Genomic DNA, 72089 nt, shown 5'->3' on the forward strand with positions numbered 1-72089 from the left:
ATACTTATTTTACTGATTAAAATGCAAATCAATGTATAACTTATTTGAAATGCATTATTCTGGATTTCTTGTTGTTATTCTGTCTCTCACTGTTCAAATAAACCTACTATTAAAATTATAGACTGATCATGACTTTGTCAGTGGGCAAACGTACAAAATCAGCAGGGGGTCAAATAATTTTTCATGCACTGTAAACTGTAAAGTCATATCATTAACATATTAGCTTTAGCAGTTAGAAATTTGCGGTGTATAAAACATGATTCCATACAGACTCTTTATATAGGATACAGAAAACTCTGGAAAGACAAGTTTTATAGGTATTCTATATTATCACTTCCTTCTCTCCGTTTGTATGTCTGAAGAAAGTCTCACTGTCTAGTCTTTGTTTAATTAAGTGCTATTTCGCTAATCTCATAACGTGCAGAAAAATGCAAAAAAAAAAAAAAAAACATTGGGTATTCTTAAACTCAGGACAAATAGAATCTATTTAGCAGATTTTTTCACTAGCTTTTATAGATGAGTAAAATATTTTTGAAGTCCTTTTTTTCTCAATTTTCACCATGTTTTATACTTTTTTTAATAGTAAATGATATGATACAATCAAAAGAATGACAGCTAAAGAAAACTTGTGTGGGTTCAGTAAACGGGAAAGAAGAAAATTACAGCTAAACACGAGCACCGCAGAAATAAAATCAACCATTGTCATGAAGGGGTTAAAGACAAACTTGATTTCAAAGCTTTATTTGCAGATAATTCATACAGTTGATCAAAAAAGCTAAAGTTTTAGGCTAGCTCTTGAGACTACTTTAGAAAGACAGCAGCTGATGTTTAAGTTCATCTATACTGGTGAGCTGATATCTTAGACCAATAACTTCATCAATCAGAGGTTCATATCGCACCCTTTGGTTATTGGACTCTGGGAATTCATCTCCTGGCGTCTGATCTCTGTTGTAAAGATCTTAAACTTAGGCATTTTAACTGTAACCTCCGACATGGGTTGTCCATCAGAAGTAGTTGATTTTCCATATTCAATCTCCATGGTTGCAAAGGCCTCTTCATAATCTTCCAGTTTGCTGGTTAGATCCATGTTTTCCTGTTTGCTAATTACCAACAGGTAATTTATTTGTGAGTTCTCTTCAGCCAACAGGTCCGTTACCTTTTCAAAATGAGAGAGCTTAATGTTCAGGTCACTCACCGTCTTTTTCAGCCCACCAGTGACCTCTTCCATTCTAGAAATTGTATCTTTCAGTGTTTGGATGGCGTTCTCTTTCATGGCCATGCTCTCCTCCAGATGGGACAATTTCTCAATTTTTTCCTCCAGGCAATGCTCTGAAATCTTCTTCCCCTCTGTCAAATTGAAAATCACTGCCTGGAGTCTTTTGATCTCTTCTGCCTGAGAGAAGCTGGGCTTCCTGGCTTCCTCTCTGCAATGGTATTCATTGGGTTCACATCTGGAGTTTATTTTATTTTCAAGAGCCAATATAATCTCTTGCGCACGGGACAGTGCACACCTGTGGTCACTGTCCATCTGCAGTAAGGAGGTCTGAATATTTAAAACATACCTCATGATGTCCTCAGAAAAACTGGCATCATGTTCTCTGTCAGGGCAACCTTTAAGTGATTTTGCTAATCCAAACAAGGATTTGATGCAAAGTAAAATTATAATCACAAGGTTTAAAAGAACGCATAGATACAGCAGTCTCATGTCAGACGCTATATCCCACATCTTTGCTCCTGCCTCCTCCTCTGAGTGGTTAAAATAGTGGTTTATCAAGTATGTGTCAGTTGGTCACAGTTGGACACACGCACTGTTTGCGCCAGACTCCTGGCAAATAGGGTGACCACATTTTATTTCTGCCATTCAGGGACACACTACGAAGCGCATGAGATTACACACAGGTTTACTAATTAAACTAGCTATTCTCTTAAAATGTAAATTGTTTGTTAATATGTCCTAGACTATTTATAAAAATAAATAGTATATTTGACAATACTTTGTATTTCTTAAAGCAAGCAATTAATCAGCTGGCAAACAAAATACACCTTGCACCTAATGTTATATGTAGGCTGGCCAGCTATGGATCTCCTACATTTCTGCAGGATGTTCTGATCGCTTAGATGTCTTTTATTATTATTATTATTTATTGTTTTATATAGCACCATCAAATTCCGTAGCGCTGTACAATGGTGTCATGTGGTGAGGCTTCTTCTGTTAAAGACAGTGTTGCCATCTCTCAACCAATACTCTAGCTTTGCACGAAAACCCCAGTGTTGCCCCATCAGTTAATTCATAATGGAGCTACCAGGAAAGTAGATACTTCTAGGAGAAAAACTGTGTATTTAGAGGAAGGGCAGAGATCCATAAAATGCAGTTTCATGGAAGAAACCGAGGCGAGGCATTGAGAAGAATCCAGCAAGTACCTAACTGTACTCAAATAAAATATAATCAAAATGGTGGACCCTATAGTGTTCCTTTTGGGTCCGCTGATATTGTTGCAAATTTCACCTGCTATGACCTCTTTAGAGAGCACCGGGAGAAGGTTATAAACTATAGGCAAACTCAGCATCCCTGGATGGGGACTTTGAACAGCTGCTATCTTACCAGTTACACTTTGCTATATACTTAAATAGGAACCTGGTGACATACACATCAGCAGCTTATTTAGTCATAAATGTTAAATTAACACACACCAAGCACAGGACATTAATCTCTGCACTTAAGTTATGCTATTATGTCCTGAGAAAAGTACATTCTCCCCTATTTCACATTGGCAGTAAAATCTCCCTGACTCCCTGAGATATTTAAAAGTGTCAGTAAACTTTACTTCTTACACTTAATAAAATTATTAAACAAATGCCGCTTATTTCAAAAATAAGTTTTGCACAGTTTTTATTTGAAGTGTTTGAGTAAAAAAAGTCAATTCCTGTCTCCCTTTCTCTCATTGACAGTACAAGTGCTGACAGTGTTCATATATGCTCATGTACATTTAGTAATACTCTAATGGAGACAAATCAGCGTAAAAAGTGGGGTAACATTTTTCATATATATATATATATATATATATATATATATTTGAATGACCAAAGTGATGTCCCTCATGACGTTAATAAGAGTCCCCTTCAATTTCAAGAAGGAATCTTCCTAGTCATATTTCATTGCTCTCTGAAGAAAAATGTCTAAATTAATAATAAGGAATAATAAGGGTAAAAAAAAAAATCTAAAAATTTGTGTAACAAAAATCTCCAAATTGGACTCACAGTAAAATATTTAGAAAATGCTTTCCTTGCTGGCTAACCTAAAAAAAAAAAGAAGTCTGAAATGACAATATATTTTAAGGGAGTTGAAGGCAAAGGGAAGTGGATTAACAATGTCCTTACACACATTTACCAAGTCAGAGAGAGACCAATTATTTACAGTCCCATCTTCTTCCATTGCCTATGCCTTGGCTTCCAAAACCACTTGTATTATGAACGCCAATCAGAACTGCAACATCCTGCACACCATTTGGTGGACAAACGCCTATTTTGATTTGCAAATGACAACATTGATCTTCAGTACTGTTTATCTCCCTCATTGCTAGAGCCTCTTGAAATATTTAGCTGATTGATGCTATTTGTTTTATGCCAGTACACATTTCTTGCACTCCATTGGTTTGTGTGACTTCTCATGAGCTTCTCTATACTTTACTAATCTTATTATAGCATGTACATAGTCAAATTACTTTGTGTCTTGTTTCCTTTCTTTTAACACAATCACATAAAAAAGTACTTTACTGTAAAAATATATAAAGCAAATATTTTGGCAATGGATTGAGCTGGACATAATTCACTTACGTCCACAAGAGTTTTATTAATGTTTCCAAAGCAAATACCATCACTTAAAAGCTACTGATATCCATTCTCGGATTTGTGAAGCAATGTTTGCTTTCCCCACCTTTATTTAGACCTTTCAATCCTCCTAGAATCATAAAGTCAACGACTTCATTCCTTTGCTAAAGCAAACAGGGAGTGTATATGGAAAACCTGTTCACTGAAATATCTTAAAACAGAAAGACAATTATTCCAAAGCTCAGTATTCAGTTACGAGATCCAGCTCAAAGTAGTGCCCAAACCCTATGTAATAAGCAATATATATATAAAAAAAGAATAAAAATGAAATTGGAGTATTTCTGCACATAATATAATCAATATCATTATTTATGGGGGGGGCATAATTCTGATACTTACATACAATCATGTCTCTATGAAATATTCTATTTGTCCTTCTTAATGACATGAATTTAAGCCTTCATTTTAGGTTAGAAATATGTTAATTTCGACTTTACCTAAAGTGAGTTATTTAAGCAGCCCTCAGATTATTAGTATTTACCTAGAGCACTGCAGGAATGTGATCGCTCATACTTCCAGGTTGACAAAACTGTAAAATAACATGCAAAAGAACACTTCTAGGATTAAAATATTAATCCTAACATTAAAATCACACCAAATGTTTTATGTGCTGGTTGTACTGTTAAGAAACAAGAATCAGCCCTGAGGCTCAACACGTCATGAAAGTGTTTTTTCGCATAAAGATACATGGACTCTAACTACTGTATTCAGATCTGAAAGTAGGCAGCTAAAGTAATGTTTCCAGGAATTCAATGTCTACTGATCTTCGGACAAAAAAACCCCCAAATAATATGAACCTATGTGTTCATTTATTAAAATGTCTGCTTCTTTCATATCGCCCAAACACATCTCCTACAAGCATACCTGGGAACTCTCTGGATTGGGCCCAGAGAAGCACCGGTTCTCCTTATCAAGACTTGAATCCTCCAGGTTGTGGGAGTGGGGCCCTAATAGGCCCCACCTATTTCCCCTTTAAATGGGTGATGCTTCCCGCAATGACGTGGCACACCTTTCTCCCCATCATTTCCCCCCTTCCCCTCATCATCTACCTTGCTCTCTATCAGATACATCCCTTTCTCCTCATCTATGCCATTGCACCTTCGGATACCTACCCACTTTCTCCGCATCCTTAACTTTCTCCTCCTTTTCTTCCTCTACTTCTTATTTCTTGTCATGGGAGCATGAGGTCTGTGTCTGTTGCTTCAGACCTCCTTTGCTGCTTCCTGGCAGTGCGTACAGTGATTGATGCTGAGCCCCAGGATATGACATCATGTCCCGACGCTTGGTATCATTTGCTGGCACACAGCGATAGGAAGCAGAGAAGCTGAGGTCTGACGTGACAGACCTTGCGCTCCCCTAATGTTGGGCCAATTAGAGGAAGATTCAGTTTTGTGCGGGACAGTCCAGATTTTCCCCCTCTATCCTGCCAAGCTCTACCTCTGTCCTGCCTTTTGGGACAGAAGTAGAGCTCAGCAGAACAACGGGAATCAAGACCGCAGCCCTGATAGCAATCAGCATGCGCAGTAAGCTCCCCCCACCCCGAGAATTGGGGCACCAGGGGCGGAGCTTGAGAGCCAATGGCTACTGCCCACTCGCAGTTGCTTGTTGGGCAGCGGACACCCCTACATCCTTGATAGCACTCTGTACTTTTGTTAAAGTATCAATTTGATAGCACAACCTCTATATTGCTTTTATTAAGAAGCCACTTCACTGATTTAGGTTTAAAAAAATAATCCAAAAGGGAATCAGTGCACACTCAACAAATGCTTCTTAAAACACCTAATTGAAGCAAAAAAAATATTGGGGATTCTGTCACGCTTTATGGGTATAGGTCACTTAGACCACCACTACTGAATCTTGGTGAGTCCTTTCTAATGCTATATCAGTTACCATGAGGCTGAATCTGTGCAACTGTAACACAGTGTCAGGATCCCTGCCCGAGACCCCAACGGAGCCACTCACCTGAGTACCCGCTAACCACTGGTGCTGGGTCCAGCGTCGATCCTTCTGCTCCCTCCTCCGCTGCCTCCGGCAGGGCTGCTCCCGTGCGCTCGCCCTCACTTTATTCAGCTTTATTCATCCCCGGGTAGAGATGACGGAAAACGCGATTGGATGACGTCAGTGCTCAGTTATTGTGCCGTATTGCGCTCCTCACTGCTTGCAGTTGTGTTTCCTATTGATCTCCATGAACATGACCCTGGGTATTCTTATTGGACTTTGCTGATCTCCATGAACCTGATCCTGGATATTCTTACTGGACTATGCTGATCTCCATGAACCTGATCCTGGCTATTCTTACTGGACTTTGCTGATCTCCATAAACCTGATCCCGGTTATTCTTACTGGACTTTGCTGATCTCCATGAACCTGACCCTGGCTATTCTTACTGGACTTTGCTGATCTTCGTGAACCTGATCCTGGCTATTCTTACTGGACTTTGCTGATCTCCATGAACTTGATCCTGGCTATTCTTATTTGACCTTGCTGTATTGTGCTTCCTGGATTAGTGGTTTCCTGCATTCCTGACTCCTCCTCATTAACCCCGACACACATTTACCCACTGAGACTCCTTTGCATCGGATCTGACCCAAAGGTCTAGTCAGGGACTGAATGTATACACAAAAGAATCTACAAAAAAGTTTGGGTGTTGCTATACAGTGTGACAGAACCCCGACATTTATTGTTAACACAGTTGTTTTTAAGTTGATTTAGTGGGATGTGCACAGCCCCCTGCTTTGTATGTACATATTGTTTATGTGCATACAGGATGTGCCTCCCTTTTTGTATTTTTTGGCATGAAAATGTATTTCCTTGCTTTTAAGCACTTGTAATCCAGCTATTCGGCCAACTATGTTTGCCGAAGTTAGCCATTATCATTGTTCTGTATTTTTTTTTCCAAGAACAAGTTCGAGTTTGTTAGCATTTTTTGAAATCTAGAGGGCACGGTGCATAACATGGCCATGGGTTTTTCTAGTATACATTTTCATGATGGCATGGGAAGAAGCAGTTAGTGAACAGGTCATCAGAGAGAATGTTGTGTTGTCCCCATATGTAGTTGTAAAATTATAACATTTTCCCTTCTGTAAACTAATTCAACTTCTCTAGCCCGTCAACTAAGGTGTTTCATTCCCCTCATTAGCTTTGTAGCTCACCTCTACAAGTTTCATAATTTCTTTTGAACGGGTGCCCAGACTTGCACCACATATTCAAGGTGCAAGTATCCCATATGGACGTATTTGATCGATACCTTCATATGCATTTAATTAGCTCACAAGAAAAGAAGGGGGAAAAAACACTAACCTTAGGGAGAAGCTGCAGCGCCACGCTAAATGCTTGGTCTGAGGTTAAGTGCCGCTTACAGGAAAGAAGAGCATTTTTCATACATGCGAACTGGGTACTACTTAGACCCCTGTCCAGGGTGTCTGTCGAGCCAGCGTTGGAGCTAATTGGCAGAAAATATATCACGCGTGTGTTCTGGCAAGCATATCTTCTACATGGTAAATAGCAGAGAAAGGGGCAAATGCATATGGTGAGGTGCATCGGAAATGGGGGACCACAAAGATTTGAAGGGACCACTCAGCTATTGTATGACATAATGCGATTATGAGGGCAATTTATACAGAAGGAAGCATGCTAACCAGCCATGCTAATTTAACCTGGACAGCTGGCACTCCATGTACTTTAAAAAGTGATGTATAGACGTATACTTTAGTTAGTGGAGTCGTGCTATACATTTATACAGTAATACGCTTTTCCCATTTGAATTTGAGGTATTTTTCCTTTGTCTGTGGTACTTGTATCCTACCCCCATGTCATGCTAGGTGAATGGCTACACTTGCTTTAGCTAACAGCCTTTTTACATTTAATTCTCCCCATTCAACAATTAACCTCCAAAAAATCTGTCGCGTCAATGAAAAAAAAAATGGAAACGTTCTTAATTTGAAAGTAATTGGCACTGCTGAAAAGTAATCACTACACGGGGCAATAACGAGTCACCTAATCCGTACACCTGCCCTGAGGGGCCCTTGCATTTATCCTCGCCTCCCTTCGGTTAGCCATATCCCAGTTGTTACTGGTAAGGAAGGTGGAGCAGGGACAACAGTCAACGCTAGGGGCAGGTAACAGGGCGGCGGGAAGATGGCGGGAATCCCCACGGGAGCCGCGGCCGTGGCGGGGAGGGTCAGGGAGTGCGGGGTTGCGGCCCGCCCTATTCCCAGGGAGACAGAGAGCACGGTGCCGTGCAATTAGCGTCTTACAGCGGCCTGCCTTTAACTTTTATTAACAGGTGCCCGGTCGACTCCCAGCTCCTCCCTATCCCAGCTGGGGTCCGTTCGCCCGAGACGCGATACATCTCCCGGTGCTGCTCACTTCAAACGGGACATGTAATAATAAGTGTGGCGAGGAGTCGCACCGTGAGCTGCAGTATGGCAGAGGAGCTCTTCTGTAAAGTGCTGTCTGTTGTTATCAAGTGCAGAGACTGCGAGGACAGGTAAGAATCCACCCCGTCTGCCCTGTGCTCGTCACCCGTCTCATCCCCAGATGGCAGCGGTCCGGCAGTTTAATCAGATGGAGATACATAGAATTAGCTTGTCACATGCAGGGACTGAAAGACAGACCAGGGGCAATGCAATTAACCCCTTGATTTAGATGAGATGCTAGTGCATCTGTCTGATGTATTTTATGTGATCAGCGGAACGAGAATCAAAGTTTTACTTTATTGAGATCGTGGTAGATAAGTGGAACAGCTTCCCAATAGAAGTGGTAGATGCTGATGCAAAGAGGGTATTTAAACATGCATGGGGTCGGCATAAAGATTTCCTGAATCTAAAACCAGACCAAGGTCTTTACATCAGGAGCAATGGGCAGATCAGAATGTTTCTTGCCTGTTGTCGAACTCTGTTTCAGGTGTTTAGGAGTTGATGCCTTAGAGTAGTTTTAGATAGTGATGTGTATAAATAATGAGTAGTTTCGCAACACGTTATATCAAATAAAATTTTATATATATATATATGTGTGTGTGTGTTAATCTCTCATTCACTATTCAGCAGTCAGTTCAAGGTTTATCTTTCTTTCTTTTTCTTTTTTTCTTCTTCTTTCTTTCCACTAGAGGGTTGCTAATAAAAGTAGCAGATTAAAAGGATTTACTTACCTGAGGACAGATGAGTCAAACCGTAGAAAAGGCTGATTTAATCACCTGTGTGTAAGGTAGAAAATAAAACGCTGCTGTCAGGTTGACCTTATCTCGCTGTTTACTTGTAGTTCTTATGGAAATGTGTTCTGCATTGAAGTAACTCTTCTCTGGCACGGTATATTTTCTGTAGGCGTCTTTGCTCAAGTTTTTGTTTTGTTTCTATGCTCGCAAACATTTTCATAGCATGTACCTTAGACCTTATTCTTTATATATATTTTTTTTTATAGCTCTCGCATTAGTGATTTTAGTTGGCTGTGGTTTTGCTTATTTAGCATAAAATTCCATCCAGGTGCTCACTTGGTGGCTGCTTCATACATGCATACATATACATATATCGTATATATATATATTTTTTTGGTCACACTGCTAGGTCTGTAATTGCACACCCGAGTGATCGCACAGGCATGAGAAACCTAATTACATGCTGTCCCTATGTGTTATTCCATTACACCCAGCTGTACCCTTTCCATGTCTTTGATATAGGTGCCTGTTAAGCCGCATAGAATGTCAGTATAAGCAAAGGGATGGGTCTTGGCAGCCTTGCGTAGTATTCCCATAGACACATTATACGGTGAACAATTAGAAATTCAATACAACACAATCTTACATAAAGGAATCGCAAACCCATGGGCTTTAAATGTATGGCATGTCACAGCCATGTGCATTTGTTCTGGTTGGACAGATTATTTTAATTAGGGAAGTTAAATTTAAGGTCTCCTTAAGCACAAGCATTCATGGGTTTGCAGATGTCTGTGCTTATCCCTGATGAGTCTTTGCAGTGGCGACTCTAGAAACAATATATAGGGGGGGGGGCACACAAGATATCAAAGTCAAACTGGGGGGGGCATTCATAATTTCCAAAAGTAATGTGCTATGGAATTATACTTTTGTTAGTGGGCTAAAATAATACTTGATCATTCAACATGGGAAGCCTGAAGCCACAACTTGAGTGTGACTAATCCTTGAAATAAATATTATAACACAATAAATAACTTTTCCACTAAATGATTTCAGGGCCTTGAACGTTTTGCCCCCTGAAGTCACTACAACTTCAGGAGGGCATTTTATCTCTGGATAAATATAAATTAAAAATTTCCTACTGTAAGTTAAGTGCCAGGAACAGATGACCAAACACACACACCAACACAGGCTCTGTCACACCAACACTCAGACACACACGCCAGGACAGGCTCTGCGACACCGACAACCAACCAACCAAACATACACACACACATACACACCAGGACAGGCTCTGTCACACCAACACTCAGACGCACACACCAGGACAGGCTCTGCGACACCGACAACCAAACATACACACACACCAGGATAGGCTCTGCCACACAGACACCCACACACATCAGGACAGGCTCTGCCACACCCACATCCAAACACACACACACACCAGGACAGGCTCTGCCACACAGACACCCACACACACACCAGGACAGGCTCTGCCATACTGACAACTGAACACACACATCAGGACAGGCTCTTCTACACACACATCCAAACACACACACACTCTGACACACTGACACCCAAACACACACCCTAGGACAGGCTCTGCCACACTGACAACTGAACACCCACCAGGACAGGCTCTGCTACACTGATAACCAAAAACACACAAACAGCAGGACACAATCCACCTCACAGACGTCTGCATCATGATGGATTTTTCACACTGCATTGTCGTTTATACCCCCCTTAGTGTTTTTGCCCCTGCTGCCCATATATATTATTAGCCCTAGTTGCCGATAGCAGGTATAGATCAACACATTAACGCACAAACCAAGCTTTGTATGGATAGATCAACTGAAATTCACCTGTGATCTCCGCACTGAAGGTATATATCAAATAAACAGAATCAGACATACAAATCCTGTATTTGCAGGTATACAATAGTATATGAAACGTAGCATTGCAGGTATAGATCAAATAAATACATGGAAACAGCATTGCAGGTATTAATCAACTGAATAAGACATACAAACACTGTATTTGCAGGTATACATAAATAATGTATGGAAATATATAGATATGGATCTACAGAATAACGCAAAAACCCAGCTTTGCAGGTAAAGATCAATTGGAATTCACATAAAAACACGTCATTAAAAGGTATATTTAAAACCCCCTAAATTACAGGCATAGATCACAGGTTGCACACCCCAAAGCCAGCCCTGCCGTCCACACTGCCCACACAGCAATCACACTCCTATCATGCCAAGTCAGCCAGTACATCCTGGTACAGGGTGGCTGTAAGTGATGTGTAGACCACATACTGCTGGCAGCATCAATAGACAAGGGGGGCAGCTAGCTAGGTTTTAGCATGTACTGGCTGACTTGGCATGATAGGAGTTTGATTGCTAACACCTAAAGTGATAGGTTTTTTTTAATACGTAATTTGTTACTAACAAATTGCTTGCACATAACCTCATCAGACATGATTTGTCTTTTATTTTTCTATAGATGTAATTTGCTAACCGTATACATTTTTAATAAGTTATTTACATTTCAATCTAATGCCTCCAGTAGTGAAGCAGAGAAGTTCAAGCTTAGTGCTGTAGTGTTCAAGTAATAGGAAAAGCCATGAGTTATCCTATATCCTTTGCACAGAACATCGGTAAAATGTATATTGTACACTACCGTTCAGAAGTTTGGGGTCACTTAGGAATGTACTTATTTTTGAAAGAAAAGCCAATTTTGTCCATTGAAATAACTTAATTGACGACAGCTACACTGTATTTTAAAGGAATATCTTCTTAGGCGGACAGATGCCTTTTATCCACATACCTGGGAACCCTCTGTCGTGGGAGGGGCTATGTGGCACGCACCACTCCCCGCCCACTTCCCCTCCAACAGTGACATTTGTCCCGCGAAGTTAGCAGGACTGCCCACGAGACTTTCCCTATAACAGAAATCATTGGGAGTTTATGTTAAAGCGCCCTAGTTATACTGGATGGTGCTGGTTCCTGGACATTTCCAATATGTTTGCCCAGATGCAGTGATGCACCACTAGACTTCTGTTTAATTAGAGATTTATGTGCAATAACCGGCGCATATTCTATGCCCATGCAGAGGGGATTGGTGTGTGTGTGTGTGTGTGTGTGTGTGTGTGTGTGTGTGTGGGGGGGGGGGGGGGGGGGGGGTGGGTTTCAATATTTTTATACAGTGAATGTCAATTTTGCTCTCCACCACGTTGTTTTTTTAAGAATATGTACACGACAATGTGTACGGGTGCATCAATAATGTGAACTTTAGTCATAGTTAAAAAAAAAAACTAAAAAAAAAAAACTGGCAGCTGCCAAACTCAAGCTCAACCGTATTTTTCTTTTGGTTTGAGATCACTTACGGTCACTTTATAACCTTGCAATGCAGGATCATGTTTTATAAAACATGTCCCTGATGGCCACTAGTATATTAAATAGATGCTGAGGACTTTGTGTTGGTGTGGAGATCTCCCTGGAAATACATTGGAGAGCATGCAGGCTAATGACCTACTGAACTGTCCCCAGCCAGAGTAAAAATTATAATATAAACTAAAAATGATTTGTTACAAAAATGGAGGATGAAATTTTTTGCTGCTGCTCAACTCAAGCGTATAAATAGTGATAAACAGTTTGTTAAACAATTAACATACAATGTAGCATGTTAGGGTATACTCTTACTACACTAAAGGGAAATTATGGATAACAGCAGTGTACATATTTGTGCGTGTGATGTTTATTACCAGCATCCAATTAAAACTAAGCTTTCTAAAATATTAAGATTTATGTTTTAGTTCTTAATGTATTCATGTAGCGGCATATCGTTACTTGTACGAGTATTAGGTGAATTATCGTACTGCCTGTACGATCCATAACAATTAAAAAACAAAAGCATTACCTCCAAAATTGCAATAATATGACTCCAAAAAGTCTTGGCATTTATATCTCTCTGCTAAAAACTCATGCAACCCATATTTAAAGTCATCAATTGAGTTTGATAGCACAAACTCTTCATTGTAATTACCTGTCCCTGCATCCCTCTTCTGAATAGTAGGCGGCTTCTTTTTTGTACAGTCTTGTCAATGAACAGGTCATCAGAGAGCAGTTAGTATTGTCCCTCTATGTATTTATACAGTGTTATCATATCCTCTCTAAGATGCCATTTCTAAGATAACAATTTTTTTCTGGACTCTGTATTTAAGTTTATCTATTTCAATTTGTACAGTATCCTTTTATGTGAAGCTGTATCAAATGGCCTTGGGGCTTTGGCCATTTAAATGTTATCCCGTGTAAGCCAGTCACTTTTTCTATTTGTTTTTTATTTTTTTTTATTTTTTTGTAGCATTCATTTAAAAATCTGCAGTCATCAGTTCTTCGTTGGTATACAGAGAGCGAAAATTGATAAAATGTAGAAAACATGACACTGGTGAAACTCATAGCTTGCTTCATATTTATTATACCTTTTGTATATTCCTTTACATTTTATGGAACTTTATTCTGCTTTACTCTTAATGTACTTCTAATATTTAATGGACCTTCCCTGCGGAGTATTTATATACGTTGCTTCATTTCTTTCCCATTTTCTTTGCGATTCTAGTCTTAGTCAATGCCTGTGAAGTTGACTTTACACTCTAAGAGCTGTCGACATTTTATGTTCTCACGGACCCAAGGGAATGGTACATGATAGTGATTTCCCTTTTTCTTCTCAACAAAAAGAACTTAAATAGCGTTTTTGTTCAGGGTAGGGAAGCAGATGGAATTTCATATGTTAACTTTTTTGCTATAAAGTTTAACTGCATTGAACACTGTGTACACATTCATATGCTTCTTCATTACAGAAAGAATGACCTTCATATCACATACTGTAACTACCACATTCGTTTTGCTTGGAAACTGCTCTCCTGTGCAGTATTTGTGTAATATTGGGTTTTTTTGGGTCGCTATTTACATTGTAATTCAGTTTGTGTTTGGTTTTAATATGGTCAGTTTACCTATGCTGACAGATTCTGCAGACCCCCCCCCCCCACACACACACAAATTTGCCTTCTTCCTCCCCCTAGCTATTCGCGGTACAGGAGATGTGTTTAGTTGAGCGCATGTGATACACATTCCTCAAATCATGTCTAGTGCTGGCTCGATGTATGTTGAAGACGAGAGCATATCGGTGGCAAGTGTTCCTATTGATTACAGTAGCAGTGCTTCAAGCAGCCAATCAGTGGCAACAAATTTGAGACCACAGAGGAGAAGGGCAGCTCCTTCAGCAGTTTTTAGAATTAAAATAAATATATACTCTATTTGGCTGGCCCTGTTTAGTGTACAATCTAACTAGTTAAGGTTCTTGAAAGTCTCCTCACGCATTGAACTATACTATATACAGGGCCAGCTCAGACCTCCTTGCTGGACTCGCTTCATAATGAACAGTGAAGTACGAGTGCTTAGTAAATATGCTTTATAGCGTGGGACAGTTTATAACGCCAAGAGCTTGTGCCGAATGCTCCGTTTCACACGGACAAATGGAATTGCGTTCTCCCTGTTGTATATACTTACTCCCCTGTATCCCAGCAGGTCTAGCCAATCTCATTTAGGCATTAGGCAGAATAAAACATATCTTCCCACTTGCTGTGGTTTGTGAATGTGTGTTTATGTAGCCATAAACATATTATAAACTATACATATAATGAACATTTTATAGGTCATTGTTTACCATTGTTTACCAGAACACAAGCACAACTACATATTATAAAATATATAGTTCCACAGTAATCTGAAACAGAAACACACACACACACACACACACACACACACACACACACACACACATATATATATATATATATATATATATATATATATATATATATATATATATATATATATATATATATATTTTTTTTTTTTTTTTTTTTGTCGACACCCTTGCTTGTCTTCTGGGTATCCATATAATCATAAAAACTAGTTAACATACATATAACAATCAGTTATTTATATGATCTATAGATATGTTTCTTAGTTCATTGTTTACATTGTAAATACTTTTGAACAAGACCATGGGGTTTATTCTTCAAAACTGCTCAATATTTGTGTACGTTGATGTAAAGCCGCCAGTCTCCTTTGGAAGTTTAGGAGTCGTAATTTTGTATTGTTTGCTTTCTTTGTTGCTGAATTGTGTTTGTATGAGATGCATAGTCATATGCACAATGGCGTACAGCAGGAGGTCTGTAATCTACGAATGGGAAAACAGCAGAGACGTGGTTCTCCAATGATCCTATTTGCCACTGGTGGAGTCAGGGGAAAATAATAGGAATTTCATATTGGATTTATAGTTTGATACTGTTATTTCTGACCCGCGTGCTGTTGTATAATCTCTTGCATTTATTGCTGTAAAATCAATAAAAAAGATTATACCAAAAAGACATTTAAAGAACTGTTATGCTGAACTATTGCCTCTATGTGCACCATCCGTTGCCAGTTCTGCCAGATGCTTTTTTTTTTTTTTCCTTTATACAGGAATAGTAACTTTTCTTCTAGTGCCAGGTTAGGCGGTGTTGAAACTCTGTAGCTGGATTACTTTGGATCATAAAATTGATATTCCCTTTTTATTGCTTTAATTTGCGGTCCAGCAGGTAAATGCCACTTTTATGTGACCACTGCATGTTAATTAGAGTCTCACCTGCTACTAATTAAGGGCTCCAAAAGTTCAATGGAATCTGTAGATCGTTGCTGGGAAGCGAATGTTAGACTGCTCCAATTATAATGATTGTATTTAAAAATTTTAGTATATGAATTCACTAGAGAAGTATTAACCTAAAATGGCAAGTATTCAGTATCTTAGATTTAGCAGATGATTCTTTTTCAAGAACTGATGAGTAATTTGTGATCACGTTTCTTCTCCCTCTCCTCCTTTTTATTTATTTTTCTTACCCTGAATTATTTTAGGAATGAACTTAAACTGTTGTATGAACCGCAGCTTAACGGAATGTTCAATAAATTTGTCTTTCAGACGTGCCAATGTGAGGTTAACTGTTGAAACTCATTCAACTTCAAATCCCGTACATAAAAAGGTAGGTCTTGTTATTAATTTGCAGATTGTTGTAGGAATGGGTTGATTTGGCTTCATAGAGCATTGATTTTCAAAATGTTTCCTCTGTGACCTGGTGCCTGCCTTCACATGCAGTAACTGGCATTCAAAGAATTGTATTAAATTTGAGGGGGGATAATCAAATGACTTTTGTGCCTGGAGAGTCATGGGCACCCTTCTGTACAATACATTTGAGTTTAAGGTTTAATTACACAGGTAACTGAGTTGTTTATTTGCTAAGTAATCTTCTCTAACTGTATATAATTGCAGATGAAATACCGTATTGGCCAAAATATAGGCCACCCCCACCACTTTAGGTTTTTAAAGTGGGGGTGTGGCCTATATTCGGGGTTTAGCACAGGGATGCGCAGTTCGTATCGCAGGTAAGCAGCAGGGATAGGATCCAGGGATAGTGCACCTGTATCCTCCCCTCCAGCAGCCCTGGACATCTGCGCGACGTGCGTAGACAACCTCCGCTGCCTTGGCTTCTATGGTGGAGCACCGGCGCGACATAACCTTCTGGTGCTCCACCATAGAAGTGCCGGCAGCGGCGATTGTCTGCACGCATCGCACAGATGTCCACTGGCCGGCCCCGCTAGGGAGTCTGGGGGGGGGGTCATTGGTAAATTGGGGGGGGTGGCACTTCTAGGGGGCATAAAGCATATATGGGGGGCAGGTGGGCATTTCTAGGGGGGGCATAAAGCATATTAGGGGCCGAGTGGCATATCAAGGGTTATAAAGCATATCTGGGGGGCAGAGGGGCATATCTATAAGTAAGGAGCATTATGAATTAAGGGGGGGACCTTAAAATGGCTATTGGTTTTCTGTTTGTATGTAACCTATCCTGACTAACTGATAGATACCAAAAATGTAAATACTGTTTTACCATTCCACTAATGTGTATTTGTTCTTTAAAAAATATGTATTTTCTATAAAATAGCACCAAACTTTAAGGGTGCGGCCTATAATCGGGTGCAGCCTATATTCGAGCCAATATGGTATTACTTAATCCAGTTAAACATGGATGAATGTAATCTATTCAAAACTTTGTTTATGCTTTATTTTGCTTAACTTATGTTTTTACTTAAAACTTAATTTCCAAGTTTATAACTTTGATATTTTTGCAAGCACAATTATGTTTTTCATGAATGTGATCAAATATATATATATATATATTTTTTTTTTATTGACCTTGTGTTATAGGACCTAATTGTACGGCTGTCTGATGATACAGATCCATTTTTCTTATATAATCTGACTCTAGGGGAGGAAGATTTTCAAAGGTAAATGAAAACTCTTATTGGTGTAAGATGTCAGGGTGTCTTATTTAGTATTTGGAAAAACTCCACTCATGAGTCATGACCCCTTACTGGTAACTGATACAGCTAACTTTTTTTATATTTTGTAATGATTTTACTCTGATTTAACATTTTATTATGATGTTATGGTATCCATTTTCCTTCTTTGAGTACTTTAACATTAAACTTACCTTGTTCTTTTCTAGTAAATAGCAAAGTAACCAAACTTGCACTTCAAAAAACTGTGGGAAAGGACATTATTTCCATGCTGTCTAAAATATATATTTTTATATTATTTGTGAGACAGGCATAAATCATTTTAAGTATATGAAAGACACTTTATGGATTATACAGTATATATTTATATAAAGCTTCCTGTGTCTTCGTAATGGTGATAAAATATCATTGCCTCTGTTCATCTATCTTTAAGAAGCTGTTTCTCCATTCTGTTGGAAACAGTATTGTCCTGTTATGTACTTTTTGCTGGGTTCTGGAAGTATACATTACTATGCTTTCTGGTAGGTAGCTTTCACCTGCCATCTACCAAACCCAGATTTGTCTCATACTTTGAAGCATGATTCATCAATCCCACAGAACATGTTTCCACTGTTCTAGAGTCCAGTGCACTTTATTCCTGCCAACACTTGGTATTGTACATAGTGATCTTCAGCTTGCATGTCTGCTCGGCCATGGGCTCCCCATGCACAGTGTGTGTCCTGATGTTGCTTCCAGAGGCATTTTTGAACTCTGTAGTGAGTGATGTTACAGCGCATAGACTATATTTACCATCTACGTCAGGCATGTCCAAACTTTTTTCGAAGAGTGCCAGATTTGATGAAGTGAACATGTGCGAGGGCTGACCATTTTGCCTGACATTTTCTGAACCATTAAAATTAAATGCAAATTAACTATTTTATGCACAGTTTATTGAAAACGGCATACCACATCTATCCCTTTCTCACTATCTCCCCTCTCCCTCCCTACCCTCCCTTCTCACAATCTCCCCTCTCCCTCCCTACCCTCCCTTCTCACAATCTCCCCTCTCCCTCCCTACCCTCCCTTCTCACAATCTCCCCTCTCCCTCCCTACCCTCCCTTCTCACAATCTCCCCTCTCCCTCCCTACCCCCCCTTCTCACAATCTCCCCTCTCCCTCCCTACCCCTCGTTCTCACAATCTCCCCTCTCCCTCCCTACCCCCTTCTAACGATCTACCCTCTCCCCCCCCTTCTCACGATCTACCCACTCCCTCCCTACTCCCCTTTGTAGGTCACTTACCGTCAACTCCTGTGTTGGGAGCGTGAGGCGTTTGTCTCGGGTGCCGGCGCTCAGCGTGAAGCGCCGGCACGCGAGACAAACACCTCACGCTTCCAACACTGCACTCTGGGCAGCGCAGAGGCAGGCGGCGGCGGCGAGCAGAGGAGTCCTGGATTTCTGTCAGTCAGGGGGGCCCAAGAGGTGCCGAGCGGTCGTTTTCAGCAACCGCTTGGGCCCCCCTGACTGGCAGAACTCCAGGGCCCGGTCGCAGTCGCGACCCCGGTAGTTCCGCCACTGCCTACAATTTCTTCATCAGATGCCCTTGTGGCTGTGTGTGCCGGCGCAGGGAGAAGGAAAGCCCAAATCTAGCGACGTCCGAGATCGCAAGATTTGGGCTTTCCTTCTCCCTGCGCCGGCACACACAGCCGCAAGGGCCTCTGATGAAGAAATTGTGTAGGGGAGGGTTAGATTTCAACCCTTGTCTACAGTCAAACATGAACCCTGTTTAAAGTAACTGTAGACGAGGGTTGAAATCTAACCCTCCCCTACACAATTTCTTCATCATATGCTCTTGTGGCTGTGTGTGCCGGCACAGGGCGAAGGAAAGCCCAAATCTCGCGCTTTCCTTCTCCCTGCGCCGGCTGATGACGCCAAGTCCCGTGGCTCACTTGGGGGGCCGTATCAGTCCGGAACGCGGGCCGCAATTGGCCCGCGGGCCGGACTTTGGACATGCCTGCTCTACGTGCTTCAGCACTCAGAAACCCCGCTCCGTGAGTTGGACACTGCTTCTTGGTTGAACTGTTATTAGTCCTATATGCTTCGCAATAATGCCAGTTCTAGTAGAAAGGGGAAGATCTAGCAGGGCAACATTTTTATGACATGCCTTGTGTCAAAGATGGCATCCTATGACAGTGCTGCGTTTAAGCTCTTCAGCACAACCCGTTCTACTGTCAGTGTTTATCTATCGAGATCACATGTCTACATGCTTGGTTTTATACACCTGTTAGCAATGGGCGTGGCTGAAATACCTAAACAATTAGGAGGGGTGCCCACATACCTTTGGTCAAATAGTGTATCTGTGTAATCTATGTAATATAAAATTTTGTATAGTGTTTGTTTTTGTTCTGTTGGTGTCCTAATTTATCTTACACTCTATGAAACTTGGTAAACTATTTTGTAAATGTATTTTATTTTACATGCTTTTATTTATTTAATTTTTTATCTCTATATACAGCTTAAAAAACCAGCAAGGACTTTTAGTCGAGTTTTCTTCATTTCCACAAAGATTCATAGACCTCTTGGAGCAATGTATTGCGGAGCAGGACAAAACTGTTCCCAGGTATCCATTTCTTTCTTCATATTCAACTATATCCTAAACCATCTTGAGTTATTAATGATTACTGCATTTGTTTAATCAAAATGAACATAACAGGGGAAAAAAATCTTACAATATTCCATAATCCACATTTAACGCATTTTCAGGTTATTTTATCCTAGTGCTTGTGGAGTTCTCATGTGCTACGAATATTGTGGATACGCGATCCCACAAATCAAGAATTTGTTTTTATATACATGAGTGGAGGTTAAGTTGGATACCAGCCCCAAAGCTGGTAACCATCTCTATAACGCAGTTTTGTGTTAAACTAAATACTTTATTTTAGGCATTTATGTATTTGGAAACCTAACCAATATGTTTTATCCTATAAACTGTCGCACCCCCCCTTTAAAGCTGACCAGTTGTATTACTAAAGTGGTATCATTTAATCCACATGATTACATGTTTTTTTCTACTTATTGCTGGTATCTTTTGTGTATTCAGCTTTGCAGTGGCAAAACCTGGTCTCTCATAGTTTCAAAGGATTAATTACTGAGTAATTTGATACTGCCCAGCATATGTTGCGTGTGCAGAACATATGGGTAAGGCTTCCTTAACAAATACCTGAAAATACTGTGGGGCCTTGGCTTTGTGGGAGGTGAGAAGTGTGGTTTATGTAGCTCAGACATCCAACAGAGGTATAGCCAAGTATGTTAATACAAATATAGAAGTAAAATTCTTGATTTACTGTCCAATCTTGGACCTAAAATCAAAATCTAGATTTTTGCCTTCCGGTTGCCAATTTTTTTTTTTTTTTTTTTTTTCCCCCTGTAAAATGTACATTTTAATTCCTTGTAATTATATTTACATACTTTTTTTAAACAAAGAAACACATAGATAATTTGTGTTAAATACCACAGTATTTTGGGGAAAATGTAAAAAAAAATAAAAAAAAATTATACAGTCCCCACCAAATGGTGTAAAAAAATAAAATTTTATATATATATATATATATATATGTGTATGTAGAGGGAATACAACCTTACAGTCTTCTGTAATGCACATGCTTTTCGGGTTTAAAAGAAAATACATAGAGAAAACAATAGTGTAATATGTCAATGTAGAGAAACCCCCACTACACAATATTGCACTCAATATTACAGGTGTTTTTTTGTTTGTTTTTGTTTTTTTTGAGTGCAAAATGGTCCAACAATTCCAAGGCAATTGAAATAATTTATTATGTCTTTGGTAATTTAGGGTCATAACAGTATTTGTTGCTGCTCCACACTGAGCCAAGCTCTGTGGTCACTACCCCTTTTGTACCTTGTATGTTGGTGAAAATGTTTATTTTTAAGTTGAAAAAATGTGCAGCACAAATTGGTATTTTGAAAAAAAGTGCTTTAGCGTCTCTAGAGTACAAGATTTTATGGTCTTGTCTGGATCATTCATCGATCAGCTAGAACATTGCCAGCCTATTTAATTCTGCCCAGGGTCGCAACTCCCTGAAATACTGCACTACTAATGTTTTAACACCTAAAAAAATAAAATCTGTGTGTGATTATAAAGGAGTTGTTGATACATTTGGTAGGAGACACAATATGACACTTGCTGTGTAGCGATCTGATAACATACCGTTAATTTGTCCTCGGCTAAAAAGAAGAAATGGATTACTTGCCTGCATACAATCCTATAGGCTTTATTATTAAATAACGGTAATTTTTTTTTTCTTTTTTCCTCTCTAAAGCCGTTTTTAGAGATTTCTGTGCCTGAGGCTGACAGACATTTGCGCATGATGTTTATTTGAAGTCATATACTAGTGGAATCCCCAACTTCCCTTCTGTTTTAAGGCCATAAAACGTACTTGATGCATTCATGTGGCTAATAACCGCAGTAACTATGCAAAAAGTGCATAAAATAGGAGTATCTTGCCAGTACTTTGTGTATATTAAAATTAATTCTATGGGAGAAATACAGTACAACTATGCACTGCTGGTCTTCACTGTTTGTAACACCATGGAAGGCAGCGCCAGACCCTCACATCCACCATTAGGTATTAGGGCCTCTGCTCATGATGATACAGCCCCAAAAACCATAAGCCTGGGTTGTTGCAATCTAAGCCCAGACGCCCATCATGGCTTTATGTCATGAAGAGAGAGGGCATTGATACCTGCTGTGACCTAGCATTGGGCTCTTGTGGTATTTCTGGCAAGGTCCTACTGCTGCTGTGACATAAAAGCTATACATCTGATTTTTAGCAGTCTAAAAAATTACTTTGATGCCAAATGAAGGCAAACCTGAAAAATCCCCGTATGGCTCATGTCATACTGTTCCTAAACTTGCCTACCCCATCTGCAAAAAGGGCAACGTTGCTATGCTAACATTAGGGAGGGCGTATATTACAATTTGCAGTTCCTCCAACACTTTTCATCACTGTTTAACCTTCTCTTATTTTCTATGGATTGTTGCAACTGCTTCCAAGGGTGATATAGGAATAATAGCCTGGATACATATTGTTCAGATCCCTAGTTACGCTGCCCTTGGCTTATAGTTTATATTTATGTTGCTTCTTGATATTCCCAGGGCTAGGGTCAGTATTATACCAGTCACAAGTGGGCTTTATCACATGGATGATAATTAGACTTTAAAGTTCCACCCAGAAAAATAATTGAACGCTCCAAATTGCTGAAAGTTAAAGGGGACTAGCAAAATCACAAGTGTTTGTGGGTTTATACATGGAATGCTGCCAGTCCCGGTTTCTGGAGATTCCCAGTATGGCTGACATAGTGGAGAGGCACCTGGTGGCCATATCTGTATTTTTTTTTTATCCCTAAGCCAACATAGTGTTGGCCAGGGGCATAACTAGAAACCTCAGGGCCCCAGTGAGAGAATCTGTTAAGGCCCCCCCCAATCCATCTATCCCTTTCTCACGATCTCCCCTCTCCCTCCCTACCCCCCCTTCTCACGATCTCCCCTCTCTCTCCCTAACCTCCCTTCTCACGATCTACCCTCTCCCTCGCTATCCCCCTTCTCACAATCTACCCTAACCCCCCTTCTCACAATCTACCCACTCCCTCCCTACCCCCCTTTGTAGGTCACTTACCGTCAACTCCTGTGTTGGGAGCGTGATTCGTTAGTCTCGGGTGCCGGCGATTCACTGCTGAGCGCCGGCATATGACGTCATATGCCGGCGCTCAGCGTGAAGCGCCGGCACCCGAGACAAACGCCTCACACTCCCAACACTGCACTCTGGGCAGCGCTGAGGCAGGCGGCGACGGCGGCAGCAGCTGGGAGCAGAGGAATCCTGGATTTCTGTCAGTCAGGGGGGCCCAAGAGTTGGCGAGCGGTCGTTTTCAGCAACCCCTCGGCACCCCTTGGGCCCCCGTGACTGGCAGAACTCCAGGGCCCGGTTGCAGTCGCGACCCCGGTAGTTCCACCACTGGTGTTGGCATAGAGTTAATGAGAGGTGTCTTCTAAAATTTGCTCCACAAATACATAATATGCTGCCCCCCAAAAAGGCACTTTTAATAGTATTTCTGTTTCTATGTCAACAAGCTAATAATACCTGCTTTTATGTTGCGCAAGAATTCCCAACATAAATTATGAATGAGCAAAGAATTGCACAATTTATATTTCTAATGCTTATTCTATTTTAACAGGTTTTTACTGCAGCTGTTAACGTCCACAAGTATGCCAGACTGCATGCCTGCAAGCCTGAATATAATTGAAACAAACCCATTCAAGCACCTCATTCACCTTTCATTAAAACTTTTAGCAGGAAATGACAGTGATGTAAAGAAATATCTCGCCACTTGCATGAAGAATCTAAAGGTTAGTTCTAATAGTATAATTTGCAAAACTTTCTTTTTATGGTAGGCTGTCTATAGAATTCCAAACTAAACTGGCGGCCTTATATGTATTAGGAAAGCCCCCCCCCATTATGCTCTCTTAATTACTAATTAATGAAATGTACTTAAATGATATAGCAATGAGATTGTTTTATACAATTTTTTACTCTTTTGCGTTGAGTACATAGATTGTGTACACAGTGTTGTAGGTCACACATTTGTGATAAGTAATTATGTAAACATCTGAAAGTTGAGGTGATAATGGTCATCTGTCATCAAAGGAATTGGGTCTCATTGACCTGGCATATAGAGCAAAGATGGAATAGATGTAGATAGAGCTGAGGATGAGATAGTAAAGATGGGCCTTTTTGTATAGAAAGTAGAATGCGAGTGTAGCAAACTTTTAAGATAAGCGGGATTCATGACTTTTATATCTAAATCCACAGCACTTCCCTCTTCGTGTAGGCATTTTTTAATCTGTCATGTGCATTTTGTGGGGAATGTCAATATTATACATAATATTCAATATTGCACCTTCCTTTTCTGTGGGCCTCAAGAGTTAAAATGTCATCTAAACTGTGGTTTATATGCTCTTAGACTCAGATTTACTAATATTTGTCACTTATTAAAATCATTTTTCCATTATTATAATCACACCATACAACTTTTAAATGACATTCCACTGCCTTTCAAACATACCATTCTATGTTTTATATAATTTAAATGTATTTGGTTTTACATAATTTTAAGCCATTGTTGTAACACCGTACAATAAGGGATTACATTGTTACATATTTTAAGTCTTTGTTTTTGTAGTTAGAAAATTGTACACTAAAAGAAAAGTTGCAGCGGTCTGAAGAGGATCTTTCAAAAAAACTTGCTTTTACACAACAGGTAAAGTTATTTGTGTTTTTTAGTTTACCCTTAATGTTATTGTGCACGTATCACATAAATAACGCTTGTGTTAACATTATACTGTGAAATTTCCATTCCTGCTAAGTTTCTGGATAATGGCACGTGATAGGCCATTCCAGTGTTTTAGTATATACCCAGAGGTCAAAGTGTTGAAGTTAGTGCTATTCTCCAAACTCCTTTTCATATTCATTATCCTGACCATTTATTTCCTTTGCTTGTGAAGATCAATTATTTGTGCTACACATTTTAACTGCTGTGTTTTTGTCTGATTTTTGCCCAGATATATAGCGTTCTGCCTATTGTAGACAACGATCAGACATTAGAAATGTCAGTACTGTTGGCTTGAACATTTACGTATTTTAAATCTCTCGTACAGCCAGAGTGTGTTTCTTTAATATACAGACGCTTGCTTACATGCTCCCACTTTTTAAAGCCTAATTACTTTTGCTGACATTTACATGTTTCTTATTCCTAGGCTTTGGCAGAAAAGTGTAAAGAACTAGATAAGCTACGAAATGAATGGACGTCTCAGACTACTTTATTAACCAGCAGGCATACGCAAGAAATCACAGCAGAAAGGGAGAAAGCATTACAGGTTCGCTGAAATGAATGTGTCGTTTGTTTTATTCCACCTTTAAAAGGCAATGCTGAGAAAATACAAGACAGGTGAAAACAAAATATATCTATTCAGTCTTGCGTGTCATATATCCCCCATCTAAACTGTCCACTGGAGCTCTTTGTAGTTGAGAAAATTAAGCTAGTGTCACTTAACTTTCACTAATTGGCCATCACATCTCAGTAGCATTTCATACAGTTCTGTGAAACCACAGACGTAGCTGCTTATCACGTTGCCTAAAAAAGATTGGAACATCTTATCAGTAGTTTAATGTACTGCTCATATAACATTCTAAAAATCCTTTTAAAAAAAGCTTGATTGTATGTGTCTTTGTGTATGTATGTGTATAAAATATATGTGTGTGTGTGTGTGTATATATATATATATGTGTATATGTGTGTGTGTGTGTGTGTGTGTGTGTTTATTACCAACAGTATATATAATAGGAACTGTAACATGCTATTCATTTGCTAGATTCAAACCCAATACCAGCTTCAATATGAACAACAAAAAAAGGAGTTGGAGACCTCAAGCAGCAGAACAATACAGCACTTGGAAGCTCGAGTATCTGAATTGGAAGCAATCAATAAGGACCTTACAGAGAGGAAATATAAGTCAGAGTCATGCATACGAGAACTTAAAGGGAAAGTTGCTGGAATGGAAGAGGTATGAAATCATGCCAAGTGAAGCACAGAAATAATTTGATTACTGGTCTTTTTTTTAATTGCAAATGTGTACACTCACTGATGCACCAATTCATGACTTTAGCTTTGTTTAGAGCCTGAAAATATAAGTTGTCGTGTGCTAAAAGGACGTATTCTTAATTACGTTTTAAGTTTAATTGTGAAATGACCCATCCAAAGTACATAGTTTTGTGACTTCATAATTTAATTCCTCCATAAACGCCCAGGTAAGACAGAGAAATGAGGACCACATTTTTTTTTTTTTATAACAAAATTCGTTGAACATTAACTCTTTGAAACAAGCTCTAGTGTTTCCATTTAGTACCAGTTTTTGTGTTTTCTTCTTTAGGCCATATTTGTCTTTTGAAATGGTTCTCTGTTTAATTTTTTTTTTTACAGGAATGCCATAGAACAAAACAAGAGGTAACATCCCTCCGAAGAGAGAACGCTACTCTGGATTCCGAATGTCATGAAAAGGAGAAGCTGATAAATCAGTTAAAGACAAAAACTGCTGTGTTAGAGCAAGAAGTAAAAGATAAGGAACAAGTTGTAATTCGAAGTGTAGATGCTTGTGAAAGTGCTCAGGAACATAAGGTTGGCATTCCTATAATAACTAAAACTTTTGTAAAACAGAAATGGGATCTGGAATACATGGCTAAAATATTTTTTTTGTCTCCCACAGAAAAAGCTAGAGGAATCTTTGGAACAAAAACAGCTGCAGACTGGAAAGCTCGAAGCTACAGTGAAGTCCCTTTCTGAGGAAATAATCAAGGTAACTGATATTTTGTGTTTGTGATGTACGTAATTTGTGACAGCAGTAGCATATTAACCAACTGAAACAATTTTGTAGGCTAATGAGATTATCAAAAAGCTGCAGACCGACATGAAGAAACTAATGGAGAAAATAAAACTTAAAAATACAGTCACAATGCAACAAGAAAAGCTTTTGGGGGAAAAAGATCAAGCATTACAGAAAGAGAAGTCTGAGCTGTCTAATGTGAAGCATACTTTGAAGATAAAAGAGGATGAGGTATGTCTTTTACATTTTGTATTTAACATCCAAACCAGGTGGCCATGGCTCAGTTCCGTGGATCTATATTCATTCTTTCCGCGTTCAGATTAAAGTGGAGCGAAGGTTTTCTAAATAGTTTTTTAATACATTTATTAGGAGAGAGAAATATCCCCTAAGGGATGACAATTGAGAGCAATCCCTTTTCATAGACAGACATGCCAAACAGCAGCCATGAAGGCACCAGAGATCTAGATTTTAGTTAACTCTTTGTGTGCAAGATCATTTGAATGTTCTATTAAAATAAAATTTAATTCTACTTAAAGGGACCCCTGTGATGTCCTAATATCGCTTAATATCCTCATCAGGGGTTCTTTATCTAGTAACATGAGAGGTCCCAGGGTCAGAAAATCCGCAAGGCGATCTAAGATCATGTTGTGCCGATCTCTGATAACGAGCAGTGCAAAAAAAATAGTATAATAAAGGGGGGGAGGCTTCTTTGTGTGTAAGGGAGTTTGGCTTATTACTTTCACCCAAAAGATAAACGTATAAGTATGTATATATTTGATTCTAATGCATTTTCATAGGTGTTGAAGTTGCAGGAACAGCTGGACAACACTACTGAGAAACTTGAAGAAAGCAAGCAACTGTTGAAAACAAATGAAAATGGTTAGTGTAACTTTTTTTTTTGCCATAACATTAAATGAGACAAGATAGAAATAAATATTCAATGTTTTGCCATTTATTTTTTATTCTAATAAAACCACCCATAAACTTTCAGTGCTGCAACAGTACATGGATGATTTTGTTGTGTATTGTTTAATCTATTTATAATGCTATGGATACACTTCACTTGGCAAAGAAGTAAATAGGCATTTGCCCCATACAATGCCAGTGTAAAACTGTTGCTTGTGTAGCTTACAAATCAGACCACATCCTTTTTGCATTGCTTTGACATTTTATCTTGGTATTTACAATCCATCAAGCTGCCTAATTGATCTTGGAGAAAGTATTCCATCATTGCAGCCTTCCTAGCCTTGTTGTAAACTGAGCAAAGCAGCTTGTTTATGATTGTGTAAGATGCATTTTGGAATGCTGACCTTTACGTGTTTGTGAGTTAGCAATGAGAAATATATATACATCATTTTGTTTCCCTTTGTTTCTGAATCACATTGGTCACAAGTAATGAAGTCTGAATCTAATATGTCCTCCTGCTACAGAATGTATTTTTTAGAATGCACAGTGATGTTCAATTGTGCACATGTGATATAAGAATCTTTTATAAATTATGCATGTCCTTACTCCAGTGATGTTGTTAGGAGCCAGTAGCTATCATGAAAAATGAACTTATTGCTTCCACCACTGGCTAGTTTTCTTTTTCCTCTGATCTGAGTCAACCACTTGTATATTTTATTTATTTTTTTTACCAAGATATTTTCCCGTCTGACATACTAATGTGCAGTGAAATAAGTTATTTTATTTCCAATGCTCGGTTTGTCAGGCAGATGTACAAAATTTTAATGTTAATGAAAAATGTATCCTGTTAATGTTTAATTTCCTATAGTAATTTCCTGGCTTAACAAGCAGCTGAATGAAAACAAAATTGCATCTTTGCAAGGGGTGCAGACAGAATATGAAATGCCTGGTTCGGTTAAGGCCATCAACACAGCTTCAAATCTGGGAGTCATGCAAAATAACCAGGTAAGAATTTTTTTTTTTTTTTTTTTTTTTTTTACCTTTGGATAAAAGCATCTTTCAAAAAAATCTTTTCTATTGTTCAAAGGTGTCAAGTATCAGTCAGCCAAATTCTTCAATTGCAATATTCTGTTGAATTTCTTTTATCATAAATGGATTTTTATGGCTTTGTGTTCTCTTCCACTTTGTGTTTCATTTGATTGTGCTAATCTGCTTAGCTTTTATTCTCCTGATGTATGGTATTTCATACACTTGAAGGAATCTGAATAAGAAATAAAAAGCTGCCTAATAAAGCTTCTACATAATGGGACATGTTACAAGACAATAGAAAAAAAGAAGCAATCAGCAAAGAAGGAAGTCTGAACATCCTGTTTCTTTGTAGACCATTCTAGCAATACATGTCAAAATAAGCTTAGAGGGGTTACAGGGTTAAGGATAGTAGTGGACAGGTTAAATTAATAGTCTTAGACACTGAGAAAAGGCGGGCTGAGGCTCACTAAGTCTCACGCAGAAGAATCTCGCTCTGTAAAATGCTCAGATGCAGCACAGCAGTGTCACCTAAAGCAGCCACATTGAAATGAATGGATTCCTACCTGCTTTGCTCTTATATAGACTCTTTTTATTAGTACATGCAGCAGAGCCATTGGACAAGCCCTCAGCATGATGTGACAGGAGTGAGCTGATTGGACAAACAATCGGCTCACTCAATGTCGCTCCTCTTAGTGCAGGCAAAATAGCGAGATTCTCCTCCTCTTAGTGTAGTTAAAACGGCGGCCCCAGCAATGGGACGAATGAACTAAGACTTTCATATTGTGCACATTCGTGTTTTTGTTTCTTCCGTCCAATGTTCATTTTCCTGTACTATTTCCACTGGATATATATTCTAGCCGTTTACGAACATTTTCTGTAATGCTGAATTTTCTCACATTATCCAGCAGTCTACCCTACTTTCTTGGACATACAAGTTTCTTGTAACGTTTCGCCTCCCCGTTTCTAAATATCTCCTGAGATGATGGTGAGACCATGTAATATTTGAGTGAGCTTTTGCATTTTGTAGTATTGAATTATTCATTTCACTATGAAGCTATGGCCATGGTATTCTAAATGAGGCCTCGCTAGTGACTTCTCTACGCTGCCTTAACATCTCTTCTTTTGAAATTACACCCAAATCACTCTTTTTCCTTATCAGAACCTGTAATTAGGGTCCCACCAACCGAGCCCCTCTTGACCCATAGAAGGTTACACCTGTGCTTGTTTGTTACGAATTTAGTCTTTGGATTTTTTTCCTACATGCATTATTCTACATTTAGCCTTGTTAAACTTAAGATTTCTGACAACAGAGAAAGCTATTAAAGTACACCACAGATCTAAAGGATGTAAATGTTTGCAGAAGTGTGTATTTGTTGGTAAATTCTTGCACTCATCAACTCCTTTTGAAAGCTGGTTAAAAATGTAACTTTGTAGTCCCACAAGCGCTCTTTTATGATATAGATAATCTATATTATACGCACACACACCTCTTATTATATAATGGAGGTTATATAGGTCACTTAGACTAAAGGTTCTAGTGATTAATCTTGCATCTTGATGAAATCCCTGAACAAATTTAACATCTATTGGCCTTAAATTGTGTCATTGCTCTTGAAATATCAGCTCCAAAGTCACATTGACTAAGCGTTTTCTAATTAGTGTGGTTTTTAATGTTGGGATCAATGACCTCTCCAATCAAGAAAAGTGCACTTTTTAGATTGCTCAAGTCAGTGAGCTGATTATAAGAGGCTTTTGCTATATTGCATAACATACACAAAACTAACCTCAAAACACCTTACGAGCCGTCAAATGAAGCCTGATTTGTAACTTTTGGAATTTCATAATTTTTTTAACCAAATTATGAATAGTGCCATGACTGCACAGCATTCTCACAATGAAGGTTGTCAGATATTTTGATCAACACATTTTTAAGCAGTGTGATATGAGATTGGAAAAAATTGTCCTATTAGTTACAGGACAGCGTGTACAATAGTACATTGCCCAGACACTCCCAGTAAGCATGTGTGGCTCTAAAGCTAGAACGCAAGTTCACTGCCCTTATTACCAATTTTAAGTTACAAGACACTACTATGGGACTCTAACCCATATGTTGTAATCTGTCGCAGATACATATGTATATGTATCGGTTTATAAGTTGCTATGATTAGTATATTGAATAAAACAATTTGATACGACAGAGAATGCATATAATGCACATATAAAAAAAAATCTTTAAGATTGTATAAGTTTCTGTTTTACAGTTTGATAAGCTATTTTGGTCATCACAAGTAGCTACACTTTAGTCATATGCAATAAAATGTATTCTGCAATGAGATGACTTGCAGTTTGGGATTTTTTAGTCCACTTTATTAAGTTAATGATATAATTCTTTGAGGGCAATCCAAGTAAAGGAACACTTGCCATCAAATGTCTCCCTGATGTGTATTAGACACGTTTTTGTAGAGTTTTTAAGGTGTGCAACAGATGGTGGTAAACTAAATTTGATGGTAATATACAGTGTGGAAAAAACACTCTTTAAGATGATATGGACAGGTGTTGTAAAGCAGAAAATTTATCCCACGGGTTCTATGAAGGAAAAAAGCCTGTGAAAGACTAAACTGTGAACTCGTATTGGGAAAGGATGTATGAAGAAATACATTGCAATAGGATCTTGACTTGCATGTAGACCATCTGGTGCAACTCAGATGGAGAATGCAGGGAGGTTTATTATCATTAGTAGTCTGAGTATATTTTTCCAGAGCTGTGCTTTACCTGTTCACTGTTGCAACGAAATAAGAATTATTTCTCCCGCATGGCTATAAACACACACCAATGTGTTGCTTAAAAAAAACACAAAGATCGGCTACTAATTCTCTGTTTTAGACGTACATTTATAATGAAAATGTGAGTATATGCATATACCCTTAACAAAGATGTTATGTGTACTCTAATCTGTATAAAGGTCTCTTAGTACATAGTATAAGGCACGAAATATGCCTAATGGAAATGTACCTTTTTATTGTATTTCATAGCATTGTTCCTGTTTTATGGACACTTGATAATATCGGCACAACTCATCCTAATTTAATTTAGCTTGTCTAAATTTAATTGCATTAAAAAAAAAATAAGACTGACACACTAAATATTTCAGCCTATGGCCACTGCTTCATTTGAAAAGGTCTACAGTCCTTCCATAAATGTTCTGTGTACTTTTGTGTCTATGCTTTTTCACATTTTTCATATATTGTCACAAACATTTCCCCCTCCTCATGAGCGTGTGTGTTTTTATTTTATTTTTTCAGCCCCAGTTTCAAATTGGTAATGAACCCTACCTTGCCTCTACTATAATGCAACCAATTGGCGCTGCTCTTCCTAAATACTATGCAAACAGTTTTACGCCAGCTTCACGAATGAGCACACCAGCTACAGACCCTGTTGGCTCAAGACATGGCCCTCAGGCAGGCACTTTCCATCTATTTATTCACATCACTGGCATGTCTCTACATTATCACAGTTCAGCCTGACAAACTAGCATTAAAGATATTCACCAAGTAGGGTTCGGGTACACAAGAATATATGTGTATGGGAATTCTGCTAAATGGATATTGGTTACTTACCTGTTGGTGTGTGAAGTAGCAGCAGCAGCATGCAAAAACCACTATTTTTATTGCTCTCACGTTATGCACTTACGGTGTATTGGATATGGGCATTTCTGTATGGTACTCGTAATTTAGAAACACGGGTAGTTGTATCTTTCATTTATTCTAAATGTATTTTTTCTGTGTTTACTTAGTGTTCTGTGTACTTTTTGACTCTAATTTTGAATATTCTGTATTTCATTCCATAGGTTCGGTTTAATATTAGCTCACCTTCTGATTCAGCTCCTGGTGATTTACGACCCGTTCCTTCAACGTCTACTCCCATAATCCCTCCTACCTCAAGGTATGTATGGACGTACCTGAATAGACTTTTTTTTTTCCACATAGTGGTGGATTTCTAGCACAATATCAAAAACACTTTATTTCCCTCATGTTTTATTTTATGACACCTCTTACCCCAAGTGACCAAAGGCTTAGTACTAATGTTTGAGACGCTGTATTTGCGAACTCATTAAAAATGAAGCTTCAGATCTGAAAAAATATAATTCTGTTTGGATTCCTTCATTGTATTCAGGAAAAGTGTAATCTCCATCCTGACATCGGAAATGAATCTGTTATTCGAGCTACTTTGACATTAGCATTACAGTTGTATGCAATATAAAGAGTGTCTGACACACCTGCATTTTAAAGTTATGATTTAGGGAACAGGGTCAATGTTCACACTGAGTGTAATGGAACGCAGTAGCTGATATGGAATAAAACAGATGGGGGGGGGGGCAAAAGTCATGCAAAAGGCAACGAGAATGGGTACTGCAAAAGGTAAGGATTTGCTTAAAGCACAAGCGTGTTAGAGGACTCTTGAAATTAACCTTTTTTTCAGTTGATTAATAGCAAAACGTTGAAACGGTGTCAGAATAAAAGATTTAACGAGCCTAAATTGCTCAGCGTGTAAAAGCAAGCGGAAATCCTGATTCTGTCTCGACCAAAGGCCTTTTTTTCATAAGCACGCTTTGCGTTAAGTGTTAACAGTACGTTTAATCAAACTGATGACTAGATGTTGCATACTTTGTTTTGTGTTTATATTTTTTAGCATATTAATATTCAATCTAAACTTATTTTCAGACTTATTTCCATTATTTGTTGGGGTCATTTTGTAAGTTTTGTACCATAAACCACTCACTAATGTACTCCTGTCGTAACTTCTTGATGATGATGATGTTCCTTGTTAACTTGGTTAACATCATTGGATTCTTTGTTTTGAAATATTTTTGTCTTAAATGGTTATGTTGAATAGCCCAAATGGAAGGACGGGAGGGCGCATACTAAAAATACTTGTCGCTTATTTAATGCAAGTTCCAGACACTAACCTGTGTAAATGTTTCACTTTCTTTCAAGATTGTGTACACAGTTTGGTTTATGAAAAGAGAGCCATATTTACTTACTGGAGAACATCGTGCCATGAATGTGAAAAACAAAGAAAAGGATTTTGTTTAGATAATCTATCACAACATGCCAAGAGTACTTCACTTTTTTTTTCTTTTTCTAATTGAACCTTACATTAAGCCCCACCCAGCATGACAGACAATTTCTACATTGACAGTTCTATTAAATTATGGTCCTATAATACAGGTTTATTATTATGGTATAATACTGCATTATTTCTTTGTATCTCAGTGATCCAGTTGGATTAGATATTAAATATCTGAAGAACAATGGCAATGTTCCAGTCAGAGGACAAAGGAAAAATGGAACTGCATCAACCGCAGGTAAATTTTATGTGCATACACTGCCATTCAAAAGTTTGGAGTTACTTAGAAATGTCCTTGTTTTCCATTGATGATTCTTATAGAAGCCCTTCCACTAAAATAAGTGCCGTTTCAAACTGTGTGCTTTACTAGCGCTGTATTTGTGTATGCATTCATTCCCGTCTTTCTTTTTTTTTTTTCTTTTTCTTCTTGTGTTAAATGCTCTGTCTGCTCAACTGCACATTCGCTTGTGTCTTGAGGTCTATTGCCTTGTTATATTGTTGGCTGTCCATGACAAAATCCAAACGCATGCTGCTGTGTTTCCCCCAGTAAAAAAAGAATCGCACTTCAAGTTAATGTGCATGTATTTTGATTTTTTTTGTTTCCTGTAAAGTTTGTTCTCTTAACTATAGCATTCAGTGGATAACCCAACAGGCTCATGTGTTAAGACAACCTTTTCAGTCTTTGTACCAGGATTGCTTATAATGGAAACATCAGTTTTGAACTATTGCATCTTTTTTTTTTTTCCTGTCAAATATGGACATTGGAATCTAAGAAGATGCAACATTAATATTGTTTATTTTGCAGTACTTGGTGTGTTCCTTTTTAACAAGTTTACACAATTGAGTTTTATGTATATAACTATGGTAGTAACTTGAGGTAAATATATTTATAGAATAGAATTATAGAAGTAAATATATTACACATACTACTGGGGCTGTGCAAATCCACATTTTAGAGGGAAATTCCTCATGTTTTATTAAGTCAAATGATATTACTGGAAACTACTTGTTTTAATATTTTTATATGCTTATCTGAATTGTATTTTGTGTTTTCTAACACCGTTTCTCCTTTCTGTTCCAGCTAGACCATCTTTAACAAAATCAGGCAGCTCACCAATACTTTCAGCTTATTTTCCTGGACAACAACCCAGACTTCCTGCATCATAGAAAAATAACTTAAACCGTTAAAATTTAAAATACTAATGCTTTTCATTTGAGTAGAAATATAGTTAATGAAAACTGCCAAAAGTTATGCTATATCCAAATGAAGTTGAACTATAATAGTTGATACTATTTTGTATCACTAAATGTTGTATAAATAACTGTATTGGTGTAAAAATATTTTGCAAGTATGTTCAATATCTGTAAATATACACATAAAGATTTAGTTCTCCTTTGCTATACACTATATATTTATACATCTGATTGTGGAGAGAGTTCTATAGCCCATGAGATTCATGTGTATCTTGTAGTGTTTTCAAAACTACTTTGAAACTGGTGAGGAACGTTAAGAGGAGCTCTCCAGTGTTCACTTAGGGGTTCTGCCTCTTAGGAGTGGTTTCATGACGTTCTAGGACAGCTAGAATATAATTCCTTAGATATGTTTTTTACTACTATGAACATTGACTTATTCATAGTAGTCTACTCTATATGTGTTGGCAATGCACAGTTTACACTTTCACATGTGTGAAGCAGAAATATAATGTGTGCAGACACTTGTGATTGGTTTTATTTTACCGCCCCTTGAATAATTGCCTTCACTTTCCATTATGCCTTAGTTTCATTAGGCTTTTCATTGATTTAGGTCATGGTTCTCAATGCGTCTTGAAGTAAGGAGATATTGAATGAACTTGTACGTTCTTACAGTATTGCCTTGGTTTATGGTGTCGCTAACCAGAAGTTCAGCAGTTCTTTGTAACGGTTGCATTGAAATTCTTTATAAAAGCATGGAAATGTAAAAGCAAAATTATAGCATTTGGGTACAGACATCCTTTGTTTAAATTGTTTAGTTTAAATGTTTTTCTTTTTTTGTTACGATAATGGGCAAAAGGGATCTATTTTTTTGTCACTTTTTTTCCTATAGTTTTCTAAACCTTTATCAGTATATTACACTAGCCCATTTCCTTGGAAATCTCATGGAAGAGTATGTTGCTCTGAAGTTATCATAGTCTAACTAGAACGTGTATAACAGAAGTCATGATGTTTTTATGTCAGTATTAAAAAAACAGCTTTATTGAAGACATAACCAAACATTGTATCTAAGTTACTGCATACATACTTTAAATTCAGTTCATTTCTGGTGTAAAGACGGGTTTTTGGGTGATCTGAAATTTAGATCTGTGCAAATGTACAATTGAAAGCAGCTTGATTATTCTGTTACTTAATCTCTTCGTTGTAGTAAGTTCTTTTTTTTCACCTCTATACTTCAATGTTTACGTCATACCCGCTGTGTTGAATATTTCAGTATATATCAATGAATATTTGTATTGTTACACATATTTAATGTCTGTGAAATAAAATATTTATATTTTGATTATGAATGGTATATATTTTCTGTAATTGAAGTCCTTATTAACACAGTAAAGTGAGCGCTGGATATCCGTAACATGTAATACATAGCCTCATGTCTTGAGTCTTTTGTTCTGTTTGATACATGTATAGCACAAGTATAAATTATAAATATGTATATCAAACTTTTTATCTCTGATGGGACCTTTATAGACAAACGTTGGCAGTAGAATGAGTCTGAGTAGGATTCTACTCTTCCTGTAACTCAGTTAATGAAATGTATGCCTTGCTAGATCTGCCCTGCTCCGCTGTAAGCACTATTATTGTGAAGTGGAAGCATCTAGGAGTAACGGTTTAGCCACAAAGCAGTAGACCACTCACGCACAGAACGTGAGTGGTCTACTGTGAGCGAGTGCTAAAGCATGTAGCACATACAAATCCCCTGTCCCTTACCACATTAGCGTTCCATTAGGCAGCCTCTAGAAGCCGCATTGGCACAAGCACTGTGCAACGGTTTCATGAAACAGCCGAGCAGCTGTACACAAGCTGAAAATCACAATGTGCAATGCCAAGCATCGTCGGGAGTGGTGTAAAGCACAATGCTGCTAAGACTGGAGCAGTGGAAACTTGTTCACCACAGTGATGAATCACACTTCATTAACTTCACTTTGTGCTACAACACACATTTTTGCCAATTGTATGCCTCCAACTTTGTTGTTCCAGCATGACTGTGTCCCTGTGCACAAAGCAAGCTCCATAAAGACAAGGTTTGAAAAGTTTGGTGTGGCGATTGTAAACCTTTGGGATGTATTCAGTAGTCTGAAATTTTTTTTTAATGTTTTTTTTTTTAACTGCAAAGTTAGAGTCCATATATTGCTCAAATATCTTGAAACTTGGCAAACAACAACACTTATGTTTAGTAATTAAGTTAATCTTTTACAAATAAAGGATTGCAATAATAAGCTTATGATCTCATTACCAAAGTTTCCTTTCACTTGAATAATACTTGTTGTAGAGTATGTTTACCTTCATTAGATAAAAAGAAAAGGCCATTGCATACAGATTTTTGTTAACATTGTGTTATCATGGTAACAAACTGTAAAAAAAAAAAAAAAAAAAAAAAAACAAAACAAACAATGGTACAGCCTGCTGCCAAATGACATGTTAATAGTTTACTTACCCGTCTTTAAATATTTGTGCCCAAAAACCTGAGACTTTTTTTTAGCATTTTTATACCTTGTTTCCTTAACATAGTTCTTATTGTCTTTCTTTTCTTTTCATGTCATTTTTAGATGTATAGTACAACATTTAGTATGAATAATAAAATAAAATAATCGAAGAAAAAAATGAAAACAAAACGTGTTTCTGTTTGGCAGCATTTGGTTTTGGAGAGAAGATAACCCAGGGTATTTTGGTTGGAGCGTTTGCACATTTTAATGCAGCCAGTTGGTCACCAATCCCTGGCAAAGGGAGTAGTAATGTTAAGCTAACAAGGCTTGAGAAAGGCCTATGTGTCAAAATGTTGCCTGTGTGAAATAAACGCACCTTACCATTTAAGTGCTGAGCCTCTGCTTCTTTATTTTGGATATATATATCTCACAACTGAGTGCTGTATTCCAACCTTTGTTTCAGTGCATATTTTTCAAACACCTACTTCTCCTTATAGCCACCTCTTACCCTGCAACCTTGACATACCTTTCACCCTCCTCAACCTCTTCAAACCACCCCCATATGCTTGTATTTAAGTGTTTTAAAGCTATAACAGCACTACAAAGATGCAGAGGCCCTTTTACTGTTTCCTAGGGTGGATCTCTTAACCCTGTAAATAGTTCACGTAAGTACGGGAGACATGCTTTAGACATCCCATCTGGGGCACTTGAATAGAGTCGTGGCACAACCCGAGACAGGAGAAACCATTGCTGCTGTTTACTTATTATATCTCGATATAAAGGATCAATTGTGTCATAACATAGCAGTTCTAAACTACGCTACTGGAAATACTTGTTATCCTCCCGACTACCACCCTGAATACAACTACAGATCTCTTCTGCATGGGGTGGTTTTGCTTGGCCTTCAGACCAGGGGGTGCCAATGATGAAAATTATTCTGTGTTAGTGATTGAAAGGAACTTTTGGCCTATTTAACAGACTGATGTTGATGTGGAGAATCACATGTTCAGGTTTCTATTCAATGAGTTTAAACAAGACCCCATGGAGTACAATGAAGCAGCTTACCAGTTAAAACTGCTCTAAACTATGTGGGGCAGCCCTGCTACATCTGTTGGTATTAGTCCCAGCAGACCACTTCTACCCACCTCCCCAAAAACAGAACCCCCCCTCCAAGGCCAGGGCCCATAGTCTGTAGGGAGGAGGCTGGCCCCCAGGCCCCTCCAGGAGCCAAAGGCATGGAGGCTTCTATGGGATCTGTCCTGAACAACTTGCCAGACTTTGAAGGCATCAGGATAAAGGATAGAGAAGTAAAGGTGTTGGCCTTTGGGGTCAAGTTGTGGGGTTTAATATTACTATTTCAAAGACCAAGGGCTTGTGTCTAGGTATATCTGAGACCCCTGCGGGAGTCTGCTCGCTAGGTATGATGTCGAAGCGTCATGCTCTGGCATTTTTGGTCCTTAAAATACCCAAATATCTTGACCACTCATACAAGGCCAACATTACCCCTATAATACTAAAAACGTATGTGAGGGACTGTCATAAATTAGCAGAGAGGAGCAGGCTCTACAGCAGGTACTACTTGATGAATCCAGTGCAGAGCAAACTCCTTTTTCCCAGTTTCCATTTGCACCCACACAGAAACTGGGAGAGCTTTTTGATGCCCAGACTCTGATTGGCTGTTCAACCTCTCGTTTCTTTCCCCTTTTCATTGCCCTCCTGTTCTTTTCCCTCCATGTAACATGGGCTTGTTTGCCACAGGTTGTTCAGGATCTTGTACCCTGGTGGTGAGAGGACTGCAGTCCCCAGACATCAAGGAAGTGTCTTGAGGGGCAATGGCTGATAGGTCTGTTAAAGGATCCTTAGTGCCTACTGTTTCCACCTCTTTTTTGTGTGGTATATATATATTGTCATCTTATTATACAGTACATTAGACTTTTGCATTTGGATTTGTACAAATTTAAATTTTTACAAAATTTACCAATTCTGTAATTCTGCAATTCTGTACCAATTCTGCCATTTCACTCTCACACACTGTTTCACATACTCTATCTCACTCCCACTCCCACATGCTCACTTACTCTCTCAAATGCTTTCTCACACTCTCTGTGAATATCCTCCTACTAAGTAAATATACCTTTTAAGAATTTTACACCAAACTTTACTGAAGTTTGTCATACGTCACAAATCAGAGTAAATATCTCATAGTTTCCTGCTTTTATGAATTTGGCTGATTTAAGTATGCTGAACAGATCAAATTTATTACCAATATCTAATATAACTCCTCTAAACCTTAGCAAGTAACTGCATACAAAGTCTTCTGTCAGATCCAAGGAACATGTTTTTATATTGATAAGACTTTATGAGCAGAAAGCACCATGTTTTGCCACTCGTAATATTAAAATACACAGAAAAGCTAAAAAGCAAAGTGCCAAAATATAGCACTTAAATAAAACAACTATTAAACTATTTTACACGAGACAGTAGAATAATTTGTTTTTACAATAGATCTAATCATTTTAGTTCTTAAACACACATTGTGTGAGATAGTAAATGTTTATAAAACAAATTGTAGTACTAATCACACTCAAATGTACTTTTCTTATTATATGATACATCTACTCTAGCTGTAGTAGACCCTTTAGTAATATGTCATTCTGCTGTCTCTAAGACCTCTTAAACCCAAAGCAGATATAACAAATGTTTTTGTCCCATTCCTCCCAATAACTGCATGAAATAATGATATTGAAGTCTATAAAAATACCAAAAAAATATTGCCTGATCCTGTTTTTAGAACTTCCTTGATAAAAATACAAAGAAAATAAAATCAGTAAACATTTACACAGTATTTTTTAACTGAAACCTGGGATCTGATGTGAGGCATGGAGAACACCTCCTACCTTGCCTCGGGGACCGCCACCCCCAATTTCCACTCCTGATTAATCTCTCCCCTTCTCTTTGATTCTCCTATTTCTCATTATCTCCCCCACTTCTCATTATTTCTCACCTTCTCATTATCTCTCCTCTTTCCCCATCCCATTGTACGGCGCTGGGGAATATGATGGGACTACATAAAACAATAAATAATAATAATAATTTCTCTTTATCTCAGCTCTTCTCTTTCTCTATATCTCTCTCCCTTATCATTATCTCTCCACCTCTCTCTCTCTTTTATATCTCTCCCCTTTCTGTTTATCTCTTTCCTTTACCTTGTTATCTCTCTCTCTCTCTCTGTTATCCTTCTCTCCCCTTTTTTATCTCTCTCTTTTTCCCCTTTCTCTATATCACTCTTCCTCTTTCTCTTCATTGCTTCTCCTCTTTCTTACTCCCTTTTCTCAATTTCTCTCCCTTTTCTTTTATCTCTCCCCTTTTCTTTGACCCACCTTTCTCATTATATCCCCTCTTTTTATTTATCTTATCTCTTCCATTTCTCTATATCTCTCCTCCTATTTCTCTTTATCGCTCCCTTTTCTCCCTCTCTCCCCTTTCCTCCATCTCTCTCCTTTCTCTTCATTTCGCATTATTTGTTTCCTCCTCTTAACCTCAGTCTCTCTTTGTGACGAACCCTCTATCACTGGGGCCACTGGAGAGGCCTGAAAGCCAGCCTCCTCCCTACCGACTATGGGCCCTGGCTTTGTAAAGACTTCTGTGTCTACCCCAGAAATATATAATCTCATCACTTGCTGAGGGGATTATCTGTGGCAGACAGCCAGGATATGCAACCAGGGAGTGACCACCATTATTTTAGTTTAATGTCACCCCCCCATGCCTTGGTGCACCCCCCCCCCAGTTCCACCACTACAGACATTTACCCCGGCCAAACCTTGGAACTAATTTTGGCCAGTAATAGATATTGGAGATTTGGACCCTATAGTATTGTTAATCCCTTTACAATGTATGGCGGATGTTGAAGCCCCGGGAAGGGGCCAGACATGGCCCCTGATGCCGATCTCGGCGTTACTGAATGGCTTGACATCGAGGCATTACAGCAACGCAGTTTAAGCGAAGAAACTGATCGTTGATCACTTTCTAAGCTTATTTTATTTAATGACGGTTCAAGACTGTCAAAGGTCGTTACGTGACTGTTTTTGCATGACGGTCCTGAACCGGCAAAGGTCGTTAAGGGGTAAATGACTTGGAGAGGATCTGCAAAGAGGAGTGCGACAGAATCCATCCTGAGATGATGTGCAAACCTGGTGGCCAACTACAAGAAATGTCTGACCTCTGTGATTGCCAACAAGGGTTTTGCCACCGTACCAAGTCATGTTTTGCAAAGGGGTCAAATACTTATTTAAAATGCAAATCAATTTATAACTTATTTGAAATGCATTATTCTGCATTTTTGTTGTTATTCTGTTTCTCACTGTTCAAATAAACCTACCATTAAAATTATAGACTGATCATGTCTTTGTCAGTGGGCAAACGTATCAAACAATTTGTTCCTTCGCTGAATCATATTCTCACACAGTCTATAGTCCCTAAAGTATGCTTTAATTGCTAAAGCATGTTTTAGCTGCAGAGGCTCTATTCGAGGCTATGAAGATGAGATTCAGGGCTTCACCCCAGTGGTGCTTCCTCCCGCAGCGATGCCATCGATAAACAGATAACTTATGTGCAACAGAAGCTCACTGGGGTAACACCTTTCATAAGGTACAGTAGCTGAAACGTAACTTTTCTGTCAACTCTTCCCTTTAGTGAATAGAACCCATAGTATTGTACTTTTTGAAAGAAATTATCATGAGTTCCGTGTTGCACAGAAACCACCCAGTACAGTAGATTACTGGACTCCAGAAGAGTGCTGTTTCGTTCACATTTCATTAAACAGGAGCATATAGAACATTACTGGGAGTATCAGACCTGGAATGAGGGAAAAGAAAATAAATGTAAACACTGCAACCATTAGCACCATACTTTGTAAAGTAGACATATGCTGTACCAGCAGAAGTTGTGCTAGCTAGTGGCTAAACAGAGTCCACTAGGTGGCAGAAGTGGTATTTAGACAAAAGAAAACTATAACTATTTGAATGAAATGCAGAGAAAAGTATTCTGTGTAATGTAAAGAGTGCTAATATCACTGGGTTATTAGCAGACATATTTTAAATTGCACTAGAGAAGCATAAAGCACTTGAAAAAAGTACCTAATCAAGGAACTGCATACAGAACTCAACAATATCCTAATAATCTTGATACTTACATGAAAAAGGAAAGTTAAATAAAAAGTAGTCTTAGAAGTTATGTAGACATCACTGCCTTTTCAAAGAGTGAATTGCTTTTATTTTTTCTAAGGAAGATAAAAGAGATGCCAGTTATAATTGGATAACAATAGTATGGTGAGTTTACTGTGCCTGTAACTGTGGACCAAATTTTGAAAGGTAGTATATGTACAATTAATAGTGGTGCCAATAATTGTGCCACGCAGATATTTAACAATTTTGTGTTTTTTGGATAATCCTGTGTTGTGTTTGCAATTGTTTCACATCCATGAGAGCAGAGTATTGTTTTATACTTTTTGAAAAAAAGATTAAAATGTTAAACAATACAGACAATTTTTTCACAGCCTTCTTACCTGTTCTTAGCACTGTACTCTCCTAGACAGAGTTTTCTGATGTCCTTCCTGGGATCTGTTGGAGCCACTCTGCCAACTTAGGAGTCAAAGCCCTGAGTTCTCCTGTGACCAATAGGACCACTTTGACCTTCATTCTTCACATCTTCTCTAGTTCTTCTTTCAGGCCCTAGTACCTTTCCATCTTCTCATACTCCTTCTTACTGATGTTGCTGTCACTTGACACCACTACATCTATCACCACTGCTGTATTCTGGTCCTTGTCAACCAACACGAGTTGATTGGCCAGTACCTTCTGGATCTGGAAGTCCCACAGGATCTTAGCCTTGCTTTTCTCCGCAACCTTCTGTGGAATCTCCCATTTGGACTTTAGGGTCCTGTAAACATTGCCAACTACTTGGTTGTGCAAGCATCTTACACCCCGCCACTATGTCTTACATGCCTCTATGCACCTTGGGTCCTGCCTGGTGTGGTAGATGCCTGCTTGGATCTGGTGCTTAGTGCCTGCTCTTGTGCTTCCATTATCAGTGCCTCAGTACTGTCTTTGAGTCCAGCCCTGTCCAGCCACTGGTAGGATTTCCCAATGCCAGCCACCTACACTTTTTGTTGATGGTAAATCCCATGCAGGGTCTTGGCTTGCCATGGTACTTCCTCCACTTGATCTTCCTTGCATGTCTGGTGCTGGTTCAGGCATTCTCTCTTTGAGTTCTACCTTACTGATGTACTCCCAGATGCTCTTGGCTTCATCCAGTACAGTGGCTTTTGACAATTGCCAGATCCCATCCGCCTCCTTTCCAGCTGCTGTACAGTCTCTGGGTGTTGGACTTAGGGTGGAAACCTCTGTACATTGTGAGTAGCTTCCGGGTCTTCATATTGGCAGCCTTTGTGGTTGTCTGCGCGCATTGTGCAGGTGTCCACTGGCTGCCAGAGAGGAGGATCCAGGTCCCCTGCAGAGCTGCGGGGGATCTGGATCTTAATCTTATATTCAAACCTATATTTGAAGTCTGATTATAAGATGACCTCGAATATAAGACGAGGGGTATTTTTCAGAGCATTGGGTCTGAAAAAAAACTTGTCTTATATTCGAGCAAACACGGTAATTATTTAGGCTTAAATATTAGATAAAGAGGCAACCCTGTTGCATTGAAGATCTTGAAAATAGCATGAATAACTAGTGGATGTTTATAAGTACTGTAAACAATATGGCTGAACATTACAAAGTAATTCTTCAAATTTGCTTTAATTAACTTTCACTTTACCATGTAGACAGAACTAATTTATAGAAGTGCCTCAAAGACCTTAATGACATTTGTCACCTAAGAAACATTCTAAAGAAGTTTCAAGATTTCTTCATTATATTACATTGAAATATAGTTAATTTTATTACTTTTACTCGATCCTGTATCAAATCTAATTCTCACAATTGGCAGTTTTGATGAATGCAATATTAATGCGTATGTCTACATTTGTAGTTACCATAGTTGTAACTGTAGTGAAGATAATGACATCTTTGCAAAATACCATAAAGTAATTGAGGAATTGGGTTATTACAGGAGATTATACAATTTAGGTTTCAGTTGGTGAATTAAAACTATAATGCTCCCCAGAGTCCCTCTAAATGTACCTTGTGGAGGAAAAAAGGGGCTATGGAAATATTGCAAAACAGAGGTATTGGTATTGGCATTATTCAATTATTTGTGGCATCTGCTTTTCCCATGCATTTCATGTGGGTATTAGGTCATCATATACGTATTTCTGGAAAGGCCAATTGATCAAAGTTCCATTTAAATCAAGATTGGAAAAAGGAGAGCACTAATGAAATATAATGTAATCTGAATTTTTTTTCAGAAATATCCCACAGATGCTAGATTGGATTGAGATGTGGGAGGCTGAGTCAACACCTTGAACTTGTTTTTGTGTTCCGTAAAACCATTCCTGAACCATTTTTGCTTTTAGAACCACCTTTAGCAGCACTAATTTGAAGTAATAATTTTCTGTATGACTTAACATTGTTGTGGAGGAATTTTGGCCAGTCTTGATTCAGTTCATTGAGGTTTGCGGGCATTTGTTTATGTACAGCTCTGTGACGGTCCTGCCACAGCATTTCAATTGGGTTGAGGTCTAAAATTTGACTGGGCCATTGCAACAACTTGATTATTTTCTTTTTCAGACATTCTGTTGTAGATGTGCTGGTGTGGTTGGGTCATTGTCCTGTTGCATGGCTCAGTTTTGGCCAAGCTTTAACTGTCAGACAGATGGTTTCCAGGTCCAAATCATCACCCCTCCACCGCAGTACTCAACAGTTGGTATGAGGTGTTTGTGCTGAAATGCTGTCTTTGGTTTTCACAAAATGTGGTTCTGTGCAATATGGCCAAACATCTCCACTTTTGTCTCATTGGTCCAAAGGACATTATTATTATTATTATTATTATTATTATTATTTTGGAATTTCAATTCTCTGTTTATTGAGAAGCAAATGTCACAAAATAGGTAATAAAGGTACAGTAACAATTTGGTAAGATCATTCTAGTTACTCAAGTCAGTAGAGATACAGCGTACAAAATCTTGTGACAACAATAAGTATCAAACAACCGTTGAGGAAGTCCATAGATGTTACAGTCGGAGCGATGTACCTAGTGCAGAGCAGTAAAGACTCCGAGATACAGTCACTGTAAACAATAACAAGAACAGTGGAAAAAAACAAAAAATAAAACAAAGAAACCAAGAGCTCCAGTTGAAAGCTGTAGAAGGTGAGAAGGAAATGACGACGGAGGGGCCCGGCCTGTCGACCAATATATTCCTGCAGATAGAAAGGTGATATCGGGCGTTACCCGAGCTAGTAATGTCCTGAAATTTAGGTGATGCTAAAAAGGAAGCCCACGGCAACCACTTAAGGCCATTTTTGTAAGCCCGTCCCGCCGCCGAGGCTACCAAAGGACATTATTTCAGTCTTGTAGGTAACACCTACCCATCTTACCTTCAGCAGAACCATAGTGCCCTCCCTTTAATGGTCTTGTGTTGCATTGTTGAAGGACAAGCTTTCCAAGGCATTTGGAGAGACCATCCACTTCACCTACGACATATGGAGCGACACAAGCGCACAACATGCCTTTCTTTGACAGCACACTGGTGACTGCCCAGATTTTTTGGAGAAGAGTACCATTGTAGCTAGTGTGGGCACACAAGGTGACAGGGGGTGGTAAAACTGAGGCAGAAGGGCACCAGGCTTATAGATAATTTGGTGAAAATTCAGTCCTGTATCAAGCGGCAAAACAAAATGCCTTACCGCACTTCTTCTGACTCATCTCATGCTTTAAACTGTTCTATCTTTCTGTTCATATTTCAGTTCAGATTTAATCAATTAAATATGAAGAAAATAAGCAGAAATGATTCATTGAAAGGCATGCTTAAGAGTCACTAAATAAAAAAAACATTTAAGAGCTTTTTTGTGATTATGGCCTTGATACCTTAATGCATAGCAACATCCCTAAGTAATCTTGTATCAAAGTAAAATTTACTTCCTGGCTTACAAACAACATGTGACAAGAACAGAATGGATGTCCTTATTGGCTTTACCACTGCGATTACAGAAATGTCATGTTTGCAGCTGCTGAAATGCCATATTTATGTGACTCAGTTGATTAATATGTAAATATTTAACACATGCATGTAAGCCTCCCTTATTTCTCTTGTATTTTCTAACTCAGTCTTTCTGAAGGCATTAACACACAAATTTATGCACAATACCAAGACATAATTAAGATGCTTGTTAAATATAAACAGGTAAAGGAAATAGATGAATAGATAGATACATAGAAGTAACACATGGAGAGGATTGCAAAACATTTTCACTGCTACTGTGAATTTGACATTCCTGTTTTTGGTATAAACAGAGATTTATGAAGCTGCTATAATTGTAAATACCATAGAGTCTGGGGAAAAAAATCTAACATAATGTATTGTTAATATTCAGGAGTAATATTTATTAATATCACAGTTTATCTGTATACATTATACATCTTAAATAAAACAGGGCCTCCCATATCAACCATTAAAAATATACTGACAACTTTTTATCTTGCCATTATTATGTTGGCGAGACAAAGATTTACAATCTAAAATAAGATGCTTTCCAACACTTGCCTATATACAGTGAAAGGACAATAGTTGTTGGCTCAAGAAATAACTCTAGGGCATCCATCTGTAGTACCTGACGCTTCCCCACACTAAAGATTTCCTAGGTTATTTATCCATAAATCTTTTGTGTCAATCAACTGAAGAATAAGCTTAATATGTAAACTTATTTTTTTTATCTCTCATCATCTCATCTATCCTTTGTTAGCTGTTTTCTATCTACAGTATCTCACAAAAGTGAGTACACCCCTCAAATTCACACTGTTATAAAGGCTGTACACTTACTACTTTACATTGTAACAGAGTGTCACATGAAAAGATATAATAAAAAATGTACAAAAATGTGAGGGTTGTACTCACTTTTGTGAGATACTGTATGTCTACATTAAGTTGGGGCTGTCTTTAAACATAGTGGGGCCTAACTGTATCTGACTTGAGATGGAAGCTTATGCAGCTACTTACTTCGCTAGTGCTTCCTCCAAGGTTTGTGTGCAGCTTGCTGCTGGATGTAGGTACATGGCATCACATACTGCGGGTCTCCATTAGGATTCCTGGACAACTAGTTTTGTACAGAGTTATATTTAACTCCTTAAAGACAAGGCTGTCTCTTTCTTTTTGTACCCTTTGTGATTAAGGCTGTGTTTTAACATTTTTGCAGTGGTCGTGTTTAGCTGTAGTTTAGTTCTCTCTCATTAAGCACCCAAGGCATATATATATATATAACAAGAAGGGCTTCATTTAGATAGCATTTTTTGATCATATAATCTAATTTCCTAAATAATAATGATAAAATGTGGTGAAAAATTAAAAAAACACTTGTTCTCACTTTTATTTGAAACATATTTTGCTCATTTACAAAAACTAATGAAAAAACCTACTAAATAAATTTTAATATTTGTCCTGACTTTAGAAATACAATGTTTTTTTTTTAATTATAGCACAATAAGTATAGGTAATATTTTGCTATTACAATTTTTTTTTCCAAATCTGTTAATCCTGTCCACATGTCCTATTTGGGACATATTTGAAGCCAGACAATTCAATTTACCCATCAAACCATATATTTCTGAAAAATAGCCACCCCACAGTATTTCGAGTGGTGCTATTTAAACCCTTTCTACGCACTGATTCTACCACCAGTCATTCTCAAAGTTTGTGGTGGTCATTTTTTGTGTGTTCTTTTTATAACACACATTGTACTTCAGGTATCTATTTATAGCTCCTGGTATACAGCCAAACAATACCCCAATATGTGTTCACCAATATCTCCCTGAATACAGTGATACCATCCATGCATAGGCTTGTCCACTCGCGTAACTACAGGGGTCGCAGCTGCAATGGGAGCCCGATATGACCCCTTCCTGTCTCCACTTAACGGTTCAAAATTGTTCAGAAAGGTCTCTTTCTAAAGTATTTTAAACCGGTAAGTGGAGACAGAAAGGGGTGGCCTGGGGGGAATTTTCTCACCAGGGCCCCATGGTTTTTAGTTATGCCACTGAGCTTGTTGGGTTGTTTGGGGGCTAAAATGACGCATTTGGAAGGTGTTGTTATGGTTTGGCTGCTTTACTGTTAATTCTGCTTACTGCCAGAGTTATTCAGCTGAATGCTGATAAACAGCCTGTCAGGGTTACTCATGTGTCTGATAACTATCTTCTCCTTAGTCACCACTGCTACTCTCCTTTGGGCCAGCCCATTATTCAGCCCACAGCCAGTCCCTTCAAGCTATTCAGTCTATACTGCGCTGCTGTGCCTGTGCATGACCTGGCTATTCATGATGACGCTCATGACTCTTGATTCCTGGCTTGCTTACTGACTTCATTATTCTTTGTGTTCCTGGCCTGGTTCATCGTAGTACCGTTCTGGCTTCTGACCCAGGCTTGTCTTTTGATTTAGATTTTTGGACTACTGTTTTGCCCAGAGTTCTTAGGAGGAGAGACACTCTTGGAAGCTTGCTTATTTTTTAATGGGGACCACCATACTGCAAGAGGCAAAATCTCTTGCAAAGGCACTTGTGGTGTCTGTCACAGTCCCGGCCGGTACCGGCAAGAGTTTGCCAGTACACGGCAAACGCGGGGATCCCGGGCTGCATCCTCGGATCCCGGCAAACACAGGCAAGCCCATGCCTGTGAACGCCGGGTTCCGAGGTCACGGGTCACGATCTCGGGTCCCAGCAATCACAGGCAAGCCGATGCCTGTGAGCACCGGGCTCCGAGATCGTATGACACTGACTCGGTTCCCGGCAGACACAGGCAAGCCGATGCCTGTGAACGCCGGGCACCGAGGTCTAGTGTTACTGACACGGATCTCGGCAGACACAGGCAGGCGGATGCCTGTGGTCCACCGAGATCCGGGTCATATAGAGCTTCCTCCGGGGATCTTCCTTCCACGCTGCAACAGCCTGCCTGCAGCAGTGGAGATCCCCGGAGTCAGGGACTTACCTCGGCTCGGTCTCTTCGCGGCAGGAGCGTCTCGTTGCCACGCAACTGGAGGCGTGGTTTGGATGGTCGTCTTCTGCGTTGACGTCATCTTAGGGGCGGGGTTAGGTTCTGGCGCCAGATTTAAAAGTCAGGAAGTTCTCTAACCAGTTACCCTGTTGTGGTCTTTATGCTCGGTTGTGTTTTGTGTTACTTCCAGCTAAATATTTGACCCTTTGCTTGCCTGACCTCTCTTTGCCTGCTGATTTTGTACTGTGCCTTGCTGATCTTGTTGCTGAACCTCGGATTGTCTGACTACCCTCTCTGGATCTCGACCACGGCTTACCTGACTACCCTCTCTGGATCTCGACCACGGCTTACCTGACTATCCGCTCTGGATCTCGTCCACGGCTTATTGTGTTCCTGTGTCCGTATCCTGCCTCGGCTTTCCAGTCTTTGCTTAGTCTTGCTCCTTGTACTATCAACTCCGTATCTACTACCTATACCTACCTTCTGGCCTCCTTGCTGTTGGGATCATCTAAATCCTGGGGTGCTGCTGCCAGAGGCTCCTCCTTTGGTCGTGGTATTCCAGGTGGAATAACTTCCGCGGTAAGTGCCAGTATTAGGAAGGTCGTGACAGTGTCTATCTGGAGTGGTCACAGTGTGCCCTAGGGTCGGGTTTCAGTGCTGCTGAATGCCTTTTTAGTGAAGAAAGCAACCTTCTGCACTTATTTAATGCAATGATGTGCCAGACACGGCATAGATCTTCAACTGACTTCAGGCACACGGGCCTGCATGGACACCACACAGGGGACCCCTACATTCCACAGCTCCCCGTGTCATCAGCTAACCAGCATGCAACCGCCCTGCCGCGTGTTAGGCCGCATTCCCTGACCTCAGTGCCTCTGTGTTGCAGCTGGCAGGGGGGGGGCATGTCCTGGCCCCTGATTATGTGACTTCATTGGTGGACCCAGTGGAGAAGGGGGAGGAGGCTGGCACTTCCCTGGTGAGTAGTGTGGCTGACTGTGGGAGGGGAGTGTCACTCTAGTGCTGGAGGGTGGGGTCTGGACTTACACCCCTATAAAACCCCAGCACACTCTTCATTCAGGGCTTAGATATTAAACTACTAGGTTGGTTCTGCTCTGCTTAGTCCCCAGTTCCTTGTGCTATTTCCTTTAATCGTTCCCAGCACCCAACCTTGGCTTTGATTACTGGACTATTCTATTATCTTCTATCCTGACCCGGCCTAATTATCGTATTGACCTTTTGCTGCCTGGACTGACCCCCGCTTGTTAATCCGTTCTGCACCTTCGCTGCCTATACCAACTCTTGCTTATTTTGCTGGTCTGCACCTTTGCTACCTGCCTGGACCTATTGGACTGCCTCAGTACCTTCCTTGGGCCTTCTGGCTACCCACTCAACTATACGATCCCAGCACGGTGCAGACACTCACTGTTTTTCTGTGACATTTGTCATATAAGGGGTTAATATTTAAATGTGTAAATATTGTTGTGGAAGTGCTATGTATCTGTTGTCAATGCTGTCACAAATTCAGGCACTCTATTTGAATATTTTATCCTTTTAAAATAAATACAAAATAAAATAATAGTAGTAAAAAAATGTTGTTTGTTATTCTTCTTATGAATCATAACACCTGAGATATATTAAAGCCTTACATCTATTTTAAAAATCTAAATAATATATTTGCAGATCATTATATCATTAGATATAATATTATCATTATATCAGATTTTTTTAAATTACTTTCTATTTTTTGTTTATGGCTCTCAGTTAATCAACTACTCCTCTGCACAGTATAACTGTGCTGGAAATACGTATGGATTAGTCCCACAAAATAACAAAACCTTACTTACACTGTAATTCCTGAGTAAGGAAAACTGATTTCTGACAACTCTAAGATGGCAACAATGTAGCATAGTTACTCATACTTCCATCTGATTTGTGATTTTTTACAACATGGGAAGGCTAAATTTCTAAGGATGACAATATCCTTACTTTAAAACTATATGGAAAATGCCATCCTGCCACAGATTATGCAGTTTAAAGCAGTAGTCTAAAAATTATACTTGGGAGCTGGCAAATTTTTCGTGTTCGTCTTCAGGGAAAAAAATTTCAGATTCTACGACCATAATTCCACTCTTCAGTTCGTTTCGGGGGAATATTTGTATACATTCTTAGTATTCCTTTTTGTCTTCGTTTTCTGCTGGTTGCCATGGAAATGCCATAAAAATGGCGATGAGATCAATATATGCACTCGTAGAAGAAGTTGAATACTGAAAAAATGGCACTGGCCTGGGAAATTCAGGACCGCTGGAAGGTATGTGGATGGAAGAAAGTTGGTCAAACAAAGACAAAAAGAAATACGTCTTCATCTTTGTGTACGTTTATCTGCAGCCATATTCATTTAGGTGGTATTCAGCTTTAACATTTGTGTTCGTTTTCATGTTCTCCCGAATACAAATGCACAAGTCTACATCAATTTCCTTAAAACCTGTTAACAACCACTTGCATTGTATCAATGTATTCATGTTTCTTTAAGATGTCACCTTCTAGACTGCTGACACACTTTGGGCATATAATTCCATTTTCTGGTGTCTGATATGTATCAATTTCCACAATAATGTTAATAAAGTGTCTTGGTTTGTCCTGTTTAATTCTTCTATGTTTAAAATAGTGTACGGAAACATTTATATTGATTAAAATGTATTTAATATTAACTCACAATGCTGAACCATAGATTACATTATTTATTTAATCTGTAGCCCTTAACTGATATGTCATTTAATATGTTTCTCTCTGACCTGGGAGAATTGCCATGATCAATTCACAGACATAGAAATGCTAATGAGACAATGAAGAAAGTGAAAGTGCGTGCCTTTCTGAGCAGATTCCTGCAACAATATTTATTTGTAAGTATATTAAAGAAACAACTAATACTATAACCAACTGTTACGAAGTTAAATTAAAGTGGCGTAATGATGGATTAAAGGGAAATTACAAATGAATTAATTTAACAAGCACAAATATGTGAAAAAACATCCCATTGGTCCCTTCCCTGTAATATAATCCAGCAGTCAACAGATTTAAAACAATGACTGTGTACTATTATCTTAAAATAATGTATTTGATTACAGGTAATGCATAATTAGCAGTAAGTATAGATATGAATTAAACTTATTCCAGTGCATAGGTTACTGTCCACCAGTGGCGAATCTAAAAACACTATATAGGAGGGGCACACAAGATTCCACAGTCAAACTGGGGGGCATTAATAATTTTCACCAATTAATCATACCACTGAAAAAACATATATATATATATATATATATATATATATATATATATATATATATATATATATATATATATATATATATATATTGCCAAAAGTAATGTGCTTTGGAATGATACTTTTGTTATTGGACTAACATAATACTTGATCATTTTACAATGAAGCCACAATTTAGTACGGCTAATCCTTGAAATAAATATTATAGAGTGCGGATGACACTAAACTAGGTAAAGTTATACAGGGCGAGCAGGATGTTACTGTGCTGCAGAGGGATCTAGATAGATTGGGGGACTGTGCACACAAATGGCAGATGAAATTCAATGTAGATAAATGTAAAGTTATGCACTTCGGGCTAGCGAATGCACAAATAACCTACACCCTAAACGGTAGTGAATTAGGGGTAATGACAAAGGAGAAGGATTTGGGAATTGTTATAGACAACAAACTAGGCAACAATGTGCAGTGTCAGTCTGCGGTTGCTAAGGCCAGTAAGGTATTGTCGTGTATAAAAAGGGGCATCAAGTCGTGGGATAAAGATATAATTTTGCCTCTGTATAAATCAATGGTAAGGCCGCAACTTGAATATGCTGTGCAATTTTGGGCACCTATTCTAAAGAAGGATATCATAGCACTAGAAAGGGTACAGAGGCGGGCTACAAAATTAATAAAAGGAATGGAGCACTATAGTTATGAAGAAAGGTTAACAAATTTAAATCTGTTTAGTTTAGAAAAACGGCACCTCAGAGGAGATATGATAGCATTATATAAATATATTCGGGGCGAATACAAACCATTGTGTGGAAATCTGTTTATAAACAGGACTATGCATAGGACACGTGGTCATGCTTTTAGACTGGAAGAAAGGAGATTTAGACTTAAGGAGAGGAAAGGGTTTTTTTACAGTAAGGACAATAAGGATGTGGAATTCTCTGCCTGCAGAGGTAGTTTTATCAGAGTCTGACGTTTAAACTGCAACTGGATGGATACCTGGAAAAACATAATATTCGGGGATATAATCTTTAATTATGGGGAAACAGTTTATTGATCCAAGGAGAAATCTGACTGCCATTTTGGAGTCAAGAAGGAATCTTTTTCCCTGGTTAGTGCAAAATTGGAAAGAGCGAAACTGGGGTTTTTGCCTTCTTTTGGATCAACAGCAACAAATTAACAGATATAGGAAAGGCTGAACTTGATGGACGCATGTCTTTTTTCAGCCTATATAACTATGTAACTATGTAATAACACAATACCTTAACTTTTCCACTAAATGATTTCAGGGCCTTGAACATTTTGTCTCCTGCCACACCGACACCCAAACACATGCATCAGGACAGGCTCTGCCACACCCACATCCAAACACACACATACCAGGACATGCTCTGACACACTGACACCCAAACACACAGCCCAGGACAGACTCTGCCACACCCACATCCAAACACACACATACCAGGACAGGCTCTGCCACACCAACACCCAAACACACCCCAGGATAGGCTCTGCCACACCAACACCCAAACACACACCAGGACAGGCTCTGCCACACAAACACCTATACACACACACCCCAGGACAGGCTCTGCTACACTGATAACCAAAAACACACAAACAGCAGGACACAATCTACGTCACAGACGTCTACATCAGGATGGATTTTTCACACTGCATTGTCGTTTATACCCCCTTAGTATTTTTGCCCCTTGTGTATTGATGCCCCAGCCAGCACTCTTTTAGTATAGATTAATGTGGTGGCCTCACAGCCTTGTATGATCGCCTCCAGCTACCACTATTTGTATTAATGCCCCCAGCAAGCCCCTCCCATTATTGATGTATGTGATGGACCCATCGCATATATGCGTTAGACATGCATTTTTAACTACATAATGAGTACTTATCTCTTTGAAGTATAGACTATGATTGAACCATGATTTCAAACTTACAGCTGAACAGGCAGTTTCATTAATATTAGACCCTGCTGCCAATATATATAAATATTTGATCACGCTGCTGATATATATATAAATATTAGCCCCTGCTGCCCATATATATTAATATTAGCCCCAGTTGCCGATATATATATTAATATATTAATATTATTCCCTGCTGCCGTTAGCAGGTATAGATACACATTAACACACAAACCCAGCTTTGCATGTATAGATCAATTGAAATTCACTTGTGATCCCAGCACTGAAGGTATATATCAAATAAACAGAATCCGACATACAAATCCTATACAATAATAATATATGAAACGTAGCATTGCAGGTATAGATCAAATAAATACATGGAAACAGCATTGCAGGTATTAATCAACTGAATAAGACATAAAAACCCTGTATTTGCAGGTATACATAAATAATGTATGGAAACATAGCATAACAGATATGGATCTACAGAATACCTTTGCAGGTATCAATTGGAATTCACAAAAAAACACGTCATTAAAGGTATATTTAAAACCCCCTAAATTACAGGCATAGATCACAGGTTGTTCACCCCAAAGCCAGCCCTGGCATCCACACTACCCACATAGAGCCTGACCAGCACCCAGATAACACACATAAGATTTGCCATCTTTGTCCCCAAATAGCCCAGCACAAGTCAACTTATATACACCCTGCCTGTGCCATCTTGGTCCCCAAGGCTCAAACATCCTGCTAGTGTCATCTTTGCCCTTCCACAATTATACATCTATGATACACACAAATACTTTTACAGTCACTCACTAATTCACACTTTCATTCAGACAATTCACCCACACATTAACTCATGCTCTCCCTCATTCAGACAATTCATCCACACATTAACTCAAGCTCTCCCTCGTTCAGACAGTTCATCCACACATTAACTCATGCTCTCCCTCATTCAGACAGTCATCCACACATTAACTCATGTTCTCCCTCATTCAGACAATTCATCCACATATTAACTCAGGCTCTTCCTCATTCAGACAACTCATCCACATATTAACTCATGCTCTCCTTCATTCACACAAGGAATCCACAAGGCTTCTGTCTAGGGCTGCAACAACTAATCGATAAAATCGATAATAATCGATAATGAAATTCGTTGGCAACGAATTTCATTATCGATTAGTTGAATCGATTATTATCGATTATAAAATGAGGGTTTTTTCAGAGCAAACGCTCTGAAAAATCCCCCTCATTATATAATCCGTTTAGTCTGACTCACCGTCTCACAGCAGCAGCTCCTACTTACTCCCCCTCCCTGTAATCACTGTGACAACTGGCCCCGCCCCTTCCTTCTCCAGGCCAGAACCACATGGCTGTGACACTCATCTAACTGTAAGTATATGTATATATATATATATATATATATATATATATATATGTGTGTGTATGTATGTGTTTATATATATATATATATATATATATGTATATATGTATGTAATATATATATATATATTTGGGCTACTGAAAGTTAGGGGAGGTGGGGGTTTATTTAGGGGCAGTTATGGTTAATTGGCTGTTTAGGGTTAATTTAGGGGCAGTTATGTTAATAGGGTGTTTAGGGTTAATTTAGGAGCAGCTGTGGTTAATGGGGTGTTTGGGGTTAATTTGAGGCAGTTGTGGTTAATGGTGTGTTTAGGGTTAATTTAGGGGATGCTGTGGTTGATGGGGTCTTTAGGGTTAATTTAGGGGATGCTGTGGTTAAGGGGGTGTTAAGGGTTAATTTAGGGGCAGTTATGGTTAATGGGGAGTTTAGGGTTAATTTAGGGGAATCTAAATCCTGGGGGCAGTGAAGTGACATATCTGGGGGTATAAGGCATATACAGTATATAAGGCATATGTGGGGAGGGCAGTGTGGCATGTCTGGGGAGGACGGAGTGGTGTATCAGGGTGTATAAGGCATATCTGGGGGTAGAGTGGCATATCTGGGGGTAGAGAAGTGGCATGTCTGGGAGGCAGGGTGGCATGTCTGGGGAGGATGGAGTGGGGTATCAGGGGATATAAGGCGTATCAGGCACAGTGGCAGATGTGGGAGGTGGAGTGGCAGATGTGGGAGGCAGCGTAGAGTGGCAGATGTGGGAGGCAGCGTGGCATATGTGGGAGGCATTGTGGAGTGGCAGATGTGGGAGGCAGCATGGCGTGGCATATGTGGGGAGGGCAGGGTGGCATGTCTGGGGAGGATGGAGTGGTGTTTCAGGGGGTATAAGGCGTATCAGGCACAGTGGCATGTGGGGGGTAGAGTGGCGTGGCAGATGTGGGAGGCAGCGTGGCGTGGCAGATGTGGGAGGCAGCGTGGCGTGGCAGATGTGGGAGGCAGCATGGCGTGGCAGATGTGGGAGGCAGCGTGGAGTGGTATATGTGGGAGGCAGCGTGGAGTGCTGTGGTAGGCAGCGTGGCATATGTGGGGAGGCAGCGTGGCATGTCTGGGAGGCAGCGTAGCAAGCCTGGGCTCAAATGTGCATATATTGGGGGGCTGGTTGGGAAATAAAGACAAGAAATGTATTATCAAAGTTTTTTTATTCTGCTGTTTGCATTTAACATCATTTGTTTAGTAAATTATTTTAAATAAATGAAAAATTTACATTCATTTTTTTTATCCGATTAATCGATTAATCGAAAAAATAATCGGCCAACTAATCGATTATTAAAATAATCGTTAGTTGCAGCCCTACTTCTGTCTTCCTGCTCTGCTGTGCCCGCTGCTTCACTGCAGAACGCCTGAATATGACGACACCGCGACGGAGGTAGAGGCCTCGCGGTGGAGAATGAGGGGTTGCTAGGCGCTCCCCTCTCTCTCCTCCGCATCAAGGAGAATGAGTGGCCCCGAGCGTTTGCTAGGCGCCCCTCTCCTCCGCACGGGATTTAAAGTCGCATTGCTACTTTATTCCAAAGTCAGCGGGGGGCAACAGGTGGGGCAAGGAATAACCTAGTGGGGGAAATTCCCCCACCTTGGCCCCCTGTAGCGACGCCACTGCTGTCCACAGTAATTTTACCCTTCATATCTCTCTGACTCTCTTTCTCTCTAATATATCTATGAAATCAATTATGTTCCCCGCCATTTCAGCTCTGCTCCCTTCTCTCGTCTATCTTCAATCTGCTATCTTCAATCTACTATATCTCTGCGTACATAATCTGGTGGGAACTTCCACCAAGATGTCAGCGTTTCTGGTGATATCCTTTCCCAACTCTCCAATCATGGGAGAGGACACCACAGAAAGTGTGGTCCTTTTGCCCTAAGTTGAAGACAGGGCAATAGTGTGGCACTTTGGACCCATAAATTGAGTTTCCTGTTCATTTGTTTCAGATGAAAATGGTGGGGGGTTTAAATTCCAAAATTAAACTCATTGTCCAATGTCCAAATTCACTTTCTCTCTCTCTCTCTGAATGGACTTCCCCAAATTTTTCGGTTAGGTACCTTTCTCAAGGGTGATCTAAATAAAGTACACCACAGAACCTTAATGTCATAAATGTACAATAAATAGAACCATACCCAATAATATGGCAGAGAAAAGTATACAACACAGTATATAGTAGATAGTGAGAAGGGAGGGGGAGGGGTAGATAGTGAGAAGGGAGGGAGAGGGGGTAGATAGTGAGAAGGGAGGGAGAGGTGGTAGATAGTGAGAAAAGGGGAGAAGGTAGATAGTGAGAATGAGTGAGAGAATGAATGAATGTGTGGATAAATTGTCTTAATGAGGGAGATAATTAATGGGTTTGTGAGAAAGCATTAATGAATGTGTAAATTTGTGTGAATAAGTGAGAGAATAAATGAGTGTGTGAATTAATTATGTGAATGAAAGTGTGAAGTTGACTCGTGCTGGGCTGTTTGGGGACAAAGATGGTAAATCCTATGAGTGTAATCTGGGTACTGGTCAGGTTTTATGTGGGCAGTGTGGATGCCAGGGCTGGTTTTGGGTTGTACAACCTATCATCTATGCCTGTAGTTTTATTTCTTGCTATATTTTCCATACATTATTATTGTATACCTGCAAATACGGGATTTGTCTGATTCTATGCCTCCAGTGCTGAGTTCACATGTGAACAATAATAATAACAATCACACTCCGATCATGCCAAGTCAGCTAGTACATGCTGGAATCTGGGTATGCCTGGGCATAATAGGAGTATGATTTCTGTTAACAAATATATATATATTGTTATTGAATTTTTTTGTCCTATTTTGCTGTGTTACTTTAAATAAAAGCATGAGATTTTTTTTATGGTGGGGGGTCATATTTGGTTTCGGACAGGTAAATGCTGCATTTTCGGTTTCAGTCCAGAATTTGCGCTTCGGTGCAGGCAATGAAGTGATAGGCCTACACCACATCAATGTTTGGCTTAGTGTATAGTGATAGGAGTTATGCTGCACTATTATCAATGTCTGGCTCAATGTATAGTGATAGGGATTACGCTGTAGCACCGTCAATGTCTGCCTCAGTATATGGTGTTAGGTGTTATGCTGTACCCCCGTCAATGTCTGCCTCAGTATATAGTTATAGGTGTTATGCTGTACCACCGTCAATGTCTGCCTCAGTATATAGTGGTAGGTGTTATGCTGTACCTCCGTCAATGTGTGCCTCAGTATATAATGATAACAGTAATGCTGTACCACCTTCAATGTCTACGCAAGTATATAACGATAGAAGCTATGCAGTTTTAAAGTGTTTGTGTGGGGGGGTGCCACATACAGGATCAGCCCCAGGTGCCAAATACTTTAGGTACCCCCTGCATGTACCTATTGATACAAAAGAAAAAAATTGGTTCAACCAGTACAGTAGGTGGCGTGATGCCCTAGTATTGGAGAACAGATTTGCTAGAGGTTTCTGAATTCCCTTTGTCCTATCTGAGTCTCTATCCATCTCCAAGAACTTGAAGTTCATAATGAGTCAGTTGTAGCAAAAAAGAGTAAGAAGGAAGAGGCTGGTAGGACGGGTCCATGGCAACGCGTCCCCATTACGGCCGACGGAGGCCAGCAGCGAGAGAGACTCTGTCCCAGGTTGCTATGGAGACGCGTCTCCTCCCCGCTGCCAGCAGCCATGGACAGAAGAGGAGACACGCACAGGCGTTGCTAGGGCAACATGTCTTTTTCGATTATGTCATTTTGGCGCCAAGTTTAAAAGAATAAAAGCCCAGAAACCTTTGCTCAGGTATCAGCTGGACTTTGCCCTATACCCAAGCATTATATGCTATTTGTCTACTTGTGTACCAGACCCTATTTAGTAATTCCGACCAGTGATTCTTGCACCCTGGCTTGAACTTTTGCATTGTGACTTGATTCCGCCTTTGGATCCTCCTTTTGTACCTTGCCCGGATTGTTTGTGTTTGTTTCCTGCTAATAGGAACTAACCAGTTCCCTGGCTCATGCTAAGTCGTGACAGTATACCTGAGCTTACACTATGGTTCCTGCAGGACCTCAAGCCACGCTGTCCGACATGAATCAGAAGATGGAGAAATTGGCTCAGATCATGATGGATATGCAGGCACAGTATGGTAGTCTACACAGTGAAGTAGCGGACTTAAAAAAACAAGCTGCAGCCCTGGCTACTACTCCTACACCGTCTACACCCACCATTGCTGCGCAAGAACCAAGCCTTTCGTTTGAACCACACATCCCACTACCATCTAACTTTTCTGGAGATCATAAGACTTTCTGTATATTTATCACAAACTGTGAATTCATGTTTTCTATTAAGCCACAGACATACAATATGGACACCGTCAAAATCCATTCTATGATCCTCCTGATGGAGGGTGAACATGCCAATTGGGCCCACAGACTGTTAGAGACGGATGATCATATTATTCATACTTATTCCTCTTCGGTTGCTGCCTTGTCATCCTTGTACGATGACCCTCACCGTCATTCCTCTGCATGTTCTGCAATCAGAGCCCTTATTCAAGGCTGTCGACCGGTGGAGGAGTATATCACTGAATTCAGATGCCTGGCCACATATGAGCAGCATTCTGCAGGGGAAGGAAGCCGGCCAAAAGGTAAGTATTTCCAAAAAAATAGTTGGGGTGATAGATAGAAGGGGAACCATATTCAAAGGGGAGGGTGTGTATTGGTGTCAGTGTTCCAGAGCCTGTCCTGGTGTGTGTGTGTGTTTGATCATCCATTTCCTTGCACTTTACTTACTGTATGATTAAATTGAACTATGTAATTTTTACTTATCCAGAGATAAAACACCCTCCTGACTTTGCAGACCACTTTCAAAGTCCAGAAATCGGCGAGAGGAAGAGTAAAGAAGAAAAGTATAGTGTGATTCCCCGTTATAGGAGAACCATTTACACTGGCAAACCAAGTGGTATTCAACTTTGTACATTAGTCAAATACATGTATGCATTTTATTTTCTTTTGAATGAGGTATTCATTGGGTGAGGTAGTGTTAGGATGTTTTAGTGGTACTAATGGCCACACAATTAATGTTATTGAAGTTTGTTGAAGTTTCTTATTTCCTTTTGAAGAATATTGTGAAGAATAATGCTATCACTACTGTTTTGTTGCACTGAATAAAATTGAACTTTTTCATCTAAAAGTTGCAGTAACAAGTGTTTGGGTTCAATTATGTCTAATCTCCTTAACTTATTTGGGCCTTTTAATCTTTTCAGGGATAATAATAATGTGATAAAAAGAATGAATTATAGTTATTTGGATGGCAAATAAAGGGTGTGTGGGGCTACAAGATCTTGACCATGCGATAAAATATATGGAGATGGTGTTCAAATGTTTCCAGAGCTGGTTTTCATTTCCAGTCCGGTCCTGTATCAGGACGGGTTAAGGTACATAACGCATAAAAAATTTATTTTCAAAACTGCTTTGTTGTTTGGTTGTTTGCCCCCTTGTGTATTGCTGTCCCAGCCAGGCCCCCCTTTAGTATTAATGTATCCCCCCCACACCCTTGTGTATTGCCCCATGTGTAGTTGTGCCACCAGCCAGCCTCATTTGTACATTTATGCCCCCACACCCTTGTGTATTGATTTATGTGATGCTCCCAGCCAGCCCCCTTCCTTGTGTATTGATGCTCCCACCCCCTTTTTACTGGTTAATGTAATGCCCTCACACCCATGTGTATTTCCCCCAGACACCCACGCTCTTTTTGTATTGATTTATGTGATGTCTCAACCACCCTGTTATGGACTTATACCCCCCAGCCACCCCCTTTTTGTATTATTTATTTTTTGTCCCAAGGCAGCCCCCCTTGAATATGGGTCCCCTTCCATCTATCACCCCAACTATTTTTTTTAGAAATACTTTTTTGCTGGCTTCCCTCCCCTGCAGAATGCTGCTCACACTACTCTCTTCTGATTCCCTTGTCACAAGGAATTCTTCTGTGTGAGCCCCCCCCTTGAGCGTCATGTCACATCTGAAGAGCTTCACTGAGGCACTGGGGAGCATGGTGCTTTAACATCATTAAGTGGCCCTATCTGCAAACATCATTTGTTCTAGAGGATAGGATTGTCAAATTGCAAAAGCTAACGGGAGTCAGCAGAACTTTTTTTAGAATGACTCCCAAATGACTCCACGAATGACTCCACTAATGATAGTGGAGAAATATCCTCTATTGCCAGCAAAGAGAAAAAAAAGTGAGGAATCGCACATGCAAACCGTACATAATGATTTGATGATGTAACATGTGTGCATTCCTCCAGCGGACAGATTGTGTCTGTTGTATGCTTTGGGAGGTCTGCTGACCCGCACTAGTTGTTGTACTGCTTTATTAAATAATTAAAAAGGGAATGACAAAGGCTTTAACAAAAAACTAATAAAAACTAAAACAAATTTCATAAATCTAGTAAAGGCTCTAGAAACCTTTCTGTAAAGGTTAAAACTAAATTGACAGTGTCAAGAAATAGTATTTAAAAGGCATTCTTATGTGAAAAAAAACGAATTTCTATTTTCCGTTGAGGGAGTCATTGCCTTTGATTAATCCTTTTTTCTACATTTTTTGAATTTTTTTCTTCAGAAACATGACTTGCTACTGGAATACTAAAGGTTACTTAGCAAAATGTATAGATATAAAAAGGTATTCCCTGATTGTAGAGAGGACAGGTGACCCAAAGAACATTGCTTTGTGTTGAAAATAAAATAGGCATTTTCAAAGTGTGGTTTACTAACCAGAGGGTTATAAAACCCTTCTTTATGATGTTATTAAAGTTTGTTTTATTGTCTAAAATGTTTTTGCAAGAAACAACCAGTCTCAAGCAGGTCATTTGGACTTTATAACTCTTATTATGCCGATGGGAAAAGTTTTTGCGTGAAAGTTAACTGTGGCTACTGCTAACATTATGACCCCAAACAATAATAATAAAAATTTTAAGCATATTTCAAGTTAATATCATGCTAAATGTAATATTAAATTCTATCTTGATAAATGCAGATGTAATAGTTTTGATGTGGAAAAGCAATTCATTCTGTAGGGTTTTTTGGACTAAATGGTATTCATGTCGCCGTAATAAAGAAGGGTCTGCTAGACTTTTTTGCAAGAGAAATACCCTTGATAATTCATAAAGGGGAATATTATAATTTTAATGAACTATTCTGAAATAGTAACCTTTTATTAGTTAATCACTAAGATTTTATCGTGATGGCTCACTAATGGTGGCAATCAGTAATGTATTCTTTCCTAGGCCGACAAGGCCTAGGGGGGCAGGTCCATAGGGGCAGAAGTCTCCTCAACACAAAACAGGGGACTGCCACACCCTTGATGTGCTGTTCCTCGATAGGGTGGTTACAAAGGAGATCTCTGATCTCCCCAGCGACCCATTGACAAAATGAAGGCTGTGCCTAACTGGCATAGCTTCCCTATACTACTGTAAAAGACTCTGTGTGCTTTTAAATAAAAGAGAGCTCCTGCGTTTCACAATGAAGACAACAGCCAATTGCATTTAAGCAGGGATTTTGACAGTACTACGGAAAAGCACCGATTTGGGTTGAAAGAAAATCAGTTGTGCTGCTTGACTTTTAAGGGGCAAACCCTAACGGTTCTTGGTGATTAATATACACCTGTAATACAGTAAGATGACATTTGCAATACCAAATCAACACTGCACTTCAACTAATTTGGTGATCAAGATCATTTTGAGCATATTTGCTCAAAACTGATTAGATATCCTGTTTGGATTACACTTCCAGGGGACAGTAACAGGATCATTGACAGCTAACCACTTGCTTTGGTTGGAACAAAAGCTTTGGCTAACTATACTACAGAAATCGTGACGTAGGTTTATAAAAGATATAGAAGGCACTCAGTAAACAAAAGTACACCAAGTAAACAAAAAACAATTCATAAATATTTACTATAAACAGATTACCATGTCCCAACAATATATGGCCAGGATGTGATATTGGGTAATAGCAGGAGACAAAGTGGCTATGAAATAATCAAATAAATGTAAAGTGATTACATTGATCTATGGACATTGGCATTTTCAGAATTCTTATTTTCTGATTACACAATTTGCCCCCACTGTAAAAAGATTTGTTTGGGGGAAGATCTGGATCTGTGCCTCATCTAGTTAATGCCTAATTGTTATGAACCACAACAGGTTTGATTGGTTGTAAAATATCAACCACTATGCCATTGTACACATTGTATATATGCAGGGCCGGCCTTTGGGGTGTGCAACCTGTGGGGGCGCCGCCGCCGCGTACCGCTGCTGCCAGCAGCGTACCTAGCGGGGGCGGTCCGCACCGGGTGCCGCTCATCAGGGCGGCACTCGGCACCCCTCCAGAGACGGACAGTAATGTCCGCCGCTGGAGGAGCAGGCTCGCAAGGGAGCGATATCGGAGGTCTTTAACAGACCTCTGGCTCCCTTGAGTGATTTTAAGCCGGTTCAAGGTTCTCTGATCGCTGATGAGCCGCACCCGGTGCGGACCGCCCTCCCTTGAACCCGGCTTAAAATCACTCAAGGGAGCCGGAGGTCTGTTAAAGACCTCCGATACCGCTCCCTTGTGATCCGCGTGGCAACAGCTGCTGTGCGCCGGGGTTTGTTGTCAGATCCCGGCGCACAACACTGAAGCCGCGCCCACCGCTGTCCGTGCCCTCTGACCCGGAAGAAGACAGAAGAATTGAAGAAGAGGAGCGAGGAGAAGGAAAAGGAGCTGTAAGGAGAAAAGAGGAAAGGTAGGAAAGCATTTAGTGACAGTGAGAGTGGATTGGTGTATGTGTGGATTAGTGTATGTGTGTGGATTGGTAAATGTGGATTGGTATATATGTGTGGATTAGTGTAAATGTGGATTGGTATATATGTGTGGATTAGTGTATACGTGTGGATTAGTGTATATGTGTGGATTAGTGTATACGTGTGGATTAGTGTATACGTGTGGATTAGTGTATACGTGTGGATTAGTGTAAATGTGTGGATTGGTATACGTGTGGATTGGTTTACGTGTGGATTGGTATACGTGTGGATTAGTGTATATGTGTGGATTAGTGTATACGTGTGGATTAGTGTATACGTGTGGACTAGTGTATACGTGTGGACTAGTGTATACGTGTGGATTGGTATGCGTGTGGATTGGTATATGTGTGGATTAGTATATGTGTGGATTGGTAAGTGTGTGAGTGTGATGAGTGTTATGCTGTACCAGGAGGGGGTAGATAGGGAGAAGGGAGTGAGACAGGGGAAAGGGGGTAGATAGGGCAGAAGAGAGTGAGAAGGGGTAGATAGGTCAATCATACTCCTATCATGCCTAGGAGTCTGCGAGTACATCCTGGAATCTGGGTATGCCTGGGCATGATAGGAATGTGATTGCTGTTAATCATATATATATATATATATATATATATATATATAAATATATAATATTGTTATTTAATTGTTTTGTCCTATTTTGGTGTGTTACTTACTTTAAATAAAAGTGTTAGATTTTTTTATGGTGGGGGCGTCATATTCGGTTTTGGCCAGGTAAATGCTGCACTTTCGGTTTCAGTCCAGAATTCGTTTTGGTGCATCCCTACTACTAAGCCAGGCAATGAAGTGCTGGGCCTACACCACATCAATGTTTGGCGTAGTATATAGTGATTGGGGTTTTGTTACAAGTTTTGTTACAAGTTTTTATTCCTTTCTTTTTTTGGGATGGGGGGGCGCTAGAGGAGTAGTCCGCACAGGGCGCTAGAACACCTAAGGCCGGCTCTGTATATATGACACACAAAGCAAAGATAAGGTGATTCTATCTTAATTGCACGCTGAAGGCAATATCATTTAAATAATGGAAAAAGGAAAAAAAATCTAATCTGTTTATATTAAGGAAACATGTATTACTAATAAAAAAAATAAGAATAATTTATGAAAATCTAACCATCTGCTTTTTTCATTCTTACAGACTGTTCTGAGTAAATGAATGCACCAGAACATCTGACTCAATATACCAATAAGCCAGCTCCTGCCTTAAAAAATGAAAGAAAAAAAACCCTAGCAATTTAGGATATAGTTTCAAGAATTCATGTTTGACTGAGTGAAAACCAAACAATTTTGCCTGTAAATCACTACTGTTGAGCAGGCTGTTTTATTTGACCAGACAGTGGATGTATGTGCATCTGTATTCTCTTTGTTTTTTTTTTTATATCCAACTGCAACCCTATTCAGCCTGCAGTGTGTGGACTTTCCAACTCTGTAATATAATATTGTATTTTCTTTTTTGCTTACGGTATTGATCTGCTATACTGAGCCGAACGCAATTTATACTTGCTTTAGCTAGCTTTTTCTGACTGATCCTAATTTTATTCCTTTTATTGTCTTTTATTTTAATCCCTGAGAATCTTCAAGGATTATTTTACTGTTTGGCAACAATATCATTATTAGTAGATGCCAACATACTATTTATATTATTGTATTTATTTCTGGATATAAATAATTATTTTGAGAGCTTACCATCAAAACGCAATACATAAATTATGCAAAGAAAAAAGGGTTAAAAACACTTACTGTTTAGGTAATATGTGTAGATGATTATGATAGCTGATAGACTATATATACTATATCCTAAATTGCTAGGTTTTTTCTGTACTTTTTGAAGGCAGGGCTAGGAGCTGTGTTATTTATACTCTTGCGTACCATAATTTAAATATTCAATTTGCCAGTGCTCATTGTGCTTGATTTGTAAATAAAAAATATAGGTTTTATTTTTGCTGAAGGTATATCGTATAAAGTAGTGTAGCTTATAACAATGTCTTTCTTGCATGGAAATCATTGTTACTTGTTATTATCAGACCCCAATTGACAATTGGTATGATCAATTTCTGACTGATATGACCCATAGATAACATTGCTATTTTTTTCACTCACTTCCAAGTGGCAGTAGGGAAACATTTACAGAGCGTGAGAGAGTTAACAAGAACGAGAGTGTGACAGAGTGAAAGTGAATTTAATTCCTAAGTTAAAACCAAACAGAATGTTTAGGGAACATAATTCATTGCCAAAAAACACATGGGTCTAAAATGAACCGACAAATTTGTCCGAATTGTTTTGGACCATTTGCACACGTCTAATAGATGTCACAACATAAAAATGTCCTTATAATGTGCCTTATAAGATCCAATTTAGCTCCTACATCCTATAAAGAGCTGGCTTTAGAAGCAGTTAGTCTCCTGCTCCCTGGGCCAATATTTCATCTTATTGCATTATTAGAGTCATATTCAGTAACATCAATGTAATATTTTATTATTGGCTAATTATTATTTTTTCCATCCAGTTTCATGAGATATTAGGAATATACTAGCTGCCTCTTAAACTGGCTGTAACAGAATAGCTTTAGTACCCAAGGGAACTGTCAGAGAGACTGGAAACCCTTTTGCGGAGTAGTTGCTTGACATGTAAATACCTACACGCAGTAGTGAGTCCAGCAAGGCTGCTACCTTCTTTGTAGGGCTAGACAGGGAGCGTAGCAGTAATGGTCTGCTGATGGGAAACTAAGACGGAAGTCAGTGGATAGTAGACAGCTGTCATCTCTGTACCTTGTTGCCATGCAGTCTGCCACCCATGCCAACAATATACCACAGGGTATGTCCTCCTCCTGTTTGACATGTCATGACTGAGTAGTTTCTCAGCCGAATAGCTATGGCGACGCAGATGTGGCTGACAGGTATGAAGCTCAAGAGGCTTTCCTGCGCCCCTATACAAGTCTTCCCTTTCCATCATGTTGGTTCTCAGTTATACTGTGCCTTCAGAGACAGAAGTTGTTCCCTGGCATTTCCTATTCCCCTGTATTTATTCCTGATCTTTGGCGTGCCGATTACTGGCTTGATTACTTTATATTCCGACCTCTGGCCACCTGATTATTGGCTTGACTATTGTGTATCTTGACTTTTGGAATCCTAAATATTGGCTTTGCAACAGTTTACCCAGACTTCTGTCATGCTGATCTCTGACCTCCTTGATTACCCTGATCTGCTTGCCTATCTTTCATTTGTGCTTGTGACTACTCCCAAAGAGTTCTGTTTCAGCCTCGGACCTCTAGTGTACCACTTTAAGCAAGTTTGGTCCATGCACCTGGGTTCCACATTATTGATTGTGAGTACGTTTTATCATCTACTTGATGGAATAACTGTTACAAATAACCTTACAATGGAACCTGCAAGGATAACCAAGGCGTTTATGTCTCTAACCAGTCTTATTGCAGCCTATTCTGTACAGGAAACACAGGCTAGCCAAACTATTTTGCAACATCAAATGCATAAACTCCAAAGGCTCAACCATCTGTTGTGCCACCTCCTGTTGTGCCACCCCCTACCTAGTGAAGCCATGGTCATGGCTCCAGGACCCAAAATCCCCTTACCAAAACGCTTCACTTAGGTCTAAGCCTAGAATTTTCATTACCGTCTGTCAAGTAATGTTCTCAGACCTGTGCCGCTGACTTTGTGAAAATCTGAACTGTTATTTTTTTGCTCTCTAGTGAATCTCAAAATTGGGCCCATCATCTTCTACATATCAACTAGGAGGTCTCTTGTCAAACTTGGGTACAGTCTTTTAAGAAGATTTCTTGACAGGTGCGCATGCATTTGTGTCACAACAGATGCTCCCAGCAGCAGTCAGTGGACAACATGACAGAGCCAGAACGACGAGGAATCATTACCCACCTCACAGAGGATCTTGAGGATTGATGTAGAATCTGGGAGGATTGTGGAAGATGGCCGGCACGTCTTGAAGAGGTAAGTGCCACGTCTGACAGAAACATTAATTAACAGAGTTATGTGACTACAGCCTAGGACTACTATTTAGGCATAAATCACAATTTCCTGTTCTATTGCTGCCAGTCAACATGATTTAAAGTTTTGCACAGGTTGTTGCTTAGAGAAAAGCTTATATTGACAGCTGAATTGTGCTTTGAGATAAAATACAAGGTTGTATTGAAAGGAAAAAACAGATGCTTATTTTGACAGAAGTTTGTGCATTTTTTGTTTTCGGGAATAAAAGCAAATGTCTTTGTCTTTGTTGTACTTCCAATGTCTTTTGAGCAGTGTTATCTTTATGCTTGGAATCTGCTTAAGTGCCTTCATTTGCAACAACAAAACAAATGGCAAACCTTGTAATTAGGACTGCTACCCATTGTGTGTGTGTGTGCTTTTCTTTTATATGAAAATGATTACTTCTATCTTAAAACCTAAATAGATACATAACATTAAGAAACCTTTGGCAACTTTTATAAGATGACTAAAAAGCTTTATATATTTACATTACATGGCAATAGTTCAAGTTATCCCTCACTCATACTGTGAAGGTGGCAATGGCCTAAAGCAGAACTCTAAAGGTCAGAGAAGAGCAATAAAAGAGAGGGAAGTAAGGAGGCTAAAAGTAAAACAAAATGTGATTTAGTGAGACAAAGAAATACAAAGAAATGAAAATAGCTGAAAATGGGTAGAAGAAAAGGGTGAAAATGTAGGTTAAAAAAATACCAGGTTGGCAAAGAAATGTTTGTACACTGACGTGCCTTATATCATACACCAAAGGGAGTAACTGAATGGAAGGGGCAGATGTTGTTGGCAGGGTGTCATTTTGTATTATAAAATTTAAGTTTAGAAGTTTGAATAAGGCAAAGAGGAGGAAATGACAGAGAGGATAAAAAGGGCAATGCAAATTGCAAAAAATTAAAAGTCAACATAGTGTATTCTGCATGTTACACTATGGGTAAACACTATTTAAGGTGGGATGTTTTCCAGTCAGTATGCCTATGACCTACCAGATGTCGAGTCCCCACTGAGGCTGAATGAGGTGAATGAATTGACTTATTTTCCTCAATGTTACCGACCTGAATCCTATCTTTGCAGATGAACCCTACTGGGGAACCCCTTGATTGCTATGCTGGTGAAGCCTACTGCAACATCAGTGTCAATTAAGATCTCATGAGTCATAAACGACCCTTAAGAGGATCTCTAAATAAAAAGAGTTAAAGACTACAGAAACAGGACTCCAAAGGCAAATTCTAGACATGGGCTCATGTGATAATATTTTAGATGCTTTTATTAATTGTGCAGAAGGACATCAGTTATTTATGCGACAGGTTAGAATGCTAATTATGCCTACACCAGCCATGGTTTAAATATTCAGTCTGAGTTACACTTTCTGAAAATTTGAAACGCTAAATGCATATTTCAGTTAACAGTAAGGACGTTATACCATGTAGCTCCATGTTCTTTATTATTAAGTCTTTGTCATAATACTTCGGTTTTACTGTGCCCTTCATTCATTTCCTTTTTTTTGTTATTCATTTCCTTTTATTACCATCCCAAGTATACCTCCAACCCCCATCCCTCTGAAATAGTTGGGTATACTTAAGTACTATACCCTGTTTGGTTGATTTAGTTAACCCATCCCAATCCTGCGTGTGGGATGGGGTAAGGGGGTCGGTTGTTCACCTCCCTCTCACCCCCATTCCATGCCAAGGGTATTAAAGGTAGTAATCATATGGGGGAGTGTTCAGTGAAGTCCCCTCCCCGATCCTCCGCCGCCATATTGCCCTGAGTTCAAGTTAGGGCAAAATTGTGTCTCTTCGGTCACTTTGTTGACGTCCTCTTTCCCAATTGGAGGATCATGGAGAGGACATCATTGGTACGCTTTCGGTGATGTCCTCTCCGCCAGGGTTATACGAGTAGGTTTATACATTCTTATTTTTTTTTATTTTTTTTTACCAGCGCGTCCAAAACATTTGGAAATCTCTGTGAGAAAGAGTGATTCCATTTAAGAAAAAGTCCCCAGCTGAAGCCTTCTTGCTTGGAGTCAGAAGTTGAACTACCACGAGCCACATGCAGCAGCAGTACCAAATATCCTTGCTGTAGTAGTTCTAAAAACGTGTACATGCCACCTACCAAAGTATAGCACAATTATATCCAAGGACTCAAGGTGGGGTCATGGGCTGGTGACTTGGTTGGATGCAGAGCGAAGATAGCTTACAAGCTATTCTATGGTGAAGAACGCAATACATTTTCTACCAGTGCCACAACCACCACCCTTGGTGCTACTGCTGCCGCAAGCACTCCCCAGAGCAAAGATGGGCAGACACAGTCAGATGATAGCAGTAGATCTATTTCTGGTCCAGGAAGAAAAGGAAAGGTCTACTATTGCAGCAGGAGTAGGTCTTACTCCGCCTTGTGCCCAAGTGGAAAAGCATATGGCCTTCCACAATCTTGTTGATGAAGACAATGACCTGGGTTAAGATTATAAGAAATATTTGGTGAGTCAAGTGACACATCTTCCAGTAATTTATCTGTTAAGTGTATTGCTCCCTCCAGAAGCAGCAGTGTAGTTATGCCTACATGTATTGGTACCACTACCACCATCAAGAATACTATCATAGAAAAGAAACCGTCGCTACATTTTCTGAAGCGCAATGCCATAGTAGAGAGTGGGAGCATTTTGAGAGTGTTGAGACTGCAAGGTGCAAGTAGTGGTGTTAGGTAGTGAGCCAGGGTAAGGTGTTAGGACATCTAACCAATTCTGATATGAACCAACACCTGTGTATATACCACCGTGCAATTTTACTTCAGGAGGTGCCAGCAACAAACCCATAAGAGTTGCAGCAGCAGCAGCAGTCACACGACAGCTCTGCCACATGACACACACAAACCAGGACATGCTGTGCCACA

At 39.4% G+C, this 72089-nt stretch overlaps 1 protein-coding gene across 2 annotated transcripts; it reads left to right on the forward strand.

Moving 5' to 3' along the window:
- The first annotated feature begins 7963 nt into the window (after positions 1 to 7963).
- On the forward strand, positions 7964 to 35498 carry LOC128497546 (spindle assembly abnormal protein 6 homolog). Of its 2 annotated transcripts, XM_053467659.1 has the most exons (17): positions 7964 to 8006; positions 8174 to 8377; positions 16073 to 16133; positions 17354 to 17433; positions 19937 to 20041; positions 23674 to 23845; positions 24679 to 24756; positions 25253 to 25372; positions 25868 to 26059; positions 26476 to 26670; positions 26759 to 26848; positions 26927 to 27106; positions 27673 to 27754; positions 28650 to 28786; positions 32658 to 32752; positions 34084 to 34175; positions 35019 to 35498. In XM_053467659.1, the coding sequence occupies exons 2-17, from the start codon at positions 8313 to 8315 to the stop codon at positions 35102 to 35104; spliced, it is 1830 nt and encodes a 609-aa protein (XP_053323634.1). In that variant the 5' UTR covers positions 7964 to 8006; positions 8174 to 8312; the 3' UTR covers positions 35105 to 35498. The 2 variants fall into 2 exon arrangements, with proteins under 2 accessions (XP_053323634.1, XP_053323642.1); XM_053467667.1 differs by lacking the exons at positions 7964 to 8006; positions 32658 to 32752; positions 34084 to 34175; positions 35019 to 35498 and adding an exon at positions 32113 to 32442 and having other exon boundaries at positions 8037 to 8377.
- The last annotated feature ends 36591 nt before the right edge of the window (positions 35499 to 72089 follow it).

Source organism: Spea bombifrons, chromosome 1 (assembly GCF_027358695.1).
Source record: "Spea bombifrons isolate aSpeBom1 chromosome 1, aSpeBom1.2.pri, whole genome shotgun sequence".
Lineage (NCBI taxonomy): Eukaryota > Metazoa > Chordata > Amphibia > Anura > Pelobatidae > Spea > Spea bombifrons.

Bases quoted from the DNA above. Each gene is read 5' to 3' on its own strand.
- LOC128497546 (XM_053467659.1), top strand. From the start codon at position 8,313: ATGGCAGAGGAGCTCTTCTGTAAAGTGCTGTCTGTTGTTATCAAGTGC. The intron at 20,042-23,673 runs GTATCCATTTCT...CTATTTTAACAG, and splicing joins CAGGACAAAACTGTTCCCAG to GTTTTTACTGCAGCTGTTAA. The intron at 23,846-24,678 runs GTTAGTTCTAAT...TTGTTTTTGTAG, and splicing joins CTTGCATGAAGAATCTAAAG to TTAGAAAATTGTACACTAAA.